Here is a 68,739-nt window from a genome sequence, read left to right as displayed (position 1 = left end):
AGTACAACAAATAAAGTTTTAATACTTCTTACTTGAAGTCTGAATCTAGGTTAAATTCAGATTGCAGCATCACACTGTTTCTTGCAAGCTCTAACAGCATAGCTTGTTTGTCTACAAACGATTTTCGCACTTGTATGCATGAAGCACAACTTCTAGTGGCTGATGGCACCAAGAAGGCTTCAGTCAGCCACTGGACCCCTTCCTAAATTAAAATAAATATCTGGTTTGAGTCCTGAGGCAGCACTGAACATGCTGAGGAGCAATTGTGGCAGGTCAGCTAAGCACGCCGGAGCTGGCGCTGCCGGAGCTGGCGCCGCAGAGCGCCGGGGGAAATGCCCAGCCCTGCTCTGACGTGAGAGCGCTCGGGGTGCGGGTGGTCAGTAGGGCCCAGGGCACACAGAGCAGGCAGGGAGGAGAAGGCAAATGGAGTCGTTACCTGAGGCTGCCGCGCGGCGCGGGGAGCAGGCAGGAGCCCGGCAGCACAGCAGACTTTACACAGTGCGCCAACCTAGTACGAGGGGTCAAAATGAAACCTGGGCGGCCAGCCGCCGCTCCGGCCCCTCCAGGGTCTCTGAGCGCCTGACGGGCACGCTGGCAGCGCGCCGAGCGTGGGGTTTGCAGGCAGGCCCTACGCGCCGCAGCCGGCAGCAGTCCGGCTGGCCGCGGTGAGGGCGTTCGGGCTGCTTTCTCGGGACCAAGCTGGCTGCGTGGCAGCGTGCGAAATCCCAGCGGGGATGCTTTGGCTCCAGAGTCGGGTCAGAACCTGCGGAGCCGGAGGGAGGATGTAGTGACGGGGTCTCAGTTTTGGACCATCCCCCTGCGATGGCTGCTTTACACTGCCGCTTTCCCACAGCGCAGCAGGTACTTACCGACGGGTTTTGCCCCGCTCAGGATGTGCCCAGATACTGAGAACAGCCGAGGAGACATCGTCCTACGCTGCGCTTTCGGCGGCAGAGCTGCCCTAGGGCTGTATCTTCATTCCTTTGTGGACACACAGACACCGTTGCCTTTACACAGGCTACCCTTACCAAATGCATGTGTGTGCAGATACGTGCTGGGAAGTCTACAAAGAAAGAACGCAGTTTTATACTAATTCCCTTAATTTATTCACATCAAATGTCAGTGCAGTGTCATATAAAAATCTTTAATGATTTTAAAACAAATGGTCCCTGAGGCAGGAAAATAGTTATAGTGCCATTTCTAAAATTAATTTAATTCCTGTGGAATAGAAATAAAAAAAAGTGCCTGCTCAGTTGCATATGCATTACAAATAGCATTAGAAAATATCTGAAGAGTCTTTTCAGCTGAAATCACACAGGGTTTCCCAGCCTTTCTGCCAACTCTCTCGACATGCCAGTGCTGGGAGCACCTCGCTTTGCTCCCTCGCACCTCGGCAGTGTGCTGAGGGCAGTCCTCTGCCTGCCGCACCCCTCCTCGCTGCTCCCCTGTGCCGTAGAGAGCACCCAGATTAATTAGTACCTATTATTTTCTTTACACAGTAGCAGCACCTATTTTTATTACATTTCTCAATGATTCATAATAGTGTATCTTCTCTGCCATATGCGCAGAAGCTCAGGACAGCATTGCATTGATATTCTGGGCCTGGAATCCTTCCTCTCGCAGGCTCATGGGATGATCATATATGGTCCCGCTTCGCTGCCCACCACCCCGCTCAGATGCTGTCATACCTACTCACCATATGGTACGTTGGTTTCACACTGGGACGCTGCTGGCAGCGGCTCCGATGGGCAGCCAGCACCGTCTTTGTGCCGCCGGTTCCCCCCGTCCTTCTGGCAGGGGGGGCACGCTGCCGTCACGCCCCGCTCGGCTCTGCCCGGCGAGCCCGGCCGTCTCCTGATGGAGGTAGCGGGGAGCTGGCGGAGGGCAGCCGAAAAGCCACTCCGCTCCCGCGGCTCTGGGTGGGATGTGCCAAGCTCAGGGAGACGGAGGAGCGGCATGAGCATCGCTTGGTGCTGGGCTGCTGTGGGGTCTGCCTGCACGTCCTCCAGACCGGGGAGCTGGGAAGGTCTCAGCCCGTTCGTGTCAGGGACCATGTGCTTTCCAGAAGAAACCAGGTCAATGGAGCAAAGATGGGCTTAAGCAAATGTTGTTAAAATTAAGCTCAGCCCAAGAAATCAATAGCAAAAACCAGTCCCTCAGCTAGAGCTGCCACAGAACGGAGGTTTGGCTGGCTTCTGCGTGACAACTCCACCTGACCAGCTGGGACCTGTGGGGACACAAGCAATAAATTCAGTGTAAGCACCAAACGTTCAGGTCAGTCACTGCCCCCAACCCATGAGCTTATCTCAGAAATCAAGCACTTTTATTTTAAAGATGATACTATGATATTGATTTTTCATCTGCATTTTTAGATCACTTGCATACCTCACCAAGTCTGAATTTGTTGCCAGACCTCTTAAGTGCCCTGAATGAGACAAATTTGGAGCTAATAATCTTCTACGCTGCCTATTTGCACAAATTTCCTAGTCTCTCCTCAGACTTCCAGATCCTAACTAATGATTTTTCCCCTTCCCCAGCCCTGAAATGGGTTACATATGCCTTGGTGGTCCCCCACCAAGAGGCAAAGTAACTCTGATATTTCCAAAGTTTAAAGTGTTTGACTTTGCAACCTAAAAGAACTAATCTTCTGGCTTTTTTAATCCTCTACAGCTCACACCTCTAAAGTCAGAAGTTGCCACTGTGGAAGCTGTTGGTTTCCTCCATGGCTCCCACTGGTTCTCTCCCCTGAGCAAAAGGGTTAACAGGAAAGCTAGGCAAAGGAAAAGTACATCTTGCCAGACTTCTTGATAGAAGCTGAGAAGGGACAGCATCAGATGGTGCTGCAGAAATTGGCAGCCCCTTCCCCGCTGGAGTTGCAGGGCAGCTCTGCGTGCGGGGCAGGGATTGCCCCCGCCGGCCCTCCCGGGGGAGACGGGTCCCTGCCGGAGCGGCGCGGATGGTGCTGCAGCAGTTGGGACGTTGGTCTTCACCTTCTGTGCTGAAGTTGAAAAGGGATTTCCAGAATTTACGGACTAAGTTTTGGCTCACGAACCAGCGGAGAACGTACAGAAAAGAAGGATCCAGCAAGGAGCCCCGCAATGAGAGGGGCTGTCAGGAGGCTGCTGGTGCACCCACCTCCCACTTCCCTGACTGATGAGTCAGTCGGGATATCGGGACTTGGATCTCAGCCTGAGATCCGGTCCTTGCACGACTAAGGAGAGGCTGGTGCATTAGGGAAAGCAAAGAGAAGAGTTGGCCATAATAATTTTCAGCACCCTGAATGAAGAAATGTGTTTGCCGTTTGTAAAGCACTTTTGCTGAAAGGGTTTCTCAGTCATTCCGTGGTACCCGTAACCAAAGACATCGCTGGGATGTTGCTGTCTGTAGCCGGGATGACACAAACGTGCAGTGCTTTCTTCCAGGTACAGAAGAGTACCCTTATCCGTCCTTCTCTCTCTTGGACACTGAAGTCTTCATTGCATGTCCTGCACGTACGGTTGCAGCATGAGACCACCTGTAAAGGCAGACTAACACTAAATACAGCAGCCTTTTTACAAAAAGGTGCCTGTGATTAATAAATCAGCCTTTCATTCCATAACTTCACCTTCTAAGTAAATCTCTGGGACGGCACAGGGCCAGACTACTTGAAGGGTAAGTCTCTTCCCCAGCCTTGCCGTCACGGTTGGGCTCAGCCCGAGTCTCGGGCCAGGAGAGGAGGCGGGCTGCGGGCTGCGGGCTGCTGGCTACGTGCTGTGAAAGCAGGCTGGCAAAAGCGGCGATGCTGACCCATGCCTCCCATTGACGCTGGCGTCAGTGCTGGTACCCAGAGGGGAGCACAAAGGTGGGAGATTTCCTGAAAACTGCCAGTGTGGATAATTAGAATAAAACCCAAACACATGAAATTATGTTCAGTGACTCAGTCCACACACTCCCACTCTCCTCCCACCCACCTTCTGATACTCGGGGAAAAATTAAGCACTTACAGTTTTTTCGTGCTTTGTGCTTACGGCTTTACATTTGCTCTCTCCGTCTGCCCATCTGAGGCCACCTCCAGCATGACGGCGGGTTTGCAAATCTACCGGAGATGCCTTCACCCATCCTGGCTAACCTGAAACCCTTCTAGAGAGAAAACTCACAGCAGCGCTGCTGCATTTTAAAGATAATTATTTTACATTACTTATGGTATTATTTAAAGTACCCAATGGGTATAGGCTTCTTTAAAAAATTGAGAGATCATTTAATTACTGGGTTCAGGGTTCAGAGCAGAGCTGGAATTTATTGTGAATTATGCTCATTATGATTTTGATGGACTTCTGTGGAATAATTGCGCATTCATTTTTCAGCCCTTCTCCCATCTGCGTGGTGGAAGTAGTTCACAAATCCCTCAGGTTTGTGCTGTCTGGTGCTGAATTGTTGGTTGGTGGAGCTATTCACCAGGAGCCTTCTCTTGGTTCTCCTGGAAAACCCGAGAAAATCACGTGCAGCGACGTGATGCGTGGATCCTCCAGCCAGCACGCAGACCGGCCGTTCCCTCAGCTTTTAGTGACTCCTCTGGCAGAGTGGGTGTGCTGAAAGTCAGGAACCCAGAGGCAGAGAAAAAGAGAGAAATGCTTTTAAATACTTCAGTTTAATTTCAATTCTACTAAATAAATTAGCATATAGGCAGTCTCTGTTATGGAGCTAACACTCCTAATGTTTAAAGGAAAACATTTCCAAAGGCATAAAAGGGAGCTAGGTGCCTAAATCACATTCGCTTTAATTAAGGAAGAGGTAAACAAATCTGTTTAAATGTATATAAAAGATCTGCTGTCAACAATTCACTGCCCTTATTTCCAGCACTGCTGTGAAGTAAGCTAAACACCGTGACTTTGAATTAGTGGCTGCGCTTAAGCTGAGGTGCCAGGTTCTAATTATTAACAGATTTGATAGCATCCACGGGACAGTAGATTACATTTCAAATGGAGATTTGACATGTTAATTTCAGCTGTGCCTTTAAATTTATTCAGGTGGAAAACAGAGTAAATGACCATCTCCAAATACATCGTTAAGCCACATCTTCTTAGCCTGACTCTCCTTTCCTTCTAATTTAAAAACTGAGCTAAAATGCACGTGTATTCCAAAAAAGCTCCAGTCCCAGCCAGCTGAAATGCTTGATTTCACCCAACACAGCCACTCTGCCCAGCTCCTTACCGACGGACACGAATTTCTGAACTTCCCAGAAGCCTGGGGAGAGGACAGAGGCGTCTGAATGCGGCAGCACACTTCGTATGGTGGGCGTGTGTGACACGGGCAGCTGCAGAGCCGGCAGCCGTGCATCTCCCACGCACCCGGCACCTCGCGCGTCTCCTGCACGCCCTCACCGCGCTCGCCGGCCCTGAGCACCAAGGACTGCGACAGCACTAGTAATGCCTGCGCAAATGAATTTTCAAGTCACTTCAGATCAAATCACTTTCAGGTCTTTGAGAAACCTGTCTCTGTAGGACGGGGCTTGCCAAGGGCCATATGGCTCAAAGCCACAAACTCTTCCGACTCCTGAAATTCTGTTGTGGTACCTGCTTATACTCCTTGCAATACACCTTGCAACAGGTCCTGTGCTCCAAGATCTTTTCAAGGATTTTAAAAAAATCTGTCCTCAGGGTCATCAGCTTCTTCCACACTGGCCGCCCTCTGGAGGATGGGAATCATTCTTTGGACGTGAACATCAGGCAGATTTGAACAAACAGCAGAAATCCTCAGCATCCTGGACAGATGATTGCCTGTCGTTTCCAAAGCCACCAGTTCCATCTGCAGGATGTGCAAGTCAGGAAAATAATGGGGGGATAAGGAGTCAGGGTGTTAGGCGCTGGTGGTCTATTAGCTGGTGACACATGGAGGGCCAGTGACAGATTTTAACATTGTTTGTACATAGAAATAAGCTATCGCAACTCCACACACAGAGTCGCGCCCACCTTTAGCGCTCAGATCTCTCTTGAAAGTAACTTTTGCAAAAATGGTCTGAAGCCAGAGCCTTCGTAAAACGCAAATGAAATTATATTAAACCCTTAGAAAAATCTAAAGATCACTAAATTTAGGACAAGTGAGAAGAGGAAGGTAGTATCACTTCCACTCTGTTTAACGTTTTTGGACGGAGCAAGCCAAACTGTGGAAGCCCGCCCAGCCCATGGCCGGGTACCGCAGCCTCTGCTCTAGCATCGCCCTTGCCGAACCCCGGCGGGGCGGGCGTGGGGTCAGCTCGGTGCTCGGGGCGGTGGCGGGGAGGGCACGTTCCCGCGGGGGTTTTGGAGGGGCCAAACTCTCGCGCGGTGTGTGACAGGTCCTCGGTCCCCAGGCTGGGGGAGTCCTTGCGTCCTCTGCCCGACCGAGGCTGAAAAGGGACAGAAGCAGCTCCTGCTCCAGCACAGCCTCTGCAAAGGGACGAGGCACGGGGTTGCTGTGCTTATGCCTCGGCGGGAAAAACACACCTGAAACGCGCAGAGTGGAATAGGGAACGATAGCACTTATGTAGATAGTTGAAAGTGTCCTGCAGAAAGCAGATAGGCAATTGCACCTCTGCTACAAAGCTTTCTGACACAGCTAACAAAACATACGGAAATGTATTTCATTTCTGTATTTGCAGAGCGCGGCTCAGCTTGCCTTAGTCACTATGAAATCCCGACAGACGTTCCCACGAGGAAGAGGCTGCGAGGGTGTGAAATTGCTTTATTTGTTGTCTATACAAATGCCTTGCCGGGCTGTGGCCGGCGTCCGCCTGCAGGCAGGCAGGCGGCGGGGCGCCGCTCACCAGGAGCCCCGCCAGGCGCAGACCTCGCCTCAGAGCCTGGCAGCGGGTCCTGCCCCGCGGGGAGAATCCACGGGAGGGGACAACACCGGACTCCCGGAGGGGGGGAAGCGTTTCACTCTCACCTCCGCATCCACATTAGGTACCGCGGGGCGCGGCGGGAGCGGGTCTGGCGACCGTGTGGAGCAAGTGCCCGGAACCCTCAGGGTCCTCCTGAGGCTGAAGCCCTCGGCCAGCAGCTCGGCGCTGCCGCGGCCCTGCGGGCGATCCGGCGGGCAAAAGCACCACCCTGCGGCGGCGGGAAGCGCTCTCCCTGCGGCCGCCGGCCGAGGCACGCTGCGCCCTGCGGCGGCGGGAAACGCTCCGCCCTGCCGCCGCTCCCTGAGGCGCGCCGCTCCCGGCGCCGCTCCCTAGGCACGCTGCTCCCTAGGCACGCCGCTCCCGGCCGCCGCTCCCTGAGGCGCGCCGCTCCCGGCGCCGCTCCCTAGGCACGCCGCTCCCGGCCGCCGCTCCCTAGGCACGCTGCTCCTTAGGCAGGCAGCTCCCGGCCACCGCTCCCTAGGCACGCCGCTCCCTAGGCAGGCAGCTCCCGGCCACCGCTCCCTAGGCACGCCGCTCCCTAGGCACGCCGCTCCCTAGGCAGGCCGCTCCCGGCCGCCGCTCCCTAGGCACGCCGCTCCCGGCCGCCGCTCCTTAGGCACGCCGCTCCCGGCCGCCGCTCCCTAGGCACGCCGCTCCCGGCCGCCGCTCCCTAGGCAGGCAGCTCCCGGCCGCCGCTCCCTAGGCACGCCGCTCCCTAGGCACGCCGCTCCCGGCGCCGCTCCCTAGGCAGGCAGCTCCCGGCCGCCGCTCCTTAGGCACGCCGCTCCCGGCCGCCGCTCCCTAGGCACGCCGCTCCCGGCCGCCGCTCCCCGAGGCAAACGCTCCGCGTTTTCCCCTTCAGAAGCGGGGTGGCACAGTCGCTGCCCCAAGGCTGTGCAGAGTGACCCCTGAAATCCTCCCCCGAAATCCCCTCCACATCCTGCGAGGGAAACCAGGTAAATGCATCGTGCTACAGTCAGAGAAAGGGTGTTTTCAGCCCAAGCCCTTGCAGTAGGGCCGTGTTATTAGTCCCCCCCAGACGATGCCCAAGGACGGCCCCGGGCCGCAGGGAAGCCCACAGGCTCCCCTCACCCAGGCACCGGCAGGGTGAGGCACGGCTGTTCAGCCAACCGCCTTTTCTGAGTGTGAAGGAAAACTTGTGGAGGTGGTTTTGCTTCGGTGTCCCTAAATCTGTGGTTGTTTTTTCCTCCATGAAAGGGGGGAAGCAGCCTGCCCTCGTGCCCCGCTGCCTGCCCGTACCATGCAAAAAAATCCTCCTGCGTTACGTCCATAGCCTACAATGCCAGATCTAGTCCTGACCAGGTGGGAGGGATCAGTTTCAGTTTATTATCACTGCTATGATGAAGAACAACTTTAAAATATCAATTCCTGGTTATTTGCTTCTTCCTTTCTAAGCAGCAGGGTCGGCAGCGGCAGCCTGATGTGCCTGTTCGTTCCTACGGGCACCGGTGTGTGATGGGAACACTTCGGACTTGATTTTGGACGCACCAGGAGCAAGACCAGGAATTCATTTTTAAATAACCTATGGGCTTTTGAAATTGCTTAGGAAACCATTTTGATTGGCAAGTCCAAGGAGAGTACGTTACAGATTACTGATTACTTTCCCCAGCTTGCCATAGATTACTGATTATTTTTACTTTCTTATGCATCATGCATGTGAATTGCTCAGCAAGACAATGACAGACTGCCTTATGGCGATCATGCTGACTATCTTTACATGACATATCATTTCATGGCCATCAAACTACCAAAACATCGTCACTCATTCTCAGGACAGGACTGTCAAGCACAGTGACCGCCTGGTTACCCCGGATTTCATGGGAGGTTTTTTTAGATTAATCCATTTCTTGATCACTCATGTTTAAATATTATGTAAGGAATATCAGTTGCCTTACCAATTACAGGGCTTTTTAAAATATTAACGTATTGCATGAGCAATTGAGGATACAGAGCACACACTGCCTAGTGTCTTCCAGGAGAGATGAAAGAGAGAACTCAAAGGGAAGAGTTAATTCAATGTCGGAGGAGCCGGGGTTACGTTCAGGCAGAGCAGGACTTTCCGTACCTGTGCAGAGGCGTCCTGCCCTGCCCTGCCCGCAGCGCTCAGGACAGCATCTCCTCCCGGGAGGGAGGATGCTCACAGTGCGGGCAGCTCCAAGAAACTGTGCGGGGCGCTAGTATGTCGTAGAGGGTTTTCAAACCTTTGCTCGCCACCAGAGAGAGGGAACTACTGACGAAAAACACCCAAAACAAATAATTTTGGTTTTGTTAACTAACGCTGTTGAACTCCCTGCTAGTTTTAATCTCTGCCAATGTCCTAGTTGAAGGGATTAGCAGGATCAATGGCCAAAACGTTTCAAGAGCATTTCCCAGAAATATGTATGGTAAAAAAATTACAAATTCCTAAATATTCACTTTGCACTAGAAAAGCGATGCTGTGCAGAGAGCAGGAGAAACCAGATTTATGCACGTACCTGCCTCACACATGAATGGGGAGCTGCTCCCGCCACGCTACGACACAGGTAGGACCAGACACGCACCCGTGTACTGAAGAAAATGTCCCTCTTTTCTTAAAAGATTGTGTACAGAAACTAATACAAGAAGCGATTCACTTTAATATATTTACCCAGCAGCTTTAGTTCCCATACAGTAAAACATTATCCCTCAAGGAGAGATGAAGGAGTAAGCTGAGACTCAGAAAGGAGACCCTTATCTGTGATTTTACATTGACAAAGATAAGCAACGCTACAAGCTTACTTTACCAGACTCCTAGCCATGGACTGCACGTACTCGGGGAACAATCAGGCCTTTCTTACCCACCTGCAGGAACTGCCCTAGACTTTAAGTCCTGCCTTACTCACACGCTTGTGCAAGTTTCACCCAACATCACTCGGATGTCAGGGGCAAAATCAAAGGGTGGGAGAAGAGTCTCTGCACAGCAAAACTCCTCGGCTCGCTGGGAGGGGGGAGCGGGCAGGAGAGCCCCCGCCGAGGCTCTCCGCATCACTTCAGGTGCTGACGGGGAAGGAGCTGCAGGAGTGCCTCAACAGGGTGGAGTGTGCCTGCAGCCAGACAGGCATCCCCAAAACCGTGTTTGGAGACATTTGTCTCAATTCCCGCTGGCGATATAGGTCAGCCATGTCCCGGTCCCCTCGTATTTGCTGTTCACTAACATATGTGTGCCTGGTCCTGCTCATGCAAATATTAGAGGAAAGTTGCCTTTGGTGCTAATGTCCACTGTCACCGGCAAACAAAGGTGTATATGATTGCACACCTATAACTCATTCTACAGAACCAGCACTTGTGATATCTTTATTAACGGTTTAGCCTTTCAGGCAGGAGACAGAGAAAATAATGTATAGCTTAGGTGAGCTGTCAAGTACCTCAAATATTAAATAATTATTTTGAACAGGCTTTGAACCCCTTGCCCCATGAGCTGAGCACATACAGAAGTATATATTTACAAAAATCTGGATCCGTCCATGCATTAATCAGGCTGAGAATGAAAGGTTGAACTCTCCTGCTAATGCATTCATGGCGGGACCACCATCCTCGGCATGCAGAAAGAGCAGCCGCCTCGAGCAAACGACCGGGATCCGCCCCACGTGCCCTGTGGGAGGGCTGGTGGTACCCCCACTCCGCAGCCACCCCGCAGATAGGGCTGGTGGTACCCCCACTCCACAGCCACCCCGCCAGCAGGGCCGGTGGTAGCCCCATTCTGCAGCCACCCTGCCAGCAGGGCTGCAAACGCTGTTTTGGGGTACACCCTGTGGATGGAGTGTTGGGAAAGAGAGTCGGAGAGCGGGATGTGCAGAGGGCAGAAGGGCAGAGGGCAGCTGGTGGCCGTGGGGCGTGCAGGGGGGGGTCCTGGGCAAAGGGGGAAGGTTCCCCCCCCCCCGGGGTCTAACAGATGACTGCTGGAAAGGTTGGGGCAAGACTGGCTTTCCTAACCGGTGGGCCGAGGTGGGAATAGCCCAGGAAAGCGTTGCAGTGAGTGGGATGCAGAGGTGGGGAGCAGGGTCCACCCTATCCTCTGGAAGCTAAAAATTTGCTAAATTTGCTAAAATTTAGTGTAGAGAAAAAAAGAAAATAAGGATCCTATCAAAATTCACATGCTCGTGTCCTTGTTGTTGCAATGTTGTTTCTCTTCTAAATTTCCTTCTTTAATAATTCTGAAAGTAATTTCTCCTATATTCTCACCCTATTTTGAAGTGATTGTAAGTGATTATTTTTTTCTGGAATTTCCTTGCAAATTTGAGCTCAAAGTTGCTGAAGTGTCAAAATCCTCCGCAGACCCTAACTTTCCCCTCTAGGAAGCTCTGCTGGTCAGGACGAGGAAAGGCTAGCCCTTACACAGTAGAAACACGGACAATTTATAACGCTTTAGCTGGGGGAAGAGGAAGGGTGCCCTGCTAGGGGTGTTACCCCAAGAAAGATTGCTGGACTGCAAGGACACGGGGAAGTTATGTGCTTCGTGTTTCTTTGGATTTAGTCAGGTATAAAAATTCAGGAAGCTTAAATAAAACGCTGCTGTAAATCCGTTTGCACCAGCAGAAAGGTACTGTGTAAGTGTATCTGGTGCCTGGGACCTACAGGAGCAAAGTATGTTCGGTGCGTTAATGCCACACTTGGGATTCCTCGCTTCTCCTTATCTCGCAGCAGTACATGTAACCTGTTCATACAAATTTCTGCATGACGGGCGGTCAGTGAAGCTTTCTAGCTCACAGCAAACACTAATGCAGGTACCTGTCCTGTCTGAGTTCATGGCTCGAGGCTTTCACTTCAAGTACCCCAACAGACCTAGGCACTGTTTGTCTAGCACTTGGTTTTGTTTCTACTTTCCAAACTTTCCTTCATGGCTCCCGGTCCAAAAAAAGGAAATCTCAGGGTTGTGTCAAGAAAAGGAAGAAACCCAGCAGCGTGCTATGGGCTGGACAAAGAGCTACAAACCCATTTTGCGTTGGTACCGCCAGGCGTTGCAAAAGCCGCTGTCACTTCACCGCAGTGTTTCCGCTTCCCTCCGAACGGACCTCCTCCTCGCCGCAGAGAGCCGGCTGGGAAGGTGGAGTCGTTCCTTCTGAAACTCAGAATCAGAAATCGCCCCGCCAGGGCTGCTGCTGTCAAAGCGGCTTGTGTTTGCAGAGCGCTGCCAATCGAGGCTGGTTTTCTTCAGGGAGAGGCACAAAGAACACAGATGACCTCTGCCATCGCTGCCCATCATGGGTAGCACCACTTCTCTAGCAGGCGTGTCCGTCTCTTCCCGCGCAGCTGAGCTGGGTACCCCCGTACCCATCCCCTGCTGCTCACAGCCTTTTCACCGCCCCCGACCCGGTGAACCAAACCCCACGAGAGCTGCCGACCCCAGACCTGTCCCTGCGCAGCCCCGGGGACACGTGCCCGGGCACGGCGAGGCTGCCCAGGAAAGGCGCGGGAAACGATGCTCTTGGGGCCACGAGGAGGAGGAGGAGGAGGAGGCCGACCTGGGATGCAGGTGAGGGGCGAGGGTGGCGAGGTCCTGGGTCTGCCAGCAGGTCCGGGGAGGGGGCAGGGCATTGGAGCCCGTGGAGGACGTCCGGAGGGTCCCTGCGCCCCACGGGGTGTTGGGGCCCGGGGGTGATCGCTGCACCGTGGCGGCGGCTCCAAACACCGCGACGCTTTGCCGTCAACTTGACAAATTTAGTTTAACTATTTTGATGTAATAATGTAATTAGGTAAAAGGGTTCAGCAACCGATTGCGTTTCACTAATTTCAACCATCTGCTTCAACATTTGTTCTTATGTGTACCAGATTTCGGAGTGTCTTTGCTCTAATAGTAATTAATGAAACTGTTAATAAGCTACATATATCATATTATGCTGCAATAATTTATCAAAGGATAATGTTATGAGAGAAATTATATATAACAATTACAGAAAATGGCTTACATTACTAAATGTTGCACACTGCTAACTAGTTTCTTTACTCTTCTCTTCTTAATGAATTCCCTAATTAATTTAATGCATACTTTATGCATAATTTGAAATTTAAAAACATTGCTGGGTCAGGTTTTAACCATCCTCTTTTACATGCTGTCTGCTTCTACAAGACGCATATTAGCAAAACATGACCTCTATGCAAATTACCGAGCCCCGCTGCTATTTCCATTCCCAATCCCGGTGAACGCTGTCCAGTGCGCTCCCCCTCGCGTGCGCGTACCCCGGCCACCCTCGCCGGCATCCTCGCGCCCCTCGTGTGTCACAGCGCACGTAACAGTGGCGTATTTCACGAGAGCCACAGTGAATCTAGGTCACTATTTATAACAAAAAATAAACATAAGTGGCTATTCTAATCTTTTATTACATAACCAGCTCCATTTTGGGGAAAGCTGCTCTCAATCATACTTTGTGCAAACAGCCATCTAAAAATAGAGCTTTGCCGCCATCATACACTGAAAATCACCCCGCCCCCAAAGTAATGAGGTCAGCCTAAAAATCTGGAAACCTTTAAAAATAGAAATGTAAACTTTAGTTTCTTAATCTTCAGATTTTTGAGCGTCCAACACACAATTGCCCGATATTTCCCAGTTTTCTACACCTACAGCTTTGCGGTTTTCCTGCAGAACACGACCATAAAATTTTCTTTCAAAGCCAAAGTTTCCATTCTTGTCTGACTGTATAATTGCTGTGTGTGGAGACCTCAAGAAAATCACCAAATACCCCGGCAGTTCAGATGAACTACCAGGGTACTCTAAGTTCAGTGTTTCCTAATTTTTTACTGAGTGAATTTCCATAGTAAGAGAAATCAGATATCCCACCGCAGAGGTTAGTTAGTAACTTACAGACCGGACTGTCAACGAAATGCACAGTGAAGGTGAAAGTCCTCTCTGACAGTTACATGAGAACTGAGTCTTAATTCAAGTTTTGAGGCTTATCTGTGATCTGCCAACATACTGTAGGACACATCTGTGTTTATATAGTGCACATACCTACTAGTTCATTACATTAACAACTTCTATCTGGAAAGTGATTTAATGGAAAATTGTGAATCGTATTGAGGAGCAGGCTCTCAGCTGTGTGGATGGCAGATGTTTGTTTCTGCAGCATAAACATTTGCTGACACACAAATAATCGACTCTGCCCCTCGCTGCAGGGCTAGCCTTTGACGTGCATCCTTCTGTCAAATTCAGTTAATCAGCAGATTCAGAAGCCAGCAGGACCTCAGAGCGGACACACAGACACAGAGAGGCAGAGAGAGAGATTTATGCTATCACTCTTACTTAACATAATTAGTATCTTATGAACTTAGTATCTTAATGAACAAATCATTCACAAGTAATTCACTACTATTCTAGTAGTTTATTAACATTTGGTAGATATGGTTGTATTTCAGAAACAAAAACATGATTTCATAGCTGGCAACATGTACGAAGATATCGTATGAACTAGATGAAAGAGCGCTCAGACAGCTGTAACGTTTGAGATGCCCGGGGTCCTGGGAGGGCGAAGGGAAGGACCTGTCTCGGGGACCGGCTGAGAAGCTCTCACAGCTCTGGAAGTGCCAACTGGGCACAGCCCTGCCCACGAGGAGTCAAGCGCCCCGCCAGGAAAGTCGCAGCTGAAACCGCTCTTTTGCAGGCAGAAGTCCTCTCCTAACTCCTGCTACAGCCACCAACTGTCCCAGCTGGAGGGCAGCGGGCACGACGACATTTTAACTGCCTCGATACGACACACACCTCGATGCCTGCAGTGCACGGAGGAATCCTGGACGGCTAACCTGCAAGAGCCCATGCAGATGTTCTCTGTGCAAGTCTCTTCTCCCCTCCCCACTTGTTTTTCCATCAGGATTTCCCACTTTGTATCTTTTGCTTTCATTAAGGACCATTTGCCAGATTTTGCCTGAACATCATGCCAGGCTGCAGAACATCATGCCAGGCTGCTTGGCTCTTTTATGCTCAGGAGGGAAACGTTAAGTTAGTGAAAACTCATATAAGGAAGATCTAAACTACTGAGATGTTTAAAATAGCTTCGGTTACTGTGGGCAGCCCTCAAGCGCTCCATGACGGAGCAGCCCGAACTACTGCAGCCTGTCGGGAAAGCAGGCATCGCGCTGCCGAAAGCTGCTCCTGTCCCAGACGGGCCACAGGGACATGGCTCGGCTCTCAGACCTGGCACCACAGAGACGTCACCCCTCTGGGGTCACAAAACCGAGCAGTCACACCTAACCAGTGTGTACGGCCATTCCCCCAGCAAAACATGGCCGTGCGTATGGCTGCAATGACAGCGAAGAAGGGTATCCTGGTCTTTTGGCAAGTTACTACAAGTCAAATATATATCTATTCTAGTGTCACCTTTGCTATTAAATTTTATACACATACCCAGTTGAGTAGAAACTTCATACAGTTGTCTGTACATAGTACATTGGGAGTAGATGGCCAGGTGATATACCAATTTCTGAGTAAGATCCTTAATTGTTAGGTCTTTCCTTCTTCTGTTTGCATTCGTGCTTAAATATGTCTACTTTGCTGCTGTCCCCTTCTATGCACGGAGCAGGTTTCTTCAAACAAATGTCTTTTTCAACGTGATTTGCTTAATGCAGTGCCTGTGTCCATATCTGTGTTGGTTGCCCATGAAGAGTACACTGTGGTGCTCTATGATGGACAAGTAAAAGTAATTAAGATATAGCAGATCCTGCCTTGTGGCAAGAGAAAGAGTTTGATGGCTTTTTGTGCTACCCGTTTGCACTATTTTCTGCTCTTTTCAGCCAAAGGCATGTATTCTGCATGGTAGGATCAACAACACGTGTCTAATCTTGCCCTTTGTGGACCACTGTGTTGTGTTCGACTCTGCATGGTCTCTTATGCTCCAGAGAAGAAACAGAATTTACCAAGCCAGCCAGGCTTTAGCAAGAGATCATTCCTTCTTTAGACAGTATTTTTTTTACATTAATAAAATATTATACAGAGACCCAAAGTGACTTATTATAATGTTACCTCATCTTCAGGGACACTTCTGGCTGGAAAAAATGTTGAGTTTTCATCTTCAAGTTAGCTTGCTTCTGTGCTTTTCCATCTGACACTTCAGATTATTTTAATGATGGAGTAGCCTTGATTAAATTAATTCCTCCCTACAAAAGCAGCTGTCTTGTGTCAAGGAATCTGTTCAACTATCTGGAACATTTATACTTGCCAAGGAGGAGAGCCAAAGCACAGAGTTAGCAGAGGGGATGCCTGACCGTACCAAAACAGCAACAACTTTGTCATAACTTGTAAGCATGAAGCCGAAGCTTAGAGGAACATCTCAGTCTCCCTCCCTGCCCCGCGCAGGGCTGGACCTTGCCGGTGATGTGCCCAGCTATTGGGAAAAAGGCTGGCTGGCCGTTCCCGTCTGCAGAGGAACGCGCTTCCCCGCAGCTCCTGGGGATTGAGGTCCCGGGAGGTTCAGAGCTCACCGGCACACACCGCCGGGTCCCCCCGCACAGCTGCGGCTGAGCCGCGCTGCGCCCCTGGGCTGGCTCCCGGCGGGGTTCGCACGGCCCAAGAGCCCAAAGCGCAGCCCTCGGGCGCGGTAGCCGAGTCCCAGCAGTGGGAACGCCGGCCATGCTGGGACATCAAGCTGGAGTAGGCTCCTGAGTGCTCCCGCTGCTGGGTGAGACGGTCAGGAGAGGAAACCAAAATAAAAATTAAAAACTAGTGCTAGTGTGATGAATGAACCCACAGTCCGTGGTTTATCTTAAATTTTTATTTCTAAACCAAAAGTAGTATTTCATTTAAGTTTAATCTTGACTCCGAGCTTCCTTACTCTCAAACAGCTACTCAGGTTTTTTTTCCCCTTTTAACAGTCCTTTTGTAACCTTATCCTTCACTCCCTCTTACTGAAAGTAAGCATGCACCATCCACACACGCAAACCCTGCTGAAATCAGAACTGCCTGCCACGTCTGAGGGGAGTTTGCTTTACAAAGAAAAGCCTTGGAAAAACAACAGAATTGCCATTTCTCTTAAAAAGACATGTTTTCAATCTCACACTATAACCATAGGCTGGACTTTGAAATTACTAATTTTTAAAGTACGAATATGAACGTAATCTTTTCCTCTCATTTCTTTTCCTTTCAATACACACATGCACTGCAGTGGGTTGTAGCCCTTTATTTTAAAAAATCTCTTGCTTTGTGATTTGGGATACCGTCCCAAGGTCCATGCAAGGTCCAGCCGTGCATTGCTTTTAAATTTATTAATAACAGAGTTTGAGGGCTGCAAAATACTGCCCAGCTCTGGCTTTTTCCTCTTTCACTTCAGTGCCCCTATCCTGAGTTTTCTGGATGCCCACACTTCACAACTGATCTCACGGCTCCTTAACCTGGCCGTGCCTACAGGTGCAACGGATGCCACACCGAGTGTGCAACGCTGTGCCCACTCGCGGGCTCCACAGCGTTCACTAACGGAGGGAAGCTGCTTTGCGGGGACCTTGGCACAGGGGATCGAGTGTCCCGGACAGGGCAGCGGGCCCGTGTCCGGTGGTGACGGGGTCTCCGCTGCAAGGCTCCTGGCAGCGGTGGGATGGCAGAGACTCCCCAAGCCACGGTTTTGCTCAGTTGGTGCAATCCAGCTGTGGGGTCATGTGTGACTGCCCCAGCACGTGGAGCTCACCGTGACTGACACACGTTCACCCAGCGCAGAACATCTCCTCAATATCCTAACCCCGCACAGGCCGCCCTACGCGGCCACGTCTGCAGGAGCAGCTTCTACTGACGATTCACCGGGTTTTACCCTTGCACGGCCTGCCACCCCGACACCGGGGGACTCGGGGGGGACACTGTGGGGTGCTGTGGGGCACTGCACCCAGGTGTTAATCCCCACGCATAGCCACACAGACCTGAGCAGGCGCGGTGGGGCTGCCCCGGGGCTCCCTGCAAAGCCCACCTGAGCGCTCCCCGGGCTGGAGCAGCCCCCGCCCGGTCCCTGCGGGCAGCCCCAGCGCTCGCCGGCCAGCACAGCCAGCACAGCCCGCCACGTCCCAGCCCGCGATGCAGGGCAGGAGCGGGAGGGGCGGTTCCGCGGCTCCTTTTTTAACCCGGCTTTGGCTCAGCCTGCCGAGAGGCAGCACCGCTTCGCCTCCCGCTCTCGTAGCCCGCCCGTTCCGCCGTGGCTCCCGTGCCCTGTAATTGAGGCGGGCGTGTGCAGAACAGCCACGTACTCAGCAGAGGCTTAACCTACAGACTTCCGCGACAACCGCCACGTAAAACACATACACGCGCGCTGCCCCCCGCTGTCCCTGTTAACCAGAGCCCTGTTTGCATCCGCATTCCCACCCGGCTGCCCTGGCTGCCCTGCCTCCCGCCCCGGGACCTGCCGCACCACCGAAAATAGACACTTTGCAGCCTGTTCATCCTGGAAGAACTCATTCGAGCCCTTCTGCGCTTGCCCGCGGGCTAGCCCAGCGCGGGGCCGCGCACACAACACCGCCGGAGCTGCCGGGGCCGGCCGGGGCCGGCAGGACGCGCTGCCGCGGGCGGGGGGCGCAGCGCTGCGCGAAGGGTTAAGGCCCGGGCGGCGGAGGTGAGACCCGGCCGGAGCGCGCTGGGCCGGGCCGGGCCGGGCCGGGCGGGTTTCCTCCGGTGTTGGGTTACAGCGCGGGCTCCCGGCGCTGGGTGGGGCGAGAGGAGCCCCGGCCCGGCCCGGCCCCGGCCCGCCTCTCCGCTCCCTCCGGGCACGGCGTGCGGCGGCCCGGCTGCTCTCTCCGCCCGCCCGGGGCGGCCTCCGGGGATGAGCGGGCTGCGGCGGCTCTTCCGCGGCAGCGGGCGAGCGCTGGCGTTCGTCTTCGCCGCCTCCGTCGTCTGGCTGCTCCTCGACATGGCCGCGCTCCGCCTCTCCCTCGGCGACGCCGGCGGGCGGCTGCTGAAGGAGGCGGCGGGGCGCGGGCAGGAGCGCGGGCAGGAGCGGGCGCGGCTGTGGCGCGGCCCCCAGGCGCCGGCGGGCAGCCCCCGGCCCGACCCCGCCGGGCTCCGCCGCGGGCGGCGCAGGGGCGCAGGGACCCCGGCCGCCCGGGCAGCACGCCGGGAGCCCCCCCGGCCGCCGAGCCGCCCGCCCTCCGCCCCCGGGGGCCGGGGGCAGCGGGGGAGGCACGCCGAGGAGCACCCCGCGGCTCCCCCGGGGGCTGGGCTGGCCCCGCCGAGGTCGGTCGTCAACCTGAGGGGCAGCGCGGGGACTGCAGCGGCACCGGCGGCGAGCAAAGCCCTGTCGAAGGCAGCGGAGGAGTTTGTCACAGACCCCGCTGGAAACACAGCTGGGCTGCGGCAGGCATCGCCATCCCGGGCAGGCGCCCCGCGGCCTCCCAACAAGCCCCCTGCCCCTGCCCCGCCGGCTGCCGGGCGCAGCGAGCCCACGCGGCGAGCTGGGGTTGGGGCGACGGTGGTGGAGGGACCCGGACACGCCACCAACGGGAGTCGGCAGCGACCTGCCGCCACGCCGGGGAAAGCCAGCCTGCTTCCCCGGGCAGCCGGGCTGGGAGCCCTGCCTGGGCAGGAGGAAACAGAAGTGGGAAAGAAAGAAAACTCCTCTGAAAACCACTTCATCCTTATTAGCAAAGAGGGGATAAAACCCGGCAGCCCAGCAGTCCCGCATCCTGGATCCGACTCTGCGGGGAACTTCACAAAGGGCCAAGAAAAGCACAAAGAGCGGCAGCTCGCTATCGAAAAAGGCAACGGTGCCCATGCTGCGAACGCCATCACCGGGGCTGCGGTGCCGGATGGCCGGAACCGGTCGCTGGGTGCGACACAAGGAGCAGCTCCCAGGACACGTGTCGCCGGCAAGGACGGGCAGGAGGAGGCAGGCAGGAGCAGCCCAGGAACACACAGGGTCTTGTCCATGGATGCAACGCTTGCGCCGAGAGACCCCCAAGCGCCTGGCCAGTTTGGGCACCCTGTTGCAGTCCCTGACGATAAACAAGAAGAAGCAAAAAGTAGATGGAAAGAAGGAAACTTTAATGTCTACCTCAGCGATTTGATCCCCGTAGACCGAGCCATAGTGGACACCAGGCCTGCTGGGTAAGATCTGCTTCCCCTGCACAAATACCTGTGCCGCACCCCTGGGAACCTGCTTGGTGGCTCCCGGGGAGGGCTGCTGGGCACACCGAGGTCTTCGCTTCGTGCATGCTAGCCATGAGACAGCTTTTGCCTTTTCAGGTAAGAGCAACTTGTTATTAAATGTAAAACCGGTAAAACTGCAGATCGTCTTAACCCGCTAAGCTCTGCTGTCCAAAGAGGCTGGGGCACACGAGGCAGGCAACGGGGCTCATTTTACCTGGTGTATCAGGTGCAGCACGGAGGACTGTTTGGTTTTGATATTCATGCATTTGGTTCCTGGACCACTCCTGCACCCCGTCGATTTCTCTTGGCAGCAGAAGCCCTCCCTGCCCCAGAGGTGCTCTCACACCTGCAAGCTGCCGCTGCCCTTCCCTCGAGGCAGAGGCACCCCAACGGCCTCCCCTGCCCGAAGCCCGTTGGGGCCCCGAAAGCCTCTGCAGGGGACAAAGCCATGCATTGAGCGCTGACGTGATTAAACAGCACATGCTGGCCTGCAGTCGAGGCGGTCCACGGGACGCCCCCGGGAGTGCGTCTTTCTGCGGACTGGTGGCACTGCTGCCCTTGTGCTGCAGAGCACTGCGGTCGGTACCCACTCTGCGGAGGTGGCTCGGGGGACTCGGATCTGTGGGCACACGTCGGGAGGGACGCAGAGTTCTGATCTGGAAAACCGTGGTTCAGATACAGCTGTCCCCACGAAATGTGCAGCTGATTCTGCAAATCTCAGTATTGCACTTCAAAAAAGACACCACCCGCCCCGTAGTCCCCATAGAAAAGTAAAGGGTAAGGTGTGGGCAGCGCCTTGCCGAAGGAAGGGGTGAGGGGCTGGAGGGGTCCCTCTCCGGAGCTGCTGTGCCTGGACAGCTGCGGGGGGGTCCAGGGAAGGTGCCAGTTCAGGTGAATGGCAGGTTCGTCTTATCCTCGGCTTTTCTTGCTGCAAACGTCTCTCAGCCCCTTGGCGGGTGAGAGACCTGCCTCATCCAGAGGCCCTCCCGTGTCCCTCTTCCCACGCTCGCAGACCATGGGTACGGTGGGATGGGAGTTGTGCTGTGAGTCGTCTCCCGACCCACAGGACAATACACAGACGTTCCCGCGGCGCTGTCGGTGCTCGCCTGTGAGCCGAGGTGAGGTCCTGCACGGGAAGGAATGAGGCAGGGAAGGAGGGAGACAACTAGGACTGCTTTCTGGCAGGCAGAGGATGCCAGCTACAGCAGCCACTGGTGCACAGAAGAGGAGGCATGGCGGCTCAAAGCCAGCACTCTGTTTTGGTCTTTTGACAGCAAAGCCCTGGAGCTGGGGAGCAAAAACCCACCTCCCAGGAGCGCCCGTAACCGCAGCCCGCCTGCCTCCGGTGAATCACGCACCTGCCAGGAGGAGACGGCGTTGCTGTTTGGGCGTCACGGGGAATGCCTTGGCCAAACAGGGGTGCGTCCCTGACGGCGCTGCCTGGGCATGTGTGCTGCCACGCCAGGGCACAAGGCCACAGGGAGCTCCCCGGGGCACCCCGGCGCTGGCAGGAGCCTGTGCAGGCTCTGCCCTCAGCCTGTTGGCACGGTAGAAATCAAGTTGTAAGGGCCAGCTCACGGCAACGGCTGTTGGCAGCTCTCGGTGATCAAACGGCACGTTACTTTTTTGCTGGGTCCTTCCGGTCTCTCCCAGCTTAGACCATAGTTCCTCTCTTGATCCTTGCTGGAGTGCTGGACTAGACCACTGAAACTGGGCCAACAGGAAACTTGTCCTGTTGCAGCCTTCAGTCTGCCTGTCCAGATGGAATGCTTGCTGCTTTCTGAGCTTTACTTACCGTGCTGGTGCGTGCCGAGCACCGTGCCTCTGCAGAAGTGCGTGCAGGAAGAGTCCCTCCAAGGAGGAGCGAGATGCACAAGCCACGCAGCTGAAGGCGGGGGTGGCCGGGAGGCTTGCAGGGAGCGCGCCCTGCAGAGCCCGGTGCAGGAGCCCTGGACCCCGTTTCAGCCCAACACTGCAGCGCCGGCAGCGAAGGTCCCTGCGTGCCTCTGACCTCTGCCCAGGCTACCGTTACAGCTTCCCTGGGACAATCGAGTTATCCGGGTTTAGACAGGGACCCAGATTTCCTGGCCTGGCAAAAAAAACCATCGCATGCTGCATGGCACGGTACGGTCTGGGTAAGTTAGCACCCGCGCCGGCAGGCGTGGGGAGGGACCCCAGCTGCTCCTGCCAGCTGGGAGAGGACGGGGCTGGGCACCCCTGGTCTTCAGTGGCAGGCTGCTTCCAAATTCAGGGGCAGCAGATCTAAGGCGACATTTTCCCAAAGCAACTTTAGCAACTTAAGAGCCTACGTTTTGCTGACTTCCAGGGTGATGTCAGCAGAACGCAAAGGCTGTGGGCTATTTTTGTTTAAAAGCCTGTTTAGGGGTGGAATTTCAAAAGGGTTTGACTTCTACTTAACATTAGTTATATATTAAGTATTATATACATATTTATATAAAAAATATATGTATGTATGTATATAGTTAGCTGTTGTGGTTTAACCTCGGTCAGCAACTAAGCCCCACATAGCCGCTTGCCCGCTCCCCTCCGGTGGGATGGGGGAGAGAATTGGAAGGGTAAAACTGAGAAAACTCATGGGTTGAGATAAAGAGAGTTTAAGAGGTAAAGCAAAAGCTGCATGGGCAAGCAAAGCACAACAAGGAATCCATTGACTCCTTCCCACCGGCAGGCAGGTGTCCAGCCATCCCCAGGAAAGCAGGGCTCCATCACGCGTAGCGGTTACTTGGGAAGACAAACGCCATCACTCCGAACGTCCCCCTTCCTCCTCCTTCCCCCAGCTCTATATGCTGAGCACGATGCCATATGGTATGGAATACCCCTTTGGCCAGCTGGGGTCAGCTGTCCCAGCCGTGCCCCCTCCCAACTCCTTGTGCACCCCCAGCCTGCTCGCTGGTGGGGTGGGGTGAGGAGCAGAAAAGGCCTTGACTGAGTGTGAGCCCTGCTCAGCAGGAACGAAACATCCCAGTGTTATCAGCGCTGTTTCCAGCACAAATCCAAAAGAGCCCCATACTAGCTACTAGGAAGAAAGCTAACTCTATCCCAGCCAAAACCAGCACATTAGCAAAGAAATGGAGCCCAAACTCACACAGGACATGTTGTGAAATATCTTTAGCTGGGTGTCAACAATAACAAACCCATTGCTCTCTGCCTAGGAACCCTACTTTTTTAGGTAAGAAGTGAGAAAAATATGTTCTTCAGTTTGAGGTTTCTCATCGCCCTCGCGTGGATGCTTTCCAGCTGCCCGGGGTACTCGTGGGCCTTGGCCAAGAGCCCATTTGCTGCTAATGAAGGGGCTAAAGAGAAAGGTGCTCTTAGCAGGTACTGCCTGGCTGCGCGCAGCCTTCACTGCTCGGGTCTCGGCTGCGTTTTCTGAGCTGCTCTCACATCACTTTCTTCATGCAGTGAACGCTGTTGTGCTTGGCAGCTGTCCCTCCTCCCTCCATGAGCTGCCTCCTTGGGTTTGCTGCAGGAGCAACTACAAATTCATCTTTTTTTCTCCTAGTTTTGCTGTCTCTTGTTCTGCCTCCTTTTCGCCAGTGACCTCCCCGCAGTTCAGCCCCTGCCTTCTCTCCATCGACCCTGGGCGTCCTGCCGGCATGCCCAAACCACCCCCCCGCGCTGCAGAGAGGTCCCATCTGCACGGGCCAACACTGTTAACGGTTTCCAGCCAAACCGTATCAAACAGCACGTCAGCTCCTGAGCCGCCTCCCGAGGTGAACCAGGCTACAGAAGGAGAAGGCAAGACACATCCCAAGGGTTGTGACAGCGGGTAATTCTGAGGTTATTTTCACTTACCCAGAGCACTTCTGATTAGCTGCGCAGCCCTGAAATACCTCTGAATTTTCTTCTTCGAGCTGCGCCGTGCCCTGGCATCAGCATCTGAGCTGGCACCAGCCAAACCCGAGGGCCTATTCATTGAGACAGAAGAACAAGAAGTCAATTTTCCGTACGCTCCCATATACCTGTCCCTGTTTTCTGTCTGTTGTTGACAGCAGAGTGAACAGCGTTTTCATCACCAAGAAATTAATTTTCTGCACCCGCAGATGGGCTGGTGCCTCTCCTGCCTGCAGGAGGTCTGCTCTGGAAGGACAAGAGAGAAAAACCTGCTATCAGACTGCAGCTTACTGACCAGAGAGAGAAAGCACGTCCCAGCAATTCGTGGGTATTCTGGGATAAACCGGCCGGGCTGGGGGAGAGGAGCGCTCTGCCAGGCGTTCTGCAGGCCTGGAGATCCGCTCGGAGATAGGGGAGCCGAGGGAGCCCCGCTCCCCAAGGCACGCAGCAAAGCGGTGCTTGAATTGCAAATGGCAGATGAGAAAAGCTGCTGATCGACCTTTTGTTCAAACACTGAAGACACGGGCCTGACCCAGCGGCTGCATTTTTGGCTGTCACAGAATAAGACGACAAACTGACAGACACGGGAGAAATTTTATCACTCCCTCGGATCCGCCGATGCGTATCGCTGGCTGTTTGCGAGGGAAGCAGGCGCCGCTCGGAGCCCCTGCACGTGGGCTCGGGGCACGGCTGGCCGGGCCGGGGCGTCCCTGGGGAGGCATGGGTGCTCAGGGTGTGAGATACGGGGTGCTCAGGGAGTGGACCCGCCAGTACCGTCGTACATGAAATTTGGATGCTTGAGTGTTTTCCCATCCTCCACGGTCCCCTGCATTAGGTGCAGAGTTGGACAGGGTGACTCTTCCTCGCTGCCTGTGTGTTTGACAAGTTGCTGTGCCGCGTGACCCTTCATGGAAATGGCCATTTCCCTGCATTTTGGACATAATACCCATTCTTTTTTTCCAGCGAGGCTATCTCACGCAGCCCGGGCTCCCACCCCTGCAGGTGCTCGGAGCATCACGGGAGGGCAACCAGCGCACGGGAATCCTTTCCCTGCAGGAGTCCCCAAGGCCAGTGGTGCAGAGCTGGGATCGGCCTCGCTCCCCGGGGCCTTTGCACTGTTTGCTCACAGAAAGGAGAGAGTACCACCCAGGGGTAGGGAGGGAAGAAAGGTCCTGGTTAGAAAGGAGTGAGTGCATCCTATCCCATGGGGCTGTGTGGGGAGTTTCCCCAGCTCACCCCTCTGCTCCCTCTCCCGACAAAATCCCATTGCAGGGGTTTGCTTCCATATTTCACATGTGGCAATCCCCCCCTCCCCGCGCATTTTCCCAAAATCCCTAAGCCTGGAGATTTTCAGGAGTGTGACCGGCCGTCACCTGTGAGCCCGTGTTGCCGTTGCAGGTGCTCCGAGCAGCGGGTTCACGATGACCTCCCGACCACCACCATCATCATGTGCTTCGTGGATGAAGTGTGGTCCACCCTCCTCCGCTCTGTTCACAGCATCTTCAGCAGATCTCCTCCGCACCTGATTGAAGAAGTCATTTTGGTGGACGACTTCAGCACTAAAGGTAGGTGAAGCTTCTTCTACCTTTATGAAACTAATATAACTTGAGGCCAAAATACAATTTGTTCCCTGTAATTCAATTCTGAATAGTAGAAAGGAATCACATTTTCTCCTTTCGATGTATTGAAGTGCGTCCCCAGCCTGCGCTGTTATCTTTCCAGATGAGGGGGATCAGAGGCCAGATGGGCACTGGGGGGTGGCTGTAGTGGATCGAGCTGCGGCTCTTGCCCAACACCCGGCCAGACTTTATCATTCACGTCTCTCCCATCCCAGTTCACTCGCTTAAACAGCTGCTAAGTTCACAGCTGTGCATCGCTAAGTTTACACTCGTGCGGTGCTTTGCACGTCTGCCAGAGGCTGGAGGAGGTGCTGCGGTCCAGGAGCACCAGGGAGCTCACTCCCACCCGACCCACACATCTTCAGGGTGTCCTGGCTCGAGGGTTTGTGCATTTATAAAATAGACACTGTCACCCTTCTCTGTGCAGTTTCCAGATGAGTGCCCCCATGTTTTCAGTGCTGGGAAAGGAACGGCAGGGAAGGAACAGCGCGCCCTTCCCAGGTTGCTCAGAGAACGGGGTAGTTGCAGTAAAAGCAGTGGTGAGCCGGGCATCTGCACAGGGAGAGTGGCTTTGTGTGCGTGCTCACAGGCATTTCAGATGATACCGAACCTCTGCTTTGTAACGCTTTGGCTCTCGGCTGACTTCAGCCCTTAAAAATTTAGGAATGATGTAATTTTCCAACCACTGGTTCTTCAGGGAAAGTGCTGTCTCAGGAGAACTTCAGAGCTCATGCTGCGCATACAAAGAGCCTACAAGGCAACAAGGCAATAGGTGCAAAAAAGAGGAAAAAGACTCAGTTTCTTCATTTTTTAAATAATCATTAAAACGTATTCATACCATTTCCCCTCAAAAGCATCTTTTCAAGTTTCCTCCTCACTTTCTCCCCATGACTTCCCTTTGGATCTGCTCATTAGCCAGTGAACATCTGCAGCCAAAACCTCACGAGCGCAGGTGAATTACGGAGAGCTGTGCTCTGCATTGCTGTAATCCAAGGAGCAGCAGCAATAACCTACAGCAAACGTGTCCGCAGATATCTCACCTCTGGAGCCTTTCAAAGCTTTTAACTGGCTTTTGAAATGCAAAGTTATATTCTCCTGAAGAAAACCAAAGAGCACCAATGACGCCCATCGGTGAGGGAGGTCGGGGGTCCTCCCTGCAGATGGAATGACGTAAGTGGGTGGCTGGCCCCAAACGAAGCACTTGGAGCAGCAGCAGCCACAGCACCGCAGCAGAGGCTCCCGGACTCCTCTGCTGGAGGGAAACCGCCCGCGAACAGCACTGCCCAGCGCTCGAGTCCCCCGAGCCACCTTTCTCACACCCTCTTTTTCCTGAGAGTTTACCACCAGCTGCCTCCGCAGCCACGGGAAACCATGACAAAAGCAACCTGCAAAGTAGAGATGTGCCACAGCAGACCCTGGTGCAGTTTAAACCTGGGCAGAGTCTTTGAATGTGGTGCTTAATACTGAGAAATTTGTAGAGCACAAAAAAGTATTTTTTTAGGCAAAGGAAAAAAACTTAAAACCAGATTTTAATTACAATTATAGTGCAATGAAGAAAAAAAACTCATTTTGGAGTCTTTGAACAACCGTTGATACCTGGTTTGGATCGTGAACTACCCAATGAGGCCACTGGGATTTTGCTCATGGCCTGCCAGCACAAGCCCTGCACTTGCTGCTCTCCCCTTCCCATGTCTCCTGCGTGCAGGGGGTCACTGCGCTCGCCCAGCACCGGGCACAAGTCCGCCTTTGCTGCTGGGTTTGCACCCGTGCAGAGCGGCTGCCCGCCGTGCCGGGAGCAGGAGACGATGCCACCACCCGCAGCCCCGTCCTTTGGAGGGGCAGATCCGAGGCAGCCGGGCAGCCCGTGGCGAGCCCCCGGGACCAAGCAGCACGCCCGCCCCAGAGTACCGGGAGACGGGTCTCCAACAGAGATTTTTAGACTCGGCGACTTCAGCCTAAACCTGCTGGCACTGACGCGGCTGGGAGTTTCACCAGAGAGCAGGCTCAGACCACGACGCCGTGCACCAGAAGCCCTGCAGCTGCGCCCAGGTGTTCGCGCCCCAGACCCGAGGACCCTGGTGTGTCTGGAGATGCTTCCAGGGAAAACCTGCCTGCTTTTCACCCTGGAAGTGGGTGCAAAACGGGTAAGTCACCCTCGCCCTCTCCTTCTCCTTCTCTGCAGAGTACCTCAGGGAGAAACTGGACAAATACATGTCGCGGTTCCCAAAAGTGAAGATCCTCCATCTCAAGGAGAGGCATGGTCTAATACGGGCCAGGCTGGCGGGAGCGGAGATCGCCAAAGGTAGGACGAAAGCCGTTGCACAGCCATGCTGGACCCCCCCAGAGGTGCCGATAAGCCATCTCCACACCCACTTGTAGTCCCCTGCTAGTGAACTGAGGGCTTCGTTTCCATACGCAAAGCGCAAGGGTCTGACGAGCTGCCGCTTGTCCGGCCCCTCGGCGCGGCCCTAGCGAGCGGCAGTCGGGATCTCCGCCGCGCCGCCCCGGCTCCACGGCCTGCGCCAGCCGGGCTGCGTCGGCACCGAAACGGCCATTTCCGCCGGGAGCCGCCCCGCTTCGCCCTGCAGGCCGTGATGGCCGAGCGGTGAAAACACGCTCCGGGCAATGGCTGGGAGGGTTTCGGGAGCCATGGAGGGTCGAGGCACCGTCAGCGGCACCCCGAGCCCGCGGGGCGCCCGCGGAGGCCGGCCGGCACGGGGTGGGGACGGGGCGCCTGAGGCCTGATGCCGCCCGGCCTCTGCCGCAGGCGCCGTCCTGACGTTCCTGGACTCGCACGTGGAGTGCAATGTGGGGTGGCTGGAGCCGCTGCTGGAGAGGGTCCGCCTGAGCCGGGCCAAGGTCTCCTGCCCCGTCATCGAGGTCATCAGTGACAAGGACATGAGGTAAGGCAGCTCGCGCCCCTGGGAAACCCAAAACCCACGCAGCAGCTTGAGCAAAACCTCTTACTGGGACCACCAACATATTAATCACTGGAAGACACAGGTCCAGACCTCCTAACTGGCCTTCAGCAGTGTTTCACAAGGGTACGTAACGTTGCTGTACACCAGAAATTAACATTAGCAGTGGACGTGGCCCCTTCATTTATCGCACACGCCTCTTCCCTTTTTCGTGACTTTTAGTACATGAAGAGGATTCCTGATTAAATTTGTTAAAATACTGTTTTAATTATATACAGATATTCATCTTCACTCATTAAGGGTGACATTTCAATCAGAATGTGACTCAGAATTAGTCATCCCGATCTTTTCTCCGTTTAGTTACATGACCGTGGACAACTTTCAGCGTGGGATTTTTACTTGGCCAATGAATTTTGGATGGAGGCAGATTCCACAAGAGGTGATCGAGAAAAATAAAATCAAGGAAACTGATATAATAAGGTAAAAAAAAGCAAATGTGAGAGCTTTATAAACCAACCTGTTCCTTTTTTAATAATTAAGCAACAAGGGCTTTTTCAAGGCCAAATGTTGTTCCTTTGCTTGTAAGGACAATAGAGGCAATGGTACACTGTGGGCAATCACGTCAGACATGGACAAAGCCCAGCAAGCCTTTCTCACCTCTTGCGGCACTGCTGGCGTTTCGCCGGTGCTGCCAGGGCGGGGGAATGCACCAGTGCATTTTTCTCTTCCATGCCCCATTACGGCTTTCAGACTGGGTAAAGCCACGCAAATGTCATCTATTTTAACGTTGTATCTGTCAGCCTGCAGTGAAGTAACAAACCGGGTGATCCTTGCTGTCTCTGTAAGTGCAGGCTCAGGCACCGTCCCCGAGCATTTAGTAGCCCTCAGCTTCTCAATGATTCCCTCGTCAAAGCAAGGGGAAAGGGACGGGCACTTCCCGACCAGCTGGCACGCCGTGTGGCTTCTCTGTTCCCAGGTGCCCGGTCATGGCAGGTGGCCTGTTTTCCATCGATAAGAAGTATTTTTTTGAGCTGGGAATGTACGACCCAGGACTGGATGTTTGGGGAGGTGAAAATATGGAGATTTCATTCAAGGTATGTCGCGCTCACACACCTGCATCCCCACCAGCCTGGCTCGGCTGCTTGGGGCTCAGCCAGGGTCTCCCCGGGGCAGCCCCCTGCTGGAGACCCCCTCCCCCCCGGCAGTTTACCTACTTCTCTGCTTCTGTTCTGGCTTGCACAAAGCCAGCACCCGACATTTGCCTGTGTTTCTATCAAAGCAACCTCTGTTTCTCAGGTCTGGATGTGCGGGGGAGAGATTGAGATTGTTCCGTGCTCCAGAGTTGGGCACATTTTCAGGAACGACAATCCTTATTCCTTCCCGAAAGATCGTGTGAGAACAGTGGAGAGGAACTTGGCTCGCGTTGCGGAGGTCTGGCTGGACGAGTACAAGGAGTTATTCTATGGCCACGCTTACCACTTAGTCTTGAAAAACCTGGATGTCGGTGACCTGACTCAACAAATCCAACTGCGAAAGAAGCTTCAGTGCAAAAGCTTCAGATGGTATCTGGAGAACGTCTACCCGGACCTGGAAGCTCCCCTGGTTAAAGCCAGCGGGCTGGTACGTACCCAAATGACTTGCTGTCCTTCATTTAAACACGCTTTCAGTGGCTGACTAGGGACTTGGTAGCATCCCAGTACGCTTGTCTCTGAGTTGCTTCCCTGGCATTTGCTAACATTTTTGAATATTTAATATGTCAGGGTGGTCTGGATTCCCCAGTATTTTTATAAAGAAGTAGGTCAGAATTCCGAGAGACAACTTCCCATCAAAGAGCCAGTTCGGCGTTTAAACAGCAGCGGAGCTGCCCATGCAGCAGTCGTGGTCAGGGGACCTCCCAGGGTCGGAGGTCCAGCGTCCTCCCTACCTGCACAGCTTTTTGGCCACGGCAGGAGAGAGAAATTAGCGGTGCCTGGGCAGCGCAGGCAGCGACGGGCAGGAGGCCGGGGCCCCAGGCGCAGGCAGGGTTTGTACCGGTGCTCAGCCGCCAGCAGAGCGCAGCAGAAATCTGCTTTTCCTCTGCGCAGCCTGCAGATCGCAGCGTCTGGGCAGGCAGCGCAGGGCAGCAGCCTGGAAAAGTCCTGGCGTTGATCACAGAATCATAGAATAGTTTGGGTTCGTTCTCCAGTGCAGGTGAAGCCTGCGCCTCGGGGGGGGTCAGTGGGCGGAAAACACCTTAAAGTGCCTGTTGGATTAAGTCCTCCGTCTTGCCTCCCCACAAGCCCCTTGCTGGCTGGGTTGCTGAAGAGTGTAGCTGGGTCAGGCTCCGTTTCTCCTCCACCATCCCTCCATCTCCGCGCCGGGGAACTCGTCGTGCTCTCTGGCACCAGGTCTTGCTTGTGCAGCTACTCCCCAGGCATTCAGTGTTGCTTCACCAACATTAAAAGGTGAATTAAATAAGAATAAAATGTGGGTTCTGAATTTGGCCCAGCCCTGAGCCTCAGCAGAATATCGGCTGCCGCTTTGAACGTTCAGAAGCCTCAGATATTCTGCCCAGAATAGATACAACATCGATTGCAATCTAGTTATAATTGCAGTAACAAAAGTAAAATATCTGGTTTGTCAGAAAAATGACAGCGATGCCAGGAATGAAAACTAAAGGGTTTGCTGCCTTCCCCACCCGTCCCCGTCTCCCAGTGCCGCGGTAGGAGCAGCACTTGCCGAAAGGAGGTGGCCAAGAGCCGGCGACCACAGGGCTGGCACGGCCAGGGGAGTGAGAACAAGAACTGCCTGTCCCCTCCATCCCTGCCAAGGCGCACGGCTTCCAGTTACTGCACCGGCCCTTCTGGGAGCCAGGAAAAAGCACAGCAACCATTTGGCTGTGTTTCAGGCTTGTCTGTGGGCCAGGGGTGTAACGTGAAGGTTCCCTGTCACAGGGAACCTAGGGATCCCTAGGGATCAAGTCAGGCTCTCTGCCAGCCGCAGTCGGTACGTTACTTTTATGACCGAGCCGTGAAGGTGTGGGAGGGCAGCTCTGCAGAGAGCACGGGGAGGGATGCCGTGCTTCCTCGGCGTGAGCTCCTGGCACTCGTGGAAAAGCTGTAGGGAACTGCTGGGTTCGGCACTTGGATTAAGAGCTGTGCATCCCTTCGGACGCGTCTGTCGGTCTCGGCGTGGCAGCAGCGGCCGTTTGCTGCTCAGAGCAGCTGCAAGCACACGAGCTGAGGGCTGTCTGCTGGGGCAGCCGCTCCGAAACTGTGGTGTGGCTGAAAGCCCGTGTCCCTGCACTGCCTTCGGGAAAGCACCGTTTGGATTAGACCAAAGGCTTCAGTGAAACATCAGCTTAAGTGACATTTTTTGAAAAGAATTAGCAGTAATAGTCTTGAGAACATCAAAAAATAGAAATTGCTTGAGAAATACTCACTTTTTCAGCTCTTTTGTTTCAATCGGAGCAATAAAGATTAATGTCAAATTCAGTGCAAAGCAGTTAGACCATATAGAGAGACCTCTGTTTCAACTGAACCGCAACCTCAGCTTTTCAGAGGTGTTTCTGAAAATTTTCAAGATGTTGCCTTGCTTCGTCCTGATTCAGGCCACCTGAATCGCTCTTTTATCTTCATTCTCAAAATTTAATAGGGCAGAAAATCTGTTTTTCAGCTAGCTCTGCAAATTCCAGCTGTGCTGAACACTATCCAAAGTTACGTGAGAACTGTTTTCTGAATAGCCTATTTATTCACCGGGATTAATTCATAAGTTCTTCATAAATTTTGAAAGAAGGGAAGGAACGGCATTTGCAAGGAATCGGAGATGTGAGCAGCCCCGACTGAAGCACCGCTGGGGTTGTCTGAGGAGCCGGTGCCTGCGGCCGACCAAGCCCTCTGTGGCCGTGAGTCCCTGCAGTGCGGTGGGCTTCAGCCCAGGAACCGGAGGGGGCTGGTAGAGCTCAGTCCAGTGTTTTCAGCTTTCCCGTATCATCTCCCGTACTCCTAAGCGACCTCTGAACACGCCACACAAACAGCGTTAAGAAAACGCTTCTTGCAGAGCACGCTCTGTGCGGACGCGGGCGCTGGCCAGGCAGTGGGGTGCGGGCTCACCGGTGGGGGACGGGTGCAGGGAGAAAGAGCAAAGAGAAGCCGAGCGAAGGAGCAGAGCCTGATGCTCCCTGGCAGCAAGCTGGGCGCTGAATACACACGCTCCGAGAGACATCTGGTCTGCACCACCCAGGGTGCAGTGCTCCTCGTCCTCTCTTTCTCCCCACCAGTGCCAGGTAGCGGCAGTTCAGTTAAAAACAGCTTAATGATGATGTTCCTGCCGGGGTTCCCCGCTTTGGGGGACCACGTCTGCATTTCCCCATTGATGACAGGTACCAAGACAACCACCCCGGATGGAAAAGAGGAAGAGTTACCTCGGGGTGAGGCACCGAGCACATCACATATAGTGATGGAGTCGTTCCCTGGGGCCAGCCGCGGGGTCCGTGCTGGGCTGCCGGAGCCCAGGGCCCCGTGCCCCAGCTGGGAGGGGACCAGCTGGAGCTGGGATGGGACCACCAGGCGCTTGCGTCAGCTGTGCATGGTGGCTGCTCACCTCCTTCACGGCATAGCAACGGGAAGGGATTCTGCAGTTGTTATTGTTGGGAGCTGTTGTTCTGGGGATTTGCAGAACAGGAAGATTAGCTATGGCCAAAAAAACCCAAACAAGAACGTGTCTCATTCAGCCTTGAATGTTTCTGGAAAGGGCTAGTTTCAAGCTTCTCTCAATAGAAGAACATATGTGGTGGACCACGTGTGCATTTGCACACCCCTCCAAGGACTATGACACATCATCTCTGCTTCGCTCAGTTAAGTGGACAGTATTAATCAGTGACCTGCTTAACTGCAGTGTAACAGCCTCTCCTCTTCCTTGGGAATTTATGTCTAAATTTGCATTTTGGTGCTATTTTCTAGCTTGTTAACGTAGCCATGGCAAGATGCATCACCGTGGAAAACACTACTCTAGCTTTTGAGGCGTGCGATGTTAACAACAAGGTAAGGGTACCCTGCATACTGAGTATGTAATACTATTTCTAGCGCATGGCGTAGAGCTCCTGTACCTCCCCATGGTGACCTGCCCTCTCCCCGGGAGCTAATGCAGTCCTTCCCACCGGGAGACACGGCCAAACAGTGCCTGGGAGCAGCAAGGGGCAGGAATTGCCTCTGTTTGCAGCGCCTGTAGCCAAGCAACAACCCCAGAACCAGCAAATTCAGCTGGAATAGGAAGGTTCGATAAAGCATGAGCCTGCACGTGAAAATGGGGAGAAACATTTAATACAAGCCTGTGTTTTGTGCTGCACTGCTGCAAAACATCCAGCCGCACTCTGTCACTAGATGGGAAGCAGTGGCTGTGGACAACCTCTCCCTTCCTTTACCTGCAGCCTTTCTTAGGCAGTTCCCCGCTAATTGCTCAGCACTGGCAGCGGGCAGCGTGCGGATCGGGGGCCTGTCGTCTACGGGGGTTTATCCATTTGCACCCCAGCACCGGGGTGCAGCCAGGGGAGGTGGCAGGGCAGGAGCGCGCAGCAATCGGGTTTGGGCTGCTGCGGTGGGAGTTGCTCCCAGAGCCTGCACCGGGCTGTCCTGAGCTTTTTAGCTCTGCAAATCCATAGGAAAGGTCTTCCTGTGGATCATGGCTTTCCTCGTCCCCTGGTCCCGGCTGAGGGCAGGAGGAAGGTGAGGAGAACCTCTGCCAGCTGCCTGCCAGCCCCGAGCAGCCAGCCCCACCGGGGGAAGGCGAGTGGGGTCACAGCTCTCCCCGGTCTCTCCCCACAGAACCAAAAGTTCAACTACACCTGGCTGAGGCTGATCCAGCACGGAGAGCTCTGCGTCGCCCAGGCCGGCGCTGCGGGCGCGCTGGGCCTGCGCCGCTGCGAGGGCAGGAGCCGCAGCCTGGCGTGGCTGCACAGGTCGCTGGCCGCCTTCCAGCCGGAGCTGGTAAGTGAAGCGCTGGTGAGGGCAGCCCCCGCCGCAGCTGTGATCCCTGGTTTGGGTTAGCGTGCTGGCGTGCAAGCTGACGGGCAGCTGCAGCCCGGGGCAAGGCACGGGGTGTACCCCGGCCCTCTGGTCCCAGCTTTGCCAAAGCTGGCTTTTCACCTGAAGTTAAGTGTTGGTCCCCCAGCGCCACTGCCTTTCCTCCTGGGGTAGCGATGCACGCCTTGCCATTAGGTTGCGTCGGTCCACCTGACGTGCAGCCCGACGCCCCGACACCGCGTGCCCGGAGCCGGGGAGACGCTGGTCGTGCCGAGGCTTTCGCTCCGGCAGGGCTCTGCTGCTGCCTGCACAGCAGTAACAAAACGTCCTGGTTTTACATAGAAACCGTCGATAGCACTTACGTGGCGATTACTTGATATTGATTGGCATTCAGCTCGCAGTGGTTTTTTAACAGAAAGCATTTATGAAAAAGAAAAGAATGGATACTTACATTTATTACCTGCACTGTAAAAAGCAAGAGAGTCCCAACTGTATCTCTGTCAGACTGGTGTAAGTGGTTGTCCAAAATGCTGTGAAATGGCATACTTTTTTTAAGAAAGAAATACTCTTAATTTAAGAAAGAAAAAATGTAGCTAAGTTATACACTCATCATATCGACAACCTCCCATTCCTCTTTAGTCTGAAAAAATAAAACTTGCAAAGCCAGAACATCGCAGTGCCAAGGCTCACAAAGGCCAGGGTATTTTGTGAAAAATACATGAAAATTGTCATCCACTTAGGAGTCCAGACAGCATTATCAGTGCTCGGGCAGTTTTTGTCACCTGTTCCAGCCTGAGCTCGCCTGGAGCCATGAGTTAGATGTATTTGCTGGTCCCCAGAACAGGGGGCTGGGCACGGGCAGCCGCTCCCGGCCACGGCAGGGGACGGGCACCGACACGCTCCCTGGGGACAGGCGGCCTCCGTCAATGTGGTTGCATCAGCCTTTACTGGTGCCAGCAATAGCAAGTCTGGAGAGCAGCTCAATGGCTGGTGAGTGCTGACCGAAGGAATTACAATCCTTTACCTTCTTCTGATGTCACAGTCATTGTGTCATATCAATGATGTGAAGTGCATTTACTATATGCACAAAGATCCAACTTTTTCCCAGACAGCCCTCTACATGTCATTTCAGGAGCATTTCATCTGGATATTAACCAAATGATCATAGAAACACCCCAATGCTACGCGGTGGCACGGAAACGTCCCGTACCTTTGGCAGCACTTGCAGCATTGCCTTGCTGGCCGCAGCATCGCCTTGCTGGCCACATGGGTTAAGTAGATAAAGCCAAGTATATATGAAAAGCAAAAGGATGGAGATCAGACTCTTCATTCTTTCATAATCCGATTTACTGCCCCAGCATTTGAACTTCAGTGCTGAATTACCTAACATCCTTTTCAGCGCAGTAAATGTGCTTTGAGTTCATCAGCCGAGAAACTCAAAAAGATGAAAATCAGTGTCCTGCCGTACGTTCCCCTATATTACAAATACCACCTGGAGCGATTTCTTTGCATGGTAATTGCCACTCGGACAGCGAGAGAACTAATCTTTCCATTTCCAGTGAAGGAAGGGCCACGACGCACAGAAGGTATGGTCTGATCCTGGGTGAGCAACAGCGCAGGCTTTGGGTCCCACCCAGAAGTGCCTGTAAGTCAGCAAAGAGATCTCATGTATTAGGAAATGCAAAAAAAGGGCACAAAATAAAGAACCACACTTTCTCAGTGGAAAAATAGAGCACCTTACAGCAGCTGCTGCCTGAGTCCCGCTACCTAAAGCCCTCTCTCTCTCCCCTGCAGACGGACCACATCGTCTCCGAGCACCTCCAGCAGCCAGCGTGCTTGGAAGTGGATCCTTCTCACAAGGCCCTGAGGGTAAATGCCTGTGACTCCGCAAATCCTTATCAAAAGTGGCAGTTTGGCAATTACTATGCAGACTGAAGGGAACACGGTTGAACCAGAAACACTGTGTTTTCATCTTGTGAATTCAGCAAGGACATCTGTGCAACTTAAAACAGCAATTAGAAAACTGGAAGTTCATTTCCAAATGATAATTTAAACCAGCATATTGAGAGATTAGAATACCAAGAGCAGCACATCTGGTTTAATGACTCTGAAACAGATAGGCGTGTTTTTCCCTCATTGTGGGAGACTTTGGCAAAAACTCAAATAATTTTCTGTATTATTAAATGGAAATATTTTCTGAAGTCCCCCATCCTGCCTTCATCAGTTCCCCCCGGACAACAGCATAAGCTACGGAAATACTTCCAGGGTTCTGTAGTCTGTAAAGAGCAAATTGGGCTGCTTATTCTTCCACAGCCTGAGAAAATGGAAGTTTATTGACCAACGCATTAAAAAAATCCATCCGACATGCTCGTGCTGGGTCTGGCCGCAGGATCCTGCCCTGTGGGACCCATTGCCTCTGACAGATGAGTGTCAGGGTTCCGTTAGGAATCAATTGCTTATCGAAAAAGCCTTCTTTTAATAATGGGAGGCAAATGTGGGTCAATAAGCCGCCCAGCAGACGAGGTAAACCAGGGGCTGTGGAAGAAGCAACAAGCACGCCTTGCCCACGCCCTGTGGACAGCGAGGACACGTGGGTGCCCTGCTTTGCTTGGAGGTGAGAGGAGCCGCCGGGGAGGTGAACTGGGGGCTTATCCTGCTTCTCGCCAGCGGCACGCATCAGAGGCCAGCTGGGGAGCACCTCGTCCCCAGCCATGTCCCAGACCCCCCATGGCTTTTTGGGGGCTCCCCCGGGACCACTGCCACTTTCCTCGGCCCCCAGCTGGCCGGGGCATTGGGTCCTGCTGGTGCCTGTGCTGGAGCCTGCTGTTGCTCGGTGCAGCCCCAAGCAGGGTGGCTCACCCTGCTCCTGCCAGGGCTTTCCCAAGGGAAGCTTTATCCGCCGGCAGCGCGGGCCGGGTAGATCTCCCCCTCGCAGCGTCCCGCCACCATGGGCGGAGGGAGGGCAGAGACCTCCGGCAGGACGTCTCGCAACCCAAAACTTCTACGGGCCGGCGCGCAGGCTGGATGAGAACACCAACGGGCTGCAGAACACAAGCGTGGTGCATGCGTTTCACAGGGACCGTTGCAGAGGTGAATGCAGCGTGACGAGACCTTGCCCGGCACCAGCTGCCGCACAGCCCGGGCTGCACGGGACGGCCAGGCTCTGCACGCCAAAAGTCCCTCTGAACTTACCGTTATGGGCAGATTTTTTTCTTACTGTTTTATCTCCAAAAGCCGTCACCAGTTTTTGAAGGGACAGATTTGATAGGAGACTAAATTGAGCTGTGACAAGACAGTGAGATCCAAGATACATCACCAGCGCATCCCAGGCAGGATTTCTTCCCCCGTTTCTGTGAGGAAGCTCCCGTTGGGGGAGGCTGCTCCCCGTACAGCTGCGGTGTCGCTGGAGGAAGGCAGTGCTTCTCCTCCTGCCCCGCCGCCTTGCACCGGCACAAGCCATCGGGGATACGCGGGGCTGAGCATCGCACTCGGTTCTCACGCTGCTGTTGGCCACAGCCGAGCCTCCACCATCCCGCGTTCACAAAATGCCTCGTACCTCTCATTTGATTTTTCAGAAGGCCCCGGCATAACCTTACCTCTCATGTGGCAAATCAATGCTGACAGCGTCTGACAGGCTGCGTCTGCCAAAATATTGACTGGCCCAGCAGATTTTCCCAGTTGGCTCCTGTTCCAACTGTCTTCCCGATTTTCTCTCTCCTTTAGTGCAGCTAGCCCGCAGTCACTACCAGAAGAATGACACAGATGTTGTTTGTGCAGTCATCTTTTATCAGGAGCATGAGTTTCATCAAATTCTGTTTGCTGACATTCAATCACTTGTCACTGAGTAGGCACCAAATGGTCACATGTCACGGTCACATCCCATTGCCAGGCTTGTCACTTGCACTCCGATTCCCGTTTGTGTGAACGCTCACTTCCATGCTGGTATCGTTCGCTCTAAGACTGGAGCGTGCCTTCGGGGCTGCTGGCAGTGAGCTGTGGCCCTGCTGTTACACAATATTGAGAAGCGTTCAGATTGTACCAGCCAGCCTAGTCTGCCAGAAACGAGAGCATTTTTTCCGGCACGCTCGGCAGATGTGGCGATAGAGACGCGGCGATAGGCGTCTCGCCCCTCCCCGGCCAGCTGCCCCCTCCTCTGGCCGTCTCCCCGACGGCGCCGGGGTGTGCATCGCCCCTCGGGGCACGAGGAGGTTTGGGGGCCGTGCAGGCTTTGTGAGCGTTAAGGAAAGGGAGGAAGGCACCATGGGTGGGAGGGACCCCCACTCGGGCTGGGGATGGGAGCCGCCGTTGTCCCCCGTGTCGGCCACGGGAAACAGGCACAGCTTTTCCGAACGAGAACAAATGCCTCCTGCGCTGTGGCAGGGAGGGGCAGGGCACGTCGTGCTGTGCTTCCATCAATACGTACCCTGAACTGAAGTGGCCACGGTTGGAGGCCCCGTTTGGTTTGTTTAAAAAAAGGGAATAAATGATAATAGATGAAGCTTCTTCCTCTGAGCCCTGTGTGTTAACTCTGTGTGTGACCGACTTGGGCCCTTTCTAGGGGCTCTCCTGCCCGAGTTACTGCCAGGCTGAACCGCAAAACATCGCCCCGGGAAGAACCTTTAAACCACCGATTTCCCCTGATCTATGGCTGTGCTTTGGATGCTCATGTAGTGCGCTATGAGTGCGGGCAATGGCAATAGCCGGAGCTGGCTGCTGTGCCCCGCAGCTGCTGCAGATGTTGTGGCAACTGGCACGTTTCCGCCAAAGTGGTTTAATTCACATTCAAGTTCAGCAAACAGCGCTGCTAGAAAAGCTCCCAAAAGTGAGCCAGCACCACGCGCACTGTCCGGAGAGGGTGGAAAGGCGTCACGACCCTCCAAAAGGGTCCACCTCTCACTTACCTGCCATCGGCCCTCATCTGGCTCTGTGGAAACGGAGAGAAATTATTTTCAGGCTAAGGCCGGGTCTGTAGCTGCCGCTTCCTAGAGCTGCGCGTCCTAATCAGCACCCTCACCCGCTTTTCTGCCTGAAAATGCTTCTGCTCCAAGGGGCAAATTTCCAGGCCTTTGGGCGTCCTTTCCCCTCGCGCGCCGAGCAGACAGCTCTCTGCCCGGCTCCTCCACGTGCCTCGCCGGCCCGCTGAGCACGGTTTTGGCCAGGGGCAGACCCTGCCCTGTCCTGCCGCGCCTGGCCGTGGCTCCCCAGCCCAGCCCGTGCCCCGGAGCCGGCCAGCGGCGCTGCCTGCCAGCTGCCTGCAGCGCAGCGGACGAGTGCAAGCCGCGGTTTCTGCCTGTTTATTGCCTGTACACCCCTGGATTTCCATATCGCACCCACCCACCCTGAGGGTTAGGCAAGGGGTGATGTGTTTGCAGGAAAGGCCCTGGGGCCCCTAGAGCATCCCAGGACTTCTAATTTTATTTTTCCAGCTACCAAGGAAAGCAAGAGAGGGAGTTGCAGTTCTCAGCTGATCAAACACTGCTTTCCAAGGAAGGTAAAAAACTAGTCCACGTTTCTTGCAAGTCTCGGCGAGACACTTAACTGGAGCCGGAGCCCACAGGCAGTACACCAAGCAGCTCATCCCCGCACTTGCCCAAAAAGTCTGGAAACCATATTTTAACTGTCACCTAGCGTATAAGCCAAATGTTAAAAACTGTTACAGACAGACGTATAAAAGGAGAAAAAAAATCTGCCTTTTGCTAAAGCCAGCACGGGCCCCGGCCAGCCCGCCTGGCATGTGAGAGAGCAGGAGGGTGTCCGGCTGGCCAGCAAAAGGGTTGATCCTCACGCCTGGGCGCTGGGGGCTCGGCCAGACGATTCCCCGGAGCAGATGGGAATCGTGACAGCAAACAGTGGGGCCACGAAACGCTGCTGCCTCTCCTGCTACCACTCTCCTCACCCCGGGAGAGCATGGGGATGTATTTGAACTCTGGCTTTGCATCCCATCGGGTGTCTGCGCTGTTCTGGGGCTTTCCCTCGCTCAGCCCAAGTGCTGATCCCTCCACCCTCTTCAAAGACTACCTGCTGCAGCAGCCCATGCCTTTTGCTGCGGTACGGACGGCTTTTCCTGGCGTCTCACGCTGCTGAAAGCCAGCTGCGTCATCAGCATGAGCCGGGCGTTCGCATCCTGCCTGTCCAGCCTCAGCAGCTTTTCCAGAGCCGGGCGCGAGCACCCACATGTCCTGTTGACCCCGATGGGCGCGGGCAGATACTGCCCGCCAGCCCCTGGCCTTACCGCAATGTAATGCCTTAAAAACTCCAGCTTCTCAGCAATGCGCAAAGTTGCTTACTCTAGCTCTGATTTTTATTTTGCTTTGGGGTTTTGTTGTTTTCTTCCCTATTGCATTTTTTTTAATTGCAGTAAAACAAATTTGTTATTGACATTCTGAAGTGCAAATCGGGCCGGATGGCGTGGCGAGGAGGCGGTGGTCACCAGCCCCACCGCGGCGGGCGTGCAGATGCCGAAGCTGAGGCTGGCCAGCTTGGAGCAGCGCTTTGCCGCCCACAACCTCAGCAAGTCGCCGAAAGCCCAGGCAATGGCCACATCTTTAAGAGAAATGTGCTGCTCTTACAGGAACCGCTGCGAGAGGAGCGACGGGGGGCAGCTGTCAGCAGGCAAACAAACCCGCAGTATAAATTCATACAAGCAAACCTCTGAACTTCCACAAACCAAAGAGCGAATAAACAAGTCTGAATAGCACAATGAGGGCTGTGTCTGGTTTGTACAATACAGAACTGCCATTTATTATTTTCACGTTGCCAATAAATAATTGCCTTTATGTAGAACAAGAAAAGTCAAAACGATACTGAGTCTGCTGGAGATGTAAAACTAATCCTTAAAAAAGCACTTACGGCTGAAGGAGGCCGCTGCAGCTCAAGTCAGAGTCTAACTTCGTTCTTGCCTCCTCTCCCTTTGTCAGCTGCTCTCAACTTTCCCAGATGCTTTCTGGGATGACATCTGCAAAGCTTAGTCCCAACGCAAGAGAAATCTGTCTGTAAAATAGTTAAAAAAAGACTGCATCAATGATACTGTAGTTACACAAAGGTTTTTAAAAATGGAGAAAGATTATGTTCAGATGACAAAAAAACAAATTATGCATAAAACTTGCCTGGCTCTGACAAAAAAATCTTTAAAATTTTGCATCTAACCCTAGCGTGAAAATCGAGAAGACATAAGACGGTCTAAACTGGTGGCATTCAGAAAATACAGGTTTCTGGTAGCGGCCGGTTTTGCCAGGTGAACGCCGCAGCCCGCCCAGGCACATGCCATGCACCGCACGCACAGCGTGTAAGCCGCTGCCCTCCCGGCCAGCCCAGACCCCAGCTGTGCCGCGGTGGACGGCACCAGCCACCGGTACCACCTCCCCGAGGGCTCCTCTGCCCGGGCGGGCAGGGTCGGGCACCGCGGCCGGCCACCACCCTCGGCGCTGCCCGGGCGGGGGTCTCCAGCGGTGGGGTGGGAGGGGGGGAAGGCGGTGGGGAAGAGGAGCTGCTTTGACGTCGGCAGCGGTTTGGGCTGGCTGCACCCGTGGTTTCACGCTACCGCCCAGAACAGGCGGGCTGGAAGGCAGCGCTGCATGAGCCCGGCAGTACCCGCGGGGCAGGCTGCGGCAGGCAGGTGACGTCGAGTCTAAAGACATCCACGCTGACACCTCTCACCCCAGCGGGCAGGGGCCAGCGGATGGTACCGATCCTATCTGGTGCTGACTACAGTGCTCCATAAGGAATCCAGCTCCCCATGGGAGGTGTTAGGGATGGCAGTGGGGAAACAGGGGCCTTGATGCCTTCCCATCTTTTTTAATTCCTGCACATCAGCACCTACCCACGAATGCAAATATCCCTCCATCCCACCAGCACAAGGTGGAAATGGACAGTCACTAGCAGTACACCGTGAGACGCCAGCACAGATGGACAGCAAAACAGTGCGCGCTGCGGTTGCAAACAGTCGTCTCTTTTATTATTCACGCTGCCCTGGCCAGTGCTGCTGGGGCTGCTGCACTGCCAACTCATTACCAGCACGGCTGACGGCATGGGTCACGTGTGTGTCGGCAGCTAGAGAAGCCCCAGCCAGTTCAAGACATCCTATTGTTTGAATATGATTACAAAAGTCAGATAGAAAATAAGAGGATAAACTTTAAATCAAATGGTATTATATTTAGCAAACTGATTATTTATTTTCCTGCACTATGGATGTCTCTGCCCGCTGTCAAAGCGAAGATGTTAAATTTTCACAGTGAATTATGAAATCATATACAAAAAGGAAAAAAGCAGTAACCTCACATTGTGTGAAGAGACATGTCTTGGGGGAAACAAAAAAGAAAAACAAAACCAGAGTGAACGCTCGGCTCGTTAAGCAATTCTCCACCTCAGTTTATAAGTGCATCATGGATTCAAATTCATCGATTCGCTGTTTGGTGTTTCCTTTTCTAATCCTCCGGTAGGAGATTGTGTTGTATCTGGAATAGCTGTGTCTGGAGATATCATTTTTTTTCCCCAGGCTGGGCTGCTCCTCCGGTTTCTCCACCTGGGAGTTGCAGCCGGGGCTGGTTGGGGGAGATGCCTCCTTGCCCCTGTCTTGCTGCTTTAGACGGGATGCCTCGCTGTTCTCCTTGATTTCGATCACCTGAACTTCATCCTCTTCAGTATCCTCCTCCTCCTCCTCCTCTTCCTCCTCCTCCTCCTCCTCCTCCTCGGCTGCATTCCCTCTCCCGTCGGCGCTGGCTGCAAGGGTCTCCGCCGCCTCCCCGCCGGGGCTGGCCGCCGTCCCCAGCTCTGGCTCCCCGCTGCCCGCAGGCGTCCCCTCGCTGCCCGGCCCTGCAGCAACACAGAGGGAGTGCGGGTGAGGAGGGGCTCAGCACCGCCTTCGTGCCCCTGTCGTACGTGCTCTGGATGGAGCATGGCTCTTGGTGACGCACCAGCCCCTGCCACCAAAGCACCATCCTCGAGACTGCGGTGAGGAGCGCCCACGTCTCCAGGCCGAGCCCCCACCACCGCGGATGCCTGCACGTGCTCTACGAGGGCCTCGCACATTCCCAAACTCGCTGCTTAAGGCCACCTGCCCTTGCGTTTCCTAACGCCCGCCTCTCCGGTACCACCCTGCGCCCGGAGCCCTCCCCGCTGCCCTCCTTTTAAAGGAGAGGCGATGCAGACGCCAGCGGCCGAGCCTCGCGGGGGCGGGGCAGCACAGCACCCCCCGCGCCCCAGGGCTCCCCGCAGGCACCAGCGCTGCCCCCCCGCAGGCACCAGCGCTGCCCCGCCCGCGCGGACCCACGGCCGGCGCACGCCGCGCTGCGGGGCCCTGCCGGAGCCTTTCCCAAGCCCTCTGGTCATCGCCTCGGGCGGGTGCTGGGCTCAGGCATCCAAACCGCCCCTTCGGGAGTTGCTGCCCCCTCCGCGCGGGGCAGACCCCACCATGGGACCAGAGGGTCCCGTCTCCCCGCGGCTCGGCTCTGCCCGCCCTGCGGGCCAGAAGGGAAGGGACGGGGCGGGAGGGAGCCGTTCTGCCCGCAGCGCCCAGCCGTGCCGGCCACCAGCGGGACCCCGGCACCGCCCTCCTGGGACGCGTCCCCGCCTCGGAGGTGGCCGACCAGGCTGAGATGGCTATCTCCCGTTTGTCCTGTTCGGCACGCCTCTGCGGTAAATGATGCTTTAGTGTCCCAACAAATGGTCTATTCAACATTTTGCCTGTGGGGTCCTGAGTATTAATTAGACTAAATTGGTTAGGTACTAAAAAGCTGCCTGCTATTTAGAGATAAAGTGCTTGTGGCTGGGGTGGGGGGGAGTGCGGGGGGGCTGTGCAAGATCGTTTAATAGCTTTTATTGTGCACTTATAAAGCAACACAGCTGGAATATGGATGTCAGCTCTAAGTGGGAAAGCCTCCATCACGATTCACCTCCTCAAAACCTTTGCAGCTGCTATGAAATATTATTTTGCCCATGACAAATGTTCATATATTTTTTCCTTTTCGTAATCAAAGAAAAGTTTCTGTTTACAAGGCATGGCCCATACATCTTTTAGAGCTACATTCAATGATGCTGGCTTTGCCAGCACCGCGACAGCTACTCTGGGTTGTTAATCTGCTCTTCTCTGAGGAGGGGTTTCATATTTATCTCGCAGCTGACATATAGAAAATACCAACTTATTGCGGCCAGGTGGATGTGCAAATGACAAGAGGGATCCGGCACGGCCGGGTGCCAGGGAGCTGGGGCAGAGCCGCAGGGGAGTCGTTAGCAGCCCACAGCCCCGCGGACCCTGGTCCTGTGGTTGCCAAAACCGACGAGCTGGGCAAGAGCCTCGGAGTGGGAAACACGGAAGGGCAGCAATGCTGAAAGCCCACCCATAGAGAGACATAGCTTTTCTCCTTTAACAGTACTCGATAAAATACTCCTCCTTTTTGGAGGAGGGGCTGCATTTTGCATAGTATAATTAAATATGTTCAACTAGGGGTATATATATTCAATACATTTTAACTTGCTGCCGGGGATGGGCAGCGAGCACCCCCCTGCAGCCCTTCTCACCGCAGGAGGCAGGTGCGAGGTCCAGCCTTGGCTCCAACTGATTTTTACCATTTTCACCTAGGAATGAGTAGAGACCCAGGAGCAGACGTTTAGGGGAGCAGACAGTTTTCTGCTAGATACTTGGGCACCAGGGGTGAATCAGGCAGGAAAAGAGTTTGGGGTTTGAGGCTGCACATTTTTGACTGACAGCCTCCCGAGGTTATCCTCTGAGCTCCCCTGCATAGAGCAGAAGATAAAGCATCTCCCCGCCTCACAGGGCTGTTGAAGATCTCCTGGTCGAAGACCCCAAGGTGCTTCGATAGCCCGTGGTAATGGAGATACGCGCAAACCTTAGGAAGAGAGATACCAGCTGTGTTCTCTAAGGTGCAGCAACTCTACTGATGAGAAATGAGTCACTGCTCTCCAGAATATAAACATCTGACCGCATTAAAAAAAAAAAAATAACCACCTGTATGTCATTGTCTTTGAAGGCTACTCATTGCTATGCTTCGGGAAAACCTCACGTCACACAGCATTTTCCATTACCTTCCTCCGATTCCTGGCCATCGGTCCCCGTGTCCTGGATATCAGCCGATCCCTGCTGTAGCGTCCCATCGCTTTCCTCTTGCTTTTCTTTAGGAAATACAAAGCACAAGAAATGGACTAATGGAGCAGTTAGTGACAATAATTAGGTTTTAACGGTTGCAGATTGGCAGCAGATTTTCAGAGCAGATCAAAAAATTGCTGGTTTCTTTAGTCACATACTTTTCATTGCATCCTGTGTAACTGCTAGCTTAAATTTGTCCCTAAACTCTGAATTACTGAGCCATTGTTACAACCAGCATAGGTTAGGAATTTTGACTAAACACATAGTACCTCCCGTTATTCATAAGGCTATACATAAAACAGAGCTTTTCTTTCCAAACACTTAAAGAAAGGCAGCCTTGTACTTTACCTTTGTATTGCTTCTCTCCATCAAAATCCCCACATACTATGTCCTCTGCCAACGAATTTCTATTTTCCTCCTGATTTTCTTTTGCAGGTGAAGCGTCAGGGCTCATTTCTGCATTCGCAAAAGGAACCGTCCCGACGGATTTCGCTATTTCGTCGATGACACCAATGACCTGGAGCGGGCCCTTCTCCGGGGGTACGCTCCCGTTGCACTCGGGCATGCCGGATGCCGCTGGCACTTCTTCTGTCATGCTTAGGGCCGGGCCGTGCCCAGCGACCGGGGCCGTGCACCTCCGGGGGCCCCGCTCCTGCACCCCGGGGTGGGGAGCGCTACCCCTCGCCCCTTTCCCCCGGGGATTTTGTTCCCCTGCTCAGACGGTCAACGCGCGTCTCCTCTCCCGCGGGCGCTGCAGCAGAGCGGGCTCCGCGCTCGCACCATCAGATGTGCCGCGGGCTCGCCGGCGGGCTCTGGCCACGGGGTGATCCAATCAGCACCTCGCTTGTTGCTGAGGCTCGTCCCGTTGCATAATTAAATGCACCATTTTAATTTACATAGACAAACAATCTGAAGCAAGGAAGCTTTTGTGCTGGCAAGGAGAGCGGGCCTTTCAGCATGTCAGCCCCGTGGTAATAAGCAGAGATTTTGTACTCGCGGCACAATGGCTCTTTGTGCCCCCGCCTGGTCACAGGGACGACGATTGTTCTGACCTCTAATCCCCGGAGGGTGACCACCTTCCACAGCGCTGCTGCCACCTAACCCGCTTAACATTCCCCACCGGGTTTGTGTGCCGATAAACCTCGCCATGCCGCTGGCCGGACAATGAAGGCATTTTGTCCTTGTCAGGGAGCAAACCGCCTGGTTGGGAGCGCACATGCCCCGCACACGGCGCAAGGCCACGCTCCTCTGCCACAGCCTCAGCCCGGCCACGTCCTGCCAGATGCCGAGCATCTGCAGCTGCTGCCAAGTGAAATGCATCTCAAGGGCTCGGCCCTCGGGGACAGAGCCAGAAGATGAAAACCAAAAGCGCACGCCAAAGTGACGTTTTGTGACGAGAGGTGAACCGAGGCGGCGGGTGCTCAACGCCGAGGCAGCCGGGCGACGGGACGCTGCTGCCTGCTGACACCCCGCGGGACCCCCCAGCGCCCAGGCAGATCGGGGGTGCTTTCCCTTCCCCACCCACAGCACGACCCCCTTTTGCAGAAGCAGCTCCTGGCCACAGCAGCAGGAACTCTTTAAAGGAGCATAAAAGGGATGGGATGAGATTAGCACTTACATCAGTAATTATCAGTCAGACGGAAAGCTAGCAGGAGCGAGAGGGGAGCGTTTTACAGAGGGAGGCAGGAGGATGGCCCGAGCAGCACCAGGGCATTTTCTGACCGGAGCTGAACTCGTCTCAACCCTGGTGCCCAAAGCCAGGTTTACGTAAGAGTGTAATCTCCTGCTGTGAATGACTTTTTGTGTTCGTACAATACAACATTTTTGACATCTTTGGGCTTTAGGATTTGGAAATCCTCTTGTCGAGTTCAGACCTTGATTAGAAATGGACCCACTGGTTTCGTTCATCTCTGAGTTTGCATCTTTAAATCAACAACTTTTCACCATTATTATGAAAATTTGTTTGGTGTCATTGATTTATAAAATCAATCCTATGCTGGAAAAATTTGTCCAAGAACAAGGGATGATGAGGTTTGGAAGTGAGCTGACAACGCGCAGCGGTAGGTGCCCTCAGGAGGAGAGGCTGGGTACCCGGCACGGGCTGACAGCAAGACACCAGCTGGGGCCGGTGGCTGGAGAAGAGAAGGTTGCTTTCTATTCTCATCAAGCTCTTTCCATATCCCTGAGATAATCCAAAGGGCCCTGCAGGTGATTTCTCATTTGACGGGTCCTGTCCCCAGGGTTTCCCTCGCTGTGGAACCGCCGCTAAAAAAGGTTTCACAGCTGGGACTTACCTGAGCATCCCTGCTGCACCGTCAGCTCGGGGCTGTGCCGTTAAGGAACCTGTGAGACCAACGAGCTGCGGGCGACAGAGGCAGTGCCGAGCTGGGGCGCGTCAGCCGAGACGCAGCCGGACGCCCGCACTGCCCACCCGCGCCGACACACCTCGCTTTGGGCAGACCCACACCCCTGGGCAGGGGAGCCGCGGGGATGTCCCCCACCGGCCCCACACGGGCCGGGCCGGCTCATCCCTGACCCAGCGGCGGGCGCGAGGGCAGCATGGGGGCGAGGGGCCACGGCCACCCCGGGACGGGCACTGCACCCCGCTTGGCACAGCCCACACAAACTCCCGGCCAGGCTTGGAATTTGAAATAACCCAGAGCCGAAAACACGGCACCAGGCTTGACAAGCGGGGAGCCCCGCTGACCCGGGAGCCACATCGGCTCCCGCGGGGACAGGGACGGGGACAGGTCCTGTCCCCATCTCCCCAGGAACCTGCCTGCCTGACCTCTTGATTGCAAAAAGATATTGAAACAATTTTAGGTATTTCCTGGTGCCATCTATTGGTTACACAACCAATTCTCGACAATTCACATTTTCCCAAATGAGCGCCTCGTGGTGAAAGCACCATTTGCATGAATGTATTTTAAATCATTTTCCGTGTGACCTTTAACGCAAGAAGTTTCCGTTTGAGCTATCCTTTGCTAAAATTTCAGAAATAGCACCTGGGATTTCAGAGGCGTTGGGGCACAACAGGGATATGAAAGTCGGTGAGGTAAATCATTAGAGCCACAGCAATTCCAGTTCATTCCAGAAATAGGAAGAGGCCGCCATGGCAGGGTGTTTGCAGGGTGTTTGCAGAGCTCTGTAGGCTCCTCTGTCGCTAAGTCTCCGCTCCCCCATCTCTGCTCCAGTCACAGGTTTCCAGGAGCAGCTCGTGCACGCACCCGGGGGAGCAGCTGCACCACCACGGTCACCGGAGCAGCTCTAGAGCAGAAGCCTCGTAACCCGGGGTCACCCTGGGAGAGGCAATGCCACCCGAAAGCCAGGGCAGGATGACAGGCACGGTGGCACTGGAGACAAACGTTCCCACCGCTGCACACAGGAGGGATTACATTTCACTTGGACACCCAGAGAAAAAATCCCGTGGATCATGTCAACAAACTGCAATCAAGCGTTTCCATTTTGTCAGCAAGATAAATACCTTATGTTTAGGAAAAAACGTACCTTGGGATTCCTCTCCTATAGAAAATTTCAGAATTTTAACTTTTCACCCAGCGGAGGAATGAAAGGCAAGGCGGACACGCGGGCGTTCCCCCTGGCAGAGCTGTGTCAGGCACCAGCCAGCCCTCACATGTCCTCGGGGCCGGGATGCTGCGCTGCTGCCCCGATGCTCCCGCTGGCCACGCTTGGCTTCAGAGGGCAGCTGCAGGAGGAGCAGCGTGTTTCCTCGGAAAAACAGAAATACATGCCAGAGTGACGCAGCAAGGGCACGCTAGTTGCAAACCATGAGCACATGCAGAGTAATTCAAGTTTTGACAGTGTTAAAAATAGGCAGCTGCTGCTTTCCTCCCGGCAAACACTGTGCAAGGAGCCCGAAGGGATCGCTGATGAGGGGAGAGCAGCTCCTGCCTGTTTGAAGGCATCTGCCTGCACAGCTTGTTCTCCCCAGACGGTCCCCAGGAGCTGAGGGGCCACCCGTCACCCCCAGGTCGTCACGGTGGCTGAGAGCCTGGAAGCTGCAGCATCCCCAGTGGTAGTTTTAAGCAGGCAGAGTTCATAGCTGGACTTGGAAAAGGGAAAAAGTAGCTGCGGGTTCCTCCCACCGCAGGCAGCTATTTATAAACAGAGCTGGGCAAAACCACCTCTCAAGGCTAGGAAAACATCGCATTTGCACAAACCTGAGGCGGTGTGATTTCTGCCTCTTTAAGCTTTTAAATAAAGAAAAAGCCTGTACTGAAAGAGCCAAACTCTACGGAAGCACTTCAGGCTGCGGCTCTCTCCCCGAGCAGAGCGTCGCCAGAAGGGCCCTGCTCTCTGCTCTCCCGGACACTCCACCCGCGCTGCAGAAGCTCCTGTCCCCACCCGCCCGCCGGTGCCACCGGGGCATGCCTCAGCCGTGCAGCCCGGCGTGGCCAACGGCAGAACGTGGCATTGCCGTCCCCTGCCGCAGGCCATCAGCTGTGCACCAAGCGTGCAAGGCTCAGCGCTGGGGCGGGTCGGACGGGCTCTGTCTGGGCTTCGCTGGCTTGGTCTCGCTGCGGTGGTGATTTCTGTGACTGTGCCCACGGTGCGTTTGCTCTAGTTTTGCTTATCTGTGTGTGGCACAACCACAGTTCTATGCAGACAGCAGTAACAAGCAGCTGCTCTGTGCCAGGAGCACAGCAATAGATTCTGGGCTTTACGTATGTATAAGGTGTGCTTCCCTTTTGCCTCGCAGGGGCGGGCAGGACAAACTCAGCCACCCGCGATAACTACGTTTTGTGATCTTCTTTTCAATGCTACGAAAGCTGGGTGCAACCAGCTGCTACACATGAAAACTTCTAAAACAGCTGCATGAGAAAGGAAACGTCGGCTACGAAAGCAGAAATCAGCAGAGCAGAACCGCACGCGGGAAGGCAGAAACGCAGCCATCCCTGAAAAGCGGGCAGAAAAGCGGTTGCTGAAGGGATAGCCGCCTCTCTGAGCACAACTGAAATGGAGCAAAACCCAGGACATGCAGAAACACGGGTCAGACAGAGAAACGCGGGAACTCCTCACGTACTTCAGCAGCTTCCAGGGCTGGACCATTAATCTGCGAGGGGAGAGTTTTTGCAGGATAGTACAGCCTTGAAACCAGAATGATTTTCCACTGGATTTGAAATGTTCCCAGCAGAAGCCACAACCTGTTTCATGGTTTTGTGGAAAAAAACTTCCACAATAGAAATTACAGGCCAAGAGAGCCCAGCAAAAAAAACCCCTGAGATACTGCAGAGGTCATAAAAAAAGGGCAAGGCTGGCTAGAGAGCTGCAAGCCAGCCTGAACGAGGCGAACAGGTCTCGGGGCAGCAGAAGAGGCACTTCTAGGCCCTTGGAAACATCGCTGCAATGCCCCATGACCAGCGCTGGAGCCGCAGGAACCAGCGCGTTCAGCAGGGGGGCCATGCCTGCGCCCCAGGAGCCGCAGGAACCAGCGCGTTCAGCAGGGGGGCCATGCCTGCGCCCCAGGAGCCGCAGGAACCAGCGCGTTCAGCAGGGGGGCCATGCCTGCGCCCCAGGAGCCGCAGGAACCAGCGCGTTCAGCAGGGGGGCCATGCCTGCGCCCCAGGAGCCGCAGGAACCAGCGCGTTCAGCAGGGGGGCCATGCCTGCGCCCCAGGAGCAGCCGAGCGTCCCCCGGCAGCACAGCCGCCCCTCCGCCGGTGCAAAGCCAGCACCGTGACACTGTGCTGCGAAAGCACATAGGTTTTGCCAGCTCATGCGCTGGAGATGCCTCAGCCCGCTCTGTGCTGCGCTAAATCAAGCCAAAAGATGTAGGACCCAAATATTGCCCTCACCTCAAGTGGGTTTTCTGCCTGTTCACTGCTAACCCAGGGGCTGAGAGCCATGACTCTGTCTTGCCCGTATTTGATGCAGGGTCTTGAGTTCAGCAAGGGGTTGCCTAGATCGGGGCACTGGGCAAGACCTGGTTAAGTGGTTAAGAACCCTTACAAGGTCAGGCTCAGTAGCATTCAGCAAATTAATTAAAGTTTTAAGTTTAAAAAGGAATTGCATTCTTCAGGGCAGCTGCACTTCTTTCTGCAGTAAACTCACGTTGCCCCCTTTATCCACGGGGCATAAGAAGAGAAGAGGTAATCCCTTGGCTGCTAGGAAATCAAGCAAACCCTTCAACGATCCCGTGATCAGCAAGAACACCTCCCCTGCTGAAGGTCCAGAGCACCTTCCACGCACGTCACTCGGAGCCCCAACCCCACGAACCACGGCGTCACCACGCAGCGCTGCCCATACGCCCACCTCCTCCTGCCCCGACTCCCGGGAGGCAGAGCAGGGATCCTTCCAGATTGCTCTCTGCAAGGAGAAATGCCATTTTAAAAGAGCTTTCTCATTCATTTTGCTCTCTGAGCTATTTGGTTTGCCTGTGAGCTCCTTCCTCCCCTCGGAAGGCATCGCTGATCTCGACGCCCGCTGCAGCGGCCCCGCAGAGCCTGTCACCCACATCCTGTTTTTGGCCGTGAACACGTCATCTTGTCATCTTGTAGCAACCAAAGCAAGCTCTCGCTGCCGCTGGAAGAGCATCATTTTTTGCTCTTTCTCAAGGCCCTTCTTAAGCTTGTGGGTGTCCAGGCTCATGCAGCCTTTCCACACTAAAAGCAAGCACATATCTCCAAGGTATGTCAAATTAACCTTCCGCACCAAAAGGAATCACTGCTTTAGACCACAAAGCTGCACTAATTTCCACCAGAGCCTTAGGGAGTAGAGTTCATACAGTGTTTTAAATACCATTTTTTTCCCCTCTATAAAACAAGGGAAGGACGTGGCTGTGACCAAGGCACCTTGCCCAGCCCCACCTCTGCCCCTGGATCTCTATAAACCCGCTGCAATGAAGGCAAAAGGAGACTTTAATTCAGGAGCTGTAGGGGGAAAAGCGAAGCAGGCCCCGGTCAGGCTGCCACATTTTTCTCCGTCTCTGCAGATCAGTCAGCCCACACTCTCCAGGGCAAAGAGCCCCAGCCTGGCTTTGGGCATGCACCGGTTTTCACCCAAGTGAAAGAGCCCGTAGCACCGGTGGGCAAAGCTTCAACCCTCTGGTCAGACTCATCGGCGAGGAATATTTTGTCTTCTGACACAAATGCATGCAACAGCTGTGGGTCCAAATACTCCTTGGCCAGGTAGAGAGAGGAGCGCTCCCGCTCTGAGGAGCAAGGCACCGCCGGCCACCCACGGCCACCAGCAGCGACGCGCCCGACTTTGGCTGGAAACGCCAAGGGAGCGGGTGACGGACAGCGCTCTTCCCTCGGCTGTCAGTCTGGCACCTGGGGCCGAGTGTCCTAACTGCAACCTGTGACTGAGTTTAATGTCCCTTTCTAAGTGCTGGAGCTGTTTGCTCTCTTTGGGACACTACGACAACCTTCACCACACAGTTGCTTTCGGACACCCATACATCTGCCGCTAACTCCACAGTTTGTCCAAATAGAAATAATCTCTACTTTTTTTTCCTCCTTTCAGCTGGTGTTATTGGCAAGGAAAAGTAAAACTCTACCTTGAGACAGCAAAGCACAGGCAAAAAACTTGATGTCTAGCAGTGAGCTCCAGAGCCCAGAGCAGCACCCGAAATGCCCAGCCTGGGCTGACGGATCGGCTTTGGCTCCCTGCAGGTGTCAGACCAAAGCCCACCCGCGGGCCCAGGGGCTGGGGGATGAACCGACGCAGGGGGGGTCACGGGCTGAACCGCAGGTGTTCGCTTCTGCACGCGGACAGAACATCATTCCCATACGTAAAAACCTCGTGAGCTGCTCCCCTGATTGCCCTCCAGCTCTCCCGGAGACTTGCCATACTACCGTCTACTTAATCCTTTTAAGAGAAATTACAGACGCCAGAACAGATTCTGCTGGCTTAGAAACATTCATTAACTAGAGAAGTATTGGGAACAGGTTGTTTTTGTTTGGGGTTCATCTCAGAGGGAAGCTATTAGGTTTAGCCTGAGGTTTCTGAAAAGACCGGGAAATCCTGCCACAGCAGTATCTGAATGGTAAACAACCACATTTGTTGTCTGCTCGGTCAAAAGACGGATGAGTCACACAAGGTATTTAAATTATATTTAAAATTCTTCCAATTGTATTTGAAAAATATAATTAGGTTGCTTGGGCTGAACAAACAGCCTATTTCTGTGTTGCCTGAGGGGGAACTGGCTGGTCATCGGTCGGCGGGTGGTGAGCAATTGCATTGTGCATCACTTATTTTGTATATTCTTTTATCATTATTATTGTTATTATTTTCCCTTCCTTTTCTGTCCTATTAAACTGTCTTTATCTCAACCCACAAATTTTACTTTTTCTTTTCCCCGATTCTCCCCCCAGTCCCACTGGGGAGGGGGGAGTGAGCGAGCGGCTGTGTGGTGTTTAGCTGCCTGCCAGGTTAAACCACAACAATGCCCACATTTATTAAATCACTTCATATAAGCTATCAAGTTAATCTTACCGCCTGAAGTCTCTGCTCCTGAAAAAATGTGAGCAGCTAATGATCTTCCTGCCGACGAGCAGCAGGAACACCAGCCCAAGGGGCACCTCCTGCAGCCCCCGGGACCGCAGAGGGAGCAGGTCCCAGGCACAGCCCTCTAAGGAGGTCCCCAGAGCGCGACCTGCCACCTGCCACCGCGTCCAGGCGCAGAACAACCCTGCTCGTCCCTGCAGGACAATCCTCTGCCTTTACTTCTCTCGCCTTGAAGAGGGCAAAGCAATCCGAGCTATATAGTTACATCATTGTAAGCGGACATTGAGTATTTTCTCAAATCTGGTAAAATTCCAGCCAGGCGCCTTGAGCCTGCCCTCCGGGGTGCGCTGAGACCCCGGCACTCCAGTGACTCTTGCCGAGCTGACACCGTGCAGAAAAGGCTGTTTCTAGCAAGGCTGGCGGGCACTGCGGAGAGCAGCACCGCACCGTCGGCAGGGCTCCGCAGAGCCGCACCGTCGGCAGGGCTCCGCAGAGCCGCGCTGGGAAGCAGGAGATGCGCAGAGACCCACCGCGCTTCGCTGCTCCCCGCCGCCCACCACCTGCACCCTCCCCGTGGCAGCCGCTGCCACCGGCCCCTGGGCCTCCCGGAGGACGCAGACCTGCGCTCCTCACCCCTCTTCCCTGGGGAGCGCGCTCTCGACGGGGGCTACTGGCCTGTTTGCACCTCTGCCCAGCGCTGCCGGTGCTCTCCACCGCGCTCCTCCTGCGCTTGACACAGGAGCCCACACGGGTGCCTGGTCACCAGGGCACCCTGCTCCGGGCACACGGAGCTGCTCGGGGCAGCGAGTGCACGGACGCCACCGCTTCCCGCGCGCTGGCACAAGCAGAAGAGCCCGGGGCTGCGTGCGTGCTCAGGTGCGTGTACCCCAAATCCCCTGGAATACGACAGGATTGGGAGGACACGGGCTGTCAGCCACTGGCAGAGATTGCAGCTGCTCAGATCACAGCTGACAAACCAGGTTATTGCAGGGTTTATACAACGGCTGCTAAGAGATGCGAAAGCGATGGCAGCCAGCGTTTACTCTGTAAATCTGTCTATCGATGCTGTCAGCATGGCTGACCAGGGGAACCGATCCCTGCTTTGGAGACTGGGAATTGGATTGTAGAGTTCATTCACCCTGTCTTCTGACACACAGCCCGAGCGTCCACGTCCTCGAGCAGCAGCAGCGTCTCAGGGCCATGGCCTTGCACAGGCAGCGGGAGCCGGCGCGGGCAGCCCCACAGCAAAACGGCCGGCACAGGTCCTGACGGCCACGCACGTGCCAGGGGAGCTGGCAAGTGTGCCCCTGGCCCACTGCAGCACACCCACGTAAATCACCCACTGCAAACCACGGGTAAATCTCTGCCCTTCGTTTCAAAACGTTACTGCCCGGGATCTCTCTCTGCTGTACGCGCGGGGCTCCATCCTCTTTCTGACAAGACTCTGTCATTGGTTTTAGTAGAAGCACTCGCTTTATTAAAGACCTTTGGAAGGCTATGACTTCGGAAATAGGAAATAAATAGCTGTCAAGTTTGCATTCAATTAAAAACTGTTATTAACACTAAAGTATGCTGAGGAAGTTCTGCAAAGGTTCTTCACATTTCAGAGTTAGTCATTTTTCACGTTAATGAAGAGGTCCACGGTGTGCTCTGATTAAAAATTAAAATAATTAAAAACCCCAGAACTTCTAAAATATCATCAGTACTGTTGTCTGCAGGACTGCCGTGCAGTGCCACCGCGCTTCACCCGCTGCGTGCTTCTGTGTGAGCTGCCGCCCTCGGTCCCCGGCCACGCAGCAGTCCCCGTGCAGAGCCCCAGACATCAAGGATGACAGTGCGATGTCAGACCCGACTTTCTTCCTCTTCCACCGCTCGGTGAAGGCCTGGAATGAATTTCAAAAGATGCTTTCGGACACTGGATCTCCTGCTTTTCCGCGGGAGGGTCCCAAAACTACTGGTGCAGCTGCTCTCCTCCCAGAGCGGGGACATGGACCCGCTGCTGGCCAGGCTGATGCTGCGGTTCCTCCGCAGGGAGGACCTCCCGGCAGCGCCGTCCCCATCCCTGGGGAAGAAGCAGTCGTCATCCACGCTCGACTGGCGGCTCAGGCTCTCTGCAGCTGAATCCTCGAAGGCACCGCTCTGGTAGAAGCTGTCCTCGCTGTCCATGGTCATCGAGCTCAGCCGGCTGCGGGAGCTGCTCTCGCTGGAGAAGCGAGGCTTCATCGGAAAGAGGGGTCCCGGCGTGCTGCAGCCACCAAGCAAGCTGGACTCTTCCAGCTCCAGCGCGCCCAGCAGAGCGTTGTCGTTCACCTCCCCTGGAAGCAGAAGCCGAAGAGGAGCATTATTTACTGCATCTGCTCGAGGCCGGAGAGCAGGACGCCTGTGCCACGCTGGCACAGGGAAATGTCATGCCCAGCATCTCAGCGCAGGGAGCAGCCCCTTTCCCTCGTGGAAAGCTGCTTCCCGGCTGTGGGGTGCTCTCTGCCCCTGCTTCCCCCACACGCAGAATCAAAGCTGCTCCCTGGGCAACCCATAAAAAACCCAAGCAAACAAAACTCTTCCCTGATAAGTCCAAAATAAGAATGGAAAAAAAGTTTGCGACCCACATCAACTCCTTTCCTAGAACTCATGCAAAAGAGCCTTTGGTCTGCATTAGTCAAGCAGCACCCAAATTCATTAGCCCCGGAGAGAAAGGCTTCCCCAGGGGCCAGCCCCACGCCTTCACTAACAGGGGAAAAAGAAAGCAAACGAAAATCAGATTAAAGAATTGCTTTTTACTGATCAGACAGCGTTTCCGCAGAAGGACTCGGCAGCGCTGTGGTTTCCTACCCAGAAACGAGGACGTACCGTGCAGCAAGCGCTGTTCCTGTAAGAGCAGAGAGCGCAACTCCACCCATTTCTGCTGCAGAGTTTGCTGTGGAGGAGAAAGAGGGCTCTGTCACTCACACGCTTCTGCAGAAGCAGAAAACACTTGTAAAGAGAACAGTGTATTCAAAGCACAGGTCGCCTGCAGGAAGCACTTGTATGTCCGTCTTCATACTGAGACAATTTTCCCGGAGTTAGCGAAGGTCTTCCAGAAAGCGCAGTCCTGCTCATGTCCTGGGTGCTTCGGCTGAGGTACTGTACACGTGTGATCTGAAAAGCAGAAGCCTGAAACCTGGAGAGCGTGCTGCTTGCTTTCAGCTACAAAGGAGACGCCAGCTCTCCTCCGCAGCCCGCAGGCTGCCCTCCTCCAGCCCTCCGCAGCTCCGGAGCCCACCGGCCGGCAACGGGCACCCCCTCCCTGTTCCTGGGTCCGGCAGCGCAGCGCGGGCGCGGCACAGCGCGGGCGCGGCACAGCGAACCATCCCTGGCCCCCTAGTAAAGAGCCTTTAACCTCTAAGTGCTACAAGCCAGCCAACAGTGAGCAACGTTTTTCTTTCCCTATGTCAGCTTTTGGTGTAAAAATAAACCACTGCATAGTTGATTCAAAGAAAAAAAACCAACCTCCGCCTGGAGAGAGGCGCGATAGGCCCTTTCCCCATAATCTGCGTGAACCCGGTGCACCTCAGCCACGCAGCCGGGCAGGCTGGCAAGTCGCGCATTTACGCAGCCAGACTGACCGGACCAAGCTTGCGTGGGCAATCCTCTTATTGCATTCACATTTCTTCTCTTTCCCGCATTTTGGAAAAATCAATCACAAAATGAAAACCGTGGCCCGGCTGCAGGGTGGTGAGGCGCCGGGATGTCCTGCGGGCAGCACCCGCACAGCGAGCCCCCAGCACCCTGCGAGGCCAGGCAGCCCCCGGAGCAGGAGGAGGGGCGGCACGGAGGCTCTTCTGGGGCTCCCTCGGCGTGCTGAGCAGGAGCGATTTGCAAGGGCACCGGGAAACAAGCCCTTTCCCCCCTGCTCTTCTCACCGAGCCACTTCCTAGCGGATTCGGACATGATCTGGCAGAGCGCGGGGGCACCGGGTCTGAGAGGCGCCGCTCAGCTGGGCAGCCTTCGCCAAATCAGAGACACGGGCTGGCTCCAGCTTCCCACAAGTGCGTTCCTACAGCGCTAACACAGCTGACCTGCAAACGGGAGCAAGGACCGCTTTTAAGGAGAATTAGTCCGGAGAAGTTTGCTCTTACAGTCTCTACACCATGTGGAATGAAGTAGTTTTTAGAAGTTTATAATTCAACTAAACCTAGGAAATTGTATGCAAGAAATGCTGGGGAGTTGTCCAAAGATTTTTTTTATTGCCATCTGGACCCAGCCAAAAGAGCAACCACCTCCTCATCCTGGTCTCTCCCATCTAATTAAACCATACTGGCAGCGGGGCTGTCAGGATAACTGATGCGCGGAGCGGGTATCCGCTCGCGGCTGCCAGGATGCCCGTTCCACCGGCACGGCGGCGGTGGGCGCAGAGGGGCGCGTGTCCCAGCGGCGGCGCCTGGCAGGGGCTGCTCTGCTGGCGGCTGCGCCCCGAGGGCAGGACGCGCTTCTGCAAGCGCCCGTCCAAACCTGTGACTCTTGGGCACGGCAGGCACTCGCGGGCAGGGCACCGGCTCGCTGCGGTTACAGGGGTTTGCAGCGACCGAGCACCCCTTCAGTAAGGCATCAGAGGCAGTGATAAACAGAATTCGGTTCTTTCCACTGCAGCCACACTGGCATGAGAGCGCAGGGCCGGGCACACACCCGTACTTTACTCTGTAACGACGCTTGCCGCAGGGGCTTGGCACTTCTGGGAAACAGCTGTTATCTAAAATCTCCCCACTTGAAACAGCAGATTTTGAGATTTTGGCTTTATAATTTCCCTGGAAAGGGGCGGGGGGGAGCAGCTGATTTCCGGTGACTTTACCGGTTATTTCATCCAGACTCCTAGGGGACCGGCCGAACGGCTTGCCATGGAGCGCTGGCTGTGGCCAGGATGGCAGCATCCTGCTGCTGCGTTCTCATTAACACAGTGATGAACTATCCAACTCTGGGGTCTGGCTCGTTTCTCACCGTGTCTGAGCTAGCCTGGCATCCCCAGCCACCGCCCCGGCTCCCGCCGGCCTTGGGCAGCGGGGACACTCGCCCCCATCTCCCAACGCCTCCCGCCCGCCAGACACGCCGGGCGTGCAGGGGTTTGTCCCAGTCCCAGCCCCGCAGGGAGCACCTGCGCTGCCTCCCACTGCTGTTCCCACCACCCGAGAGCCCCCCATTTACCTCCTTCAGAGAGAAAATAGCAGCCGGCTGCAGGGGAGCAATGCCTAAAACCATCCCAGCTATTTCCAAAAGCATCTTCCACAGCCCCCGTCACTTTAACGAGCCTTGGAGGGGAAACCGAGCTCATGGAGGTCTCAGCCTGGTCTCCTCGCCCCTGCCCATCTTCCAGGCTGAAGTGACGGTGACCAAGATCTCGCCATACAGCCAGGCACTGCCCGCGGCACCCCCAGCCGCAGCCGGCGGGGGGTGGGAGGGACCCCCCCTTTCCTCACCCTCCAGCCCCCACGCTACCGTTTACATCATCTACACCACCGCTGTCACAGCAAATTACAACGCCCTGTGCTGTACTCTCATAAATGCAGCGCAAACCCAATTAAATAAACATTGTTTTAAACGTGCCAAATACTAAACATGAAATCACTCCCGTGGCAGGACTTTTATTTTATAGGCGACAGCACATATGGCAAACCCTGTCCCCTGCTGCTCAGCTCTGGCAAGCTTAAACCCATTTGGCATGAGGTTTATTCTAGCCAGATTAATTTTTAATGCACTTTTTAAAGTACCATACTCCTGTGCGGAGGGTTTTGGCATAGAGTTGCCATAAGGAAAAACCCCTCACTCAGGTCGACCGAGTCCCGGCTTTGGAAAGCCCTGGCCCGTACGGCACCTGCGGCACCGCGGCTGCAGCGGGGCGAGCGGAGAGGCACGCCGGGGCGCCGGCACCCGAAAACCTGCTGCCATCCCGGCTGCCTCGGACCTGGTTGGGGGAACAGAAGTTCTACAAGTCGGAGGTGCCGTCAGCGTGCCGTCCCTAATGAGCCTGAGCTCTGCTTGTGAAAGCCTGCCTTCCCTTTTCGCTGAATGCAGAGCACATTAAAACACGCTGTTCTCTTCTTACAGGGGAGGGCTGCCTGCCAGCTGGGCACAGCTGAGACACAGACAGAAATGGAAAGATTTAGAGAGTTACAGAAATTATTGTGGGGGAAAATACTACCAAAAAAAATATACAGAAAATACTACAGGGACCGCGGCTGGGGGTGGTGGTGGCAGGGGACACACGGGTGTCTGCCCCTTGCCAGGACACCCAGCCCCACGGACACCCCCATCAGCAATGAATCCACAACAGCCCTCTGCGTTCGACTACAGGTTAACTAAGGAATTCTATTACCTTCAGTAACTGTAGCTTGGTCTCGAGCTCCATTTTCCGCAGAAACATGGCCCCGTTGACAGTCTCCAACCTGTGAAGAACAGGCGATGTTGGCCCCGGAGCGGAGAGGAGCGCCGAGCGCTGCCAGGGCCGCCGGACCCCGTGCCGCAGCGCGCCGCAGCGCAGCGCGTGGGGCCGCGGGGTCCTCGGGGAGCACCCCACCTGGCCGAACCCTCCCATCACGGCCGTCTTCAGCGGCGGCGGTGCTGGTGCAAGACAAGCCAACGCATGGCAGGGGCAGGAGAAAAAGGACGCGGGGGCAACTGGGCACCTTCCCAGAGCCCCTCTCCCCCTCCCGAGCCTCACCCGCAGCAAGACGCGGCTCTGCACAGCCAAACCACGGGGGTTTCTGCCTCTGAGACAGCACAGGGCTGCAGGGTAGCACAAGAAGCTTTCTTGGCTTCCAGCGGGAGATTGTTAAGCTAAAAACCATTTGAAGGAGGGATGCCTACCTTAAATAGTTCCCTGAAGACTTTATCAAGTCTACTATTTGCTTGTGACTAAAACCGTCAGTGTTCACGCCGTTGATACTGGCGAGGATGTCGCCTGTTAGAGATACACAGAGGTGAAAATTAGCACCTGCAGCAGACACACGCCTTCCACATGCTCTACAATAAAAGTAATTGGGAGAAAAGCAAGATAAGGCCAGCCACAGCAGGAAAAAACCACGAATAGTTACCAATTTGAAGGCCAGAAAGATGGGCAGGACTTTCTTCTTGAATTTTGCAGACGCAAGTGCATATCTCCAGGGAGTAATCATTTTGGTGCGGAAATCTAATAGTCTGTTAATACCAAAGGGACAGTGTTACCAATATTAAAGCCATGAAAACAATTTAAAAATGAATGGTCTTTTTACACATTTTTTAAACAAGAAGGCTGTGATGAGCAGGGTATATTATCATGCAAGTGAGAACACCAAAATGTTCTAACCTAACAATTAGAAATTGCATTCTTATGGTAGAGAACAGCAGACACCTGACAGATGCCTGTACGTTGTTTTTGCAAAAAACTAGTTTTAAAGCAAGTTGGTTATTCATTAGCAAAACCTCAGTAACTTCAGTCAGGACTATCTGGTAGCATGGGCGCGGATTGCTTTCTGGAGGGATATTGCGTGTTCCCAGCCACAGCATGGCAGGGGGTGCCTCGGCTTTCCAGGTGACCGCCCCCTACTCATTGCGAATGCCGCGCGAAGTCGGCTGGTGCTGCCAGAGAGATCGGTTCGCAATGAGAACTGAAAAGCAAGAAGAGTCGGACCTACTTTTGTTCTTTTGGCCGCGTAAACTCATTATCCACACACGTCCCCACACCCCCTCGGAAGTGCTTGTTATTCTTGACGTTCAAATACACATTAAGTAATTCTAAGTATAAATCCATCATGTGATTATCAGTGCTGACACGTATTCAGAAAAATGCAGAAGTAGGCGATGCAACCTGCCCAGACCTTGCAAGGACAGGAAATGTCTTCTTGGTTACATGCAAATATCAGTACTTAGCCACATCTTCCTACCAAAATTTAAGACTGAAGCTGAACTTCCTGAAAACCTATGACAGCCACATCTAACCCAGATATAAGAAGTCTTGTTAGATTCCCAAATTTCTCAGTCAGCGTGAAACAAATAGGGATGAAGACCGGGTGAGTTCAGAGCTTACCTGGCCCAGTCACACCAATGCAGTTCTTTCAGTCCTTAGACCAACAGTAAAACTTGTGGCTAAACTAAGAGCCCCAAGTGAAACATGAGGGTCTTGGAGGACATGCCACTGCAGGTCACACTTGCCCATTTGTTTTTTTGACCTATTTCAGAGTGGTAGGTCTCACCTATCAACCTGAAATATTGGGCCAGCTTGAGTGATATGAGCTGGACAAGCAGAACAGGATTTGTCCCACCTAACTGGAGCCATCTGGAGCCATCCACCAGAGCCACCGGGAGAGGTGGACAACTCCAGGCTGTGACCGATGGCCCCAAGAGAAGCACTCCAACCAGGAGGGTGGACTTCCCTCTTGTGTACCACCTTCTCCTCACGGGCTGCAGAAGACGGCTGGGGCATGGTTTTGGAGGGCACACCTAGCTTTGAGGTGGCTGCAGTGAGAGAGAGACGTGCTGCCAGAGCGTGCTCTGCAAACACCTGGGCGCTTTGGGAGCCGCACGGCGCCCGCCTCGCCCCCAGGCTCTGGTCCGCCAGCGGGAAGTAGGAGAAGCAGCAGTAACGCGCGAGAAGCTCTGGCGGTCGGCCATCACTGCAGTTCTCATGAGCTCCCTGCAGATGGTAGACCTAGAGTTTCACATCATCTTATCCTGCTTTGCCGAAATTTAACTTGTAGTAATGAAATTACAGCTTCTGAATAATGGCTTATCCTTAGTATCAGACAGGTGCTGCATTTCCATAGCCCGGGCTTTCTAGTAAAGGGCTCACGCTGAATGTACGTTCGGGAAGAAAATGTGCCAAGAACAATTATTTTTAATCAGACTGTCACATATAATGAAAATCTGCCCTGACAATTTATATAAAAGCCCAATAATTGACTCAATTATCCTCCCTTCTGAAAGCTCTCCACTGCTCATGAGCTGAACGCTTACGCGCTCATTAGTCACAGAACCAAATTTGAAAAAGTTAAGCTTTTCCTAACACGCTGATTTCACTGAAAATACTATTTTCGCTTTGTGCAGAGATCTAGGCAAGCGCTTCGAAGACGCCTGCTGCCGCAGTGAACGAAACAGAGGGGCGGCGTGGGGGGTCTCGCGGGCGCTGGCTCACGAAACGGGCTCCTGCCCGCAGGTCCCGCCGGCAGGCAGGGCTCTGCGGTATTGCCACAGCCCGCTGCCCCCGAAACGACATCCGTTTATTCCTGGGATTGTTTTTGATTTATAACCGGGACTTTAGCAGGCCTACTGATCCAGGAGTTACCTTTCTCACAAAAATCTACAGAACTAAAATCTCCCGTTAGCAGTACTCCTGATAGGGTTTCCTACTTGATGATTTACTGACTTCTACATCCAACAGAATTTCTTCCTATATGATTTAGCCCCCAAAAAGTCATGCTTAGCAGTTACTTATTAAAAAACATACCAGTACTGCGCATCTACTTCAAAAATACTTATGTCTCTATATATGTTAAAGGAGGTAGTAAAATGCTAGTATAAGGTATTTTTTGGAGAGAGTTTTTTGATCTTTTTGTTTTATATTAAAACATTCTCATACACAATTCTCCCAAAAAACATTCACTTATGGGGGTAAGAAGGCACTGCCATTGCTTCATATCTGGGTTTGGATGAGATTTCTCCTACATTCAACGCTCTGACTTGTGAGAAGGCCAGAAATTCTCATCTGTGACCTTCGCTAAGAAAAACTCCTTGGAAATGCATCTATTTCTGTATCATTGCTGTAAGCTCTTCAAGCTGCACGAGGAACTGACAGATATCTTCCTCTGCTCTATGCTGTCTTAACCAAATTTTGAGGATGTGACACTTAAGAGATTGCACCATATTTTATTTTTAAATGAATACACTTGTCATTTAAGTCTTACCTGGATTTCAAACCCAAACGTCTCTTTATCTTCTTTTAATATAGCAACGAGGTGTCTGCAAGAAGAATACACAGAACTCCATATGAATGCCGGGGTGCCACACTTCGTGCACTCTCTACTTCTAACCAAAACGATCGTGTCCCCGTCATTGCCCCTCCCTGAGCTAGCAGGGTATCAGCACGCCTTCCCTCGGACGTTGCAGCGGTGGTGCTTGCTCTTCCCTTGCTCAAACTGAATGTCACCATTTCACCTGCACGTCCCAGGTGCTGGGTACCACTCTCTGCCTGGCACCCTTATCCCACTAAGGCTGCTAAAGGGGAAGATTCCCAGGACACACGTTTCATGCAGAATGAGTCAATGACAATGATTATAGAAGAATATCTTCATACCTTTGTGGCCTGGAGCAGTCGCCCAAGGAGCTGGATCTGGCTAAGGCAAGCTGCAACCAGAAATTGGAGTGGAAAAGGGTCAGTAGGTTCGCGGTTCTTTGAGGTACAAACTGCTAAAATCAGCAGTTTAGAGAAAAACTGAAGCAGCTGGTGGCATCCCACCACCGGCTTGCACCAATGCAGCCTCTCCCTCAGCCAACTGAGAACTTAATCTTTCAGAAAAAGAAGAAATGCAGTTAGGTCCGAGGTGCAAGACAACTGGTCATGGCGTGCAAAGCCACCTGTTGGATGCCGACGGCGAGCTCCCCGGGCACCGGCAGAGTCAGCAGCCAAGAGCAAGGACCTGCGGGCGCGCTGAGCGCTCCCTGCAAGGCTTGGGAAAGGCGCTCCCTCCTGCCCAGGAAGCCTTCCTCCACCCTGCGGTTCCTTTCCAAGTGAGTTGGAGAGTAATTTGACACAGCGCCAGGGCTGATATCAAGGCCCGTGGCGGACGTTAACTGGCATTACTGCAAGACGGAGCATCAACTGTGACACGTTCTGGTGTGAAGGATGGCATTAACCTGCAGGGGCGGTTGTTGAAGGAATTCATGTTTATTTTTATTACGCTGGAAATTAAGCCCTGGAAAACTGGCTATACATCAGCTCTTTTATTTTTCCACACCTTTTAAATATAAAGTCGAGTATTTCCAAAATAAAAAAAAACCATGGGTACTCTTAGCACATCATAATATTGTTCCAGTTGTTCACCTGCAAGAAACGTCTCCATCCTCGCTGGGAGACAGTAAGGCAGTACTCGTTCCAGCACTACTGGAAAAAATCGGCTACCCACTAGCTATCCGGTCTTCCCTGCATAACTTAAAATTGAGAGCTGAGCTACCACCAGCCAATACAAAATGAAGCAACGCAAGGCTTCTTTTGCGCAGGGGTGACAATTTGACATCTTCACAATTAGCTTTCAGAAACTCACAAACACCTACTTCGGGGGGGTAGAGAGGCCTGGAACCAGAAGCAAGCTGGCTGGGAGACCCCTGTAGCAACAGCAGTTGGAAAGCCCTGCGGCAGGAAGGTGCTTTTTGGGGTGATGGAGGTTGCTGTGAAAAAGAATGAGAACAAGTGGAAAAATTCAGGTTGAATCCCCAGGAAAATTTTCTGATGGCAGAAGTGCTTGGAGTAGGGAACTGCTCCCAAAAACTACTGGAGGTGTAATTTCTGTGGACAGTAGAATTGGGAAAGACAAGAGGCACGACCGCTGAAGAAAACCCCTGCATCCGACAGGGCATCGGAGATGGGCCTCCCACTGCTCCTTCCAATGTCCACAACCCTGTTGGCTTTTTTGCATAATTAAAAAAAAAAAACTACACGGCAGCTCTATGTTTTCAAACAAAAGAAGGAATATTCCTGCTTTGCGGATCACCTTGCTTTACTGCGGTGCACTGTGGGGGGTGAGGGGCCAGCGGGGCCGTGGCGAGCGGCCGCCCCGTGCCACGGGCCGCGGCTGGGCTGCTCCATCCTCGGGGTGCGCAGGCACTCGTGCTCTCGTGGAAGGACGAGGGGCTGGCAGCACCAGGGCGTCTCTCCAACAGTGGGGACCCTTCAAAACGCTAAAATGGGTGAGGCTCCAAGATTTTGAAGGCCAGGGATCGCCGTCATTCCCGTTAACGCTGTAACTGTTACCTAGACAGCGCCCAAATCACTGTTATGCCCAGACCGCACCTTGCTTTTGTACCTTTCCCCTAAAAATCTGTGGGCATTTATAAACTTAACACCTATCAGAAAAGGCAGAAAGCACACATCAATTAAGGTAACTGCAGGCAGTTATCTCTGCGGTTTCTTGTGGCAGCTGCCTAGCATTTCCGAGCTGATGTGTGCATGGTCATGCCACGAGCATCCACGGTCACTGCTTCAGGCTAGGGAGACCTGTGCCTGAAGAGCTCTCCGGAAAAAGCCAGGATCAGTGCTAAACATCAATTCTTGCCGTAAAAGTGAACCACCAATAAGGAATTACGTTATCACTAGAATGTTTGTAGAGTTTAGTCACTATAACCAAACGTCTCAGGCTTCAGCAGTATAAAACGGTGCCACGGTGTGACACCTACAGAAACACCCCGCTTTATAAACGTGCATCTCCTTGGGGAGAGAAAGGAGCGGAGGGAGAGACTACACGTATAACAGTAAACCGCACAGCGGGTGCAAGAGCTAACGGCAGGCGTACCCCCGGGCGGCTGGGCCCCCGCAGCACGCGAGCATTACGTGCGCTCTGTGCAGAGCGGTCCTCGGGCCTGACGCCGTGTTGTAATTCACCTTCATCAGACACAGCCACATCACAGCCAATACCATCAGCCTCCCCCTGCACCCGCAGCAACTGCCGCACAAAGGGCTGCTCCATCCCGGCCGCGGGAGCTGCATGCCACCCGGCAGCAGCGTTCCCAAGATTAGCCTGGCTCTGGCTTTCCTTCATCTCCCCACGCTTGTGCAAAGAAAAGGATTAAGCGCGTTTCCGCTACTGAACAAAGCAACGCCTTAAGTGCCAGATATTATGCACCAGTTTTCTGATAGTACTTTGAGATTATAATGTGTCTCAAACACTTTCTATTTAGGCTTCTTCATGCTAGACAAATAGACCAAAGCTGCTCAGCTGGCAATCTACAGCAACAGCAAGAGAGACTTTTGTGGCAATCCAGTTGCAAACAGCAGAAATGTGCCCAAATGTGCTGTTCAGTTCTGGGGGAAAAGCCCGGACGAGAGAGACAGCCCAACCAGCCCCAACAGTTGTCGCAAAATACTCCAAAATCCAGATGGAAATAACTCATGGTAGGTGCTTTCTGTCAGCACTGCAGAACACAGAACAGTCCAGCCAGGCCGCTATACTGAAGTAAATGCAAGTTTAAAGGAACCCAGAGAGCAAGAGCCTCTTTTGACCCGCAGCACTGCTGTAAATGGAGAAGGAACGCAGACGGGCAGGGTCTCAGCTGCAAAAGCACTTCATGCGCCCAAGCCCCGCAGGCAGAACGCCTCTCGGGAGCCGCCCGCGCTGCCGGTGTTGCAAAGATTTCATTGCAATCCCAAAACCGGCTAGGCTAAAGGCACCCGGCAGCAATCCTTCTAGCACTCCGAAATCAGGAGCCGCGCGGCTCGGCGGGGCACCGGTGCGGTCCCGCGGGGAAAGTCGCCCGCTCCCCTCACACTGCAGCGCGGGCAGCAAGCGGCTCTCGGGGCAGAAGGCAGCCCTCAGCCCCCCGCAGCGCAGGGGCGGCCCCGTACCTGCTTGCGCCCGCGGGGCAGCGTCCCCACCGTGTTGGCCAGGTGCTGGATCCTCCTGGGGTCCATCGGCAGAGCCTGCTCCCCCCCGGCGGCACAGGCAGGGCCAAAGCCGACGAAGTTGGCGTTATGGTTCTGCTGAATGAGCCTTCTTAGAGCCATGCCGGTGGAAGGGCATTTAAAACAGCGTTGCTCAATGCTGCGGCGTGGCTGAGGAAACTAAAATATGCTCGCCCCTCCGAGCGACCAAGAAGTAGGCGACCGGAAAGCCAGCCACGTGACCTGTGGTTTAGGTGCGCGTTACATAAATCTCTTCTAGCAGATCCCCAGGGCACTCGGCTTGTGTTGTGCTCATAGGCGAGTTAAGAAGTAGGCTTGGCAATTGAAGAAATCTGCTTAATTTTTCCATTCCTGCACACAATTGTCACCAAACAGCTTCTTCAGTCAACTTTAAATTACTCGTCCTTAAAGGACCACTTGCTTCGGACACTTGCCTGAATTCAGCTTGGTCATCCTCTCACTTGCTGGGCACCCCTCGCGTTGCTCAAATGCAAGGGCAAAGACAGGAAAATAATGCTTTCTTCGGGCAGCGGTGTCAGTGCGTGACTTCCCAGCCAGAGGGAGGAAAGCGAGGCCTGGAGGCCACAGCCTGAGAGCAGGAGCTGAAAACACGGCAGGGCAAGGGCAATGCCCTCAGCCAGCGTTTGCGTTTCGGTAGGCAGCAACGACTTACCCAGCAAAGCAGGTTGGGGCGCAAACAGCGATGTAAGCGCAGGGCCTGAAGGACGGGACACGAGGGGCAGGCACAGTGCCAGCCTCATCCTTGCTCCTCTCCTGGCTGGCCGGGGCGGAGGAGGACGGCGGGGGCTGCAGGCAGGCGGGCAGGAGGGCAGCCAGGTCCCTCGGGGGGAGCCGAGCCGCCGGTCCGCCCCGGAGCAGAGCGATCCCAACTGGGATCTCGCCCCGGTCTGCACTGGCCGGAGCACGGGCTGACCCCTGCCGCCAGCTGTTGCTCTAAAATCAAGTTTTACAGGGGGTCCTCTTTTCCAAAGGATCTTGTCTCAGCAGCAAACAAATGTGGGAGGATTCCTGACATTAGGAATTTGAGGCTGGTTTGGTTTTTCACTCCAGTTATCATCTGACCTGCTGTTCAGTTCAGCATGGCTTTTAATAACCTTTAGGTTTTGATAATTCCTAGCAGATTACCAGCTCCTGGATTTCACGGGGAAGCAGGGGAGGCAGCCCCGAGCGCGGGCGGGCAGCAGGGCTGGCTGTCCCCGCTTCCCC

The 68,739-nt window shown here is 54.2% G+C and overlaps 3 protein-coding genes across 4 annotated transcripts; 1 reads left to right on the top strand and 2 right to left on the bottom strand.

Annotated features, from left to right (window-relative positions):
• The first annotated feature begins 18,618 nt into the window (after positions 1 to 18,618).
• Positions 18,619 to 36,538, top strand: GALNT5 (polypeptide N-acetylgalactosaminyltransferase 5). The gene is made up of 10 exons (XM_075153913.1): positions 18,619 to 19,898; positions 25,194 to 25,360; positions 27,597 to 27,716; positions 28,182 to 28,317; positions 28,693 to 28,812; positions 29,309 to 29,426; positions 29,629 to 29,952; positions 33,273 to 33,353; positions 34,134 to 34,295; positions 36,126 to 36,538. Exons 1-10 carry the CDS (start codon positions 18,619 to 18,621, stop codon positions 36,264 to 36,266), a joined length of 2,649 nt encoding a protein of 882 aa, XP_075010014.1. The 3' UTR covers positions 36,267 to 36,538.
• Positions 36,539 to 41,039: 4,501 nt separating this feature from the next.
• ERMN (ermin) lies at positions 41,040 to 46,252 on the bottom strand. Of its 2 annotated transcripts, XM_075153912.1 has the most exons (4): positions 45,781 to 46,252; positions 45,372 to 45,458; positions 42,694 to 43,142; positions 41,040 to 41,321 (listed from the first exon to the last, which is right to left on the bottom strand). In XM_075153912.1, the coding sequence occupies exons 1-3, from the start codon at positions 46,025 to 46,027 to the stop codon at positions 42,700 to 42,702; spliced, it is 777 nt and encodes a 258-aa protein (XP_075010013.1). In that variant the 5' UTR covers positions 46,028 to 46,252; the 3' UTR covers positions 41,040 to 41,321; positions 42,694 to 42,699. The 2 variants fall into 2 exon arrangements, with proteins under 2 accessions (XP_075010013.1, XP_075010012.1); XM_075153911.1 differs by lacking the exon at positions 41,040 to 41,321 and having other exon boundaries at positions 42,266 to 43,142.
• A 9,122-nt stretch (positions 46,253 to 55,374) lies between these two features.
• CYTIP (cytohesin 1 interacting protein) lies at positions 55,375 to 67,689 on the bottom strand. Its single transcript, XM_075152617.1, has 8 exons — positions 67,456 to 67,689; positions 64,195 to 64,244; positions 63,806 to 63,860; positions 60,962 to 61,064; positions 60,735 to 60,828; positions 60,244 to 60,313; positions 56,748 to 56,814; positions 55,375 to 56,215 (listed from the first exon to the last, which is right to left on the bottom strand). The coding sequence occupies exons 1-8, from the start codon at positions 67,612 to 67,614 to the stop codon at positions 55,743 to 55,745; spliced, it is 1,071 nt and encodes a 356-aa protein (XP_075008718.1). The 5' UTR covers positions 67,615 to 67,689; the 3' UTR covers positions 55,375 to 55,742.
• Positions 67,690 to 68,739: the final 1,050 nt, after the last annotated feature.

Source organism: Calonectris borealis, chromosome 6 (assembly GCF_964195595.1).
Source record: "Calonectris borealis chromosome 6, bCalBor7.hap1.2, whole genome shotgun sequence".
Taxonomy (NCBI): Eukaryota; Metazoa; Chordata; class Aves; order Procellariiformes; family Procellariidae; genus Calonectris; species Calonectris borealis.
The sequence above is the reverse complement of the archived record's forward strand: the minus strand, read 5'-3'. Positions and strand labels throughout refer to the sequence as shown.

What these genes read in the sequence shown, in the direction of transcription:
- GALNT5 (XM_075153913.1), top strand. Translation starts at nt 18,619, where the DNA reads ATGAGCGGGCTGCGGCGGCTCTTCCGCGGCAGCGGGCGAGCGCTGGCG. An exon ending in GTGGACACCAGGCCTGCTGG is followed by an intron (nt 19,899 to 25,193) that starts GTAAGATCTGCT and finishes TTGCCGTTGCAG; the next exon opens with GTGCTCCGAGCAGCGGGTTC. An exon ending in TGGTTAAAGCCAGCGGGCTG is followed by an intron (nt 29,953 to 33,272) that starts GTACGTACCCAA and finishes GCTATTTTCTAG; the next exon opens with CTTGTTAACGTAGCCATGGC.
- ERMN (XM_075153912.1), bottom strand. Translation starts at nt 46,027, where the DNA reads ATGACAGAAGAAGTGCCAGCGGCATCCGGCATGCCCGAGTGCAACGGG. An exon ending in TGGAGAGAAGCAATACAAAG is followed by an intron (nt 45,459 to 45,780) that starts GTAAAGTACAAG and finishes TATTTCCTAAAG; the next exon opens with AAAAGCAAGAGGAAAGCGAT. An exon ending in TGGCCAGGAATCGGAGGAAG is followed by an intron (nt 43,143 to 45,371) that starts GTAATGGAAAAT and finishes GTGTTGCTGCAG; the next exon opens with GGCCGGGCAGCGAGGGGACG.
- CYTIP (XM_075152617.1), bottom strand. Translation starts at nt 67,614, where the DNA reads ATGGCTCTAAGAAGGCTCATTCAGCAGAACCATAACGCCAACTTCGTC. An exon ending in TGCCCCGCGGGCGCAAGCAG is followed by an intron (nt 64,245 to 67,455) that starts GTACGGGGCCGC and finishes TTCTGGTTGCAG; the next exon opens with CTTGCCTTAGCCAGATCCAG. An exon ending in TCTTCAGGGAACTATTTAAG is followed by an intron (nt 60,314 to 60,734) that starts GTAGGCATCCCT and finishes TGTTCTTCACAG; the next exon opens with GTTGGAGACTGTCAACGGGG.